Below are 72,089 nucleotides of genomic sequence, written 5' to 3'. Positions count from 1 at the left end.
CTCAAAACTCATCCTATATATTCAGAAAGTCCAAAATAAGAATTTACTAAATTTAGAGAATGCATTTTTCTTTCTTATCACTTAAAAGTTACAACAAAAAAGACTACGTAAGCATCTCTGTTTAAAAATAATATAAATATAAAAAACAATTATATGACACGCAAAAATATTTATGAATATAAAACAACACTAAATAATTAATTATTTGGGTAATATTTTTTTAACAAAATGATAAACTATTAAAATAATTAAATATTGTATAATATAATAATAAAAACATATTTTAATGATATGATGAGATATTTTTATAAATACTAACTATATATTTCTATAATGGCCAGTTAATAATTAATTTTTAGTATTAATATGATTATTGTTGTATTATACATATTTACTTTCTTTAAACTATATCATTAGCTATAATAACTGAATCTAAAATATTTTATATAATTATTTAATTACATTATTTTTTAAATAATTATTTATATAGTCAATGTAAAGATAATTATTATTGATATAATATTTTATATAGATATATGTGTAAAATTAGTTAATAATTAAATTAGTATTTAGAAATATATTCGTACCTCAATTTGATATTCAAAATGTCAATTTATTTAATTGAACCCTCTAATTTAGTATTCATGACTTACGTTAGTCTTTAATTTTATTTTTGTCACAAAATTATTAGGACCCATTTGAAAAATTTTAAAAGTAATTTTTTTTAACTTTTAATTTATGAAAAGTAGTAATATTAATACTTCTGTACTAAAGTACCTGGTCCTTTACTTGACTAAGGGAAAATCCCTAAGAAATGCGCCGAGCAAAATAGCAGCATCATGCTTCAATTTAATAAGGATGTTAAACTAGCTCGATCGCAGGAAATTATAGAAAGATTGAAACCCCAATGGCAAGAAGAACAAGGTAACGGATGGAAGATAGATAGAACGAGGTGACATTGGAACAGGCAGTCAAGTAATCAAGTTACTGTGCTTCTTTGGGAGGATACAATTTTCAAAACCAAATTGCGACTTTTTAAGAAGTTGTTTAGGAGCTTATACAAAAGTTAAAAAAATGACTTCTCTTATAATACTTTTATTTTTTATTATATTTCTATAAAATAAGTACTTTTAAAGCTAAAAACTCAAATACAAAATAACTTATTTATAAGTTACTTTTAATATAATCATTTATTATTTAAGTTATTTTTTTAAAAAAAAAATTAATTAAACTGTTTCTCCAAACTGAATCCTAATAGTATGCCGAAATAAATTAATAACTGCTACGGTAAACTTTTTAACGACTTGTTAACGTGATAATTGAACATTTATTTCAATTTGCTAGCGTTTAAAATCCTTAAGAAAAATTAAGATTAAAATTTTAAAGAATTCAAAAAATAAATAAAAAAATTTCAATTATCATTTTACATAATGATGAAAAAATTTAATAAGATAGTTGTCGATTTATCTTAATACCTCATTAATGACTTTATGATAAAAACAAGGCCAATAATTAATACGAATAATAAATTATTAAATTAAATTGAATAAATTAAAATTTTAAAAAACAGATTAAGATAGGAATATTACTTAAAAGATCAATCTAAGTATTAATTCGAATATTTTATATTGACAGACAATGGACTAAAATTAAAAAAAAAAGAAGAAGATAATTTCAAAGGCTTAAGGTGAATTTTATTTGAGTGATATGTTGGTTCTATGAAACAGTGATGAATGAATGAGTCAGCATGATGATGAAAAATGAGTAAAATGAACATTTGGTTTTATGGATTTCCCAAAATGCCCTTGGCTCCATCACTGAGTCTGCAGTGGAGCTCCCTGCAGCAAAACAACCCTTTTTCTCACATTGGTCTTCTTCCATTCTTCCGCTCCAAAACCTCCTCATTCCCTCACAAAACGCTTCAACCTAACAAAACCCTCAAACCCTTTCTTCCTTTCTCCCTAAAGTTTGCTTTTTTAACCTTTTTCTTCCTTACCCCTCTTTGGGTCCCTCTTATTTTCCCGCATTCTCTTCAACCCTCACACATCATAGTTCCTCACCAGCATCATCTCCTGACATGAACCTCGTACCAGTTCAGGTCACACAGTACGATGAATGCAGCTTAGCCATTATTTCTGTCCTTATTTTCCGCTTGAACTCGCTCTTTCTTTGTTTTTGGTTCAAGCTTAGGTGGGGCATGGTTCATTGTTTGACTTGAGTTCCGGTTCTTCGGACGGCGCGCACATACTCTTAATCCTCGCTCTTGTTTTGAATCTTCATTGTTGAATCCTGATTTTCAGCCTTTTATTTGCGGCTTGGTTTGTTTTCTTTTGGATTTTGTTTTTTTGTTATGCTGGTGTAGGTGTCGGTTGCTTTTGTTTCTTGTTCATTAATGGTTTGAGTTTGAGGACGGTATTTTAGGCCTAGGGTTTTCTATTCCTGAACTCAATTTTGGTTTGGTTGAGGAACAGCCCTATTACCAGTTTGACATATCCCTTTTTTTTTGAGGTTGTTTGTTGAGAATGTCTGGGGTGGATGCTCCTGCTTTTTTAACATGGGAGGAGAGGATTATATGCCATGAGCGTGGGAACCGTGTGATTCACTTCTACTTGAAGGATTCGTTGGGGAATTCGGTTCTTGCTGTTGTGGGGACTGAGAGGAGTGTGAGGCACATGATGTATGTTGTCCCTGACCATTTCTTGCAGACTTATGGATCCGCACATTCCATCAACGCTTGTAAATGGCGGGCGAGGCGAGAGGTCGTTGAGTGGCTTACTTGTTTGGTTTCCAGGAACCATGCACCTGATTCAGGTAACACTTCCATTTGTGTTGCATATTCTGTATGTAATTTAGGCCTTGTATGATTTCTGTGTTTAGAGCTTCAGATTATGTATGGTTGGATGTATTCTCTGAATTGAATTATCGTGTGCATGGCTTCTGTGGCTCTTGGATTCTCATCATGAAGTATGATGTGTATGCCGAGCCGGATAAGGCTTCGTTGATTCTTTTTTTTAAGGTTGGTCCTAGACCTTTCTCTTGTAGTTTCATCAGAATGCTATCTGGATTCCTTTTATTCGTCGAGTAATCATCCTTTCATATGAATTTACCTTTCAAGGAATATGGTCATGCTTGCTGTATGAATTATAGAGTTAATGTCTTGTGTGTCATGTTCATGTAGCTTGTTATAGATCGTATTTACGTGGAGTCGTAGATATTCATGGCTCTCAACAACGTGCAGCAAAGTTTAAGTAGTTTGTGATGGTTGCATTGGAAGTTTGGAATAGTGCTGCATCCAAATGTTTTATTTATGATCTTGAGTGCAATTTTTTTAAGTTTATAAATTTTCTATTTGAATTTGAACTTCTATGTTATAGATGATGAGTAAAAGTCACCATGCACCATTTGGTGGCCCCTAGTTATTGTATTCATGGACGTGAATAATTGTGAGATTACCTGTTATTGGTTTGTTATTCGTGTTTATCTATTAATTTAAGAGTCGTATATTCGTTACCTCTCCTCCCCCGGGGGCCTGTTTCTTGAGGGTATGACTTATGATGGAGCAGTCTTTGTGAAGTTTGAAAGGAAGGGAAAGTCGTATCATTTTCGTTGTGTTAATTCTGAGTTTTGTCAAAGGTTTAAAGCATCACCGTTTATCTCTATGAGGCAGATCAGGTAGAAAAGGCATCAGCTTCTTGGCGGAACTAACGTTAAGAATAATAAGCTGGTTCTAGGGTTTAGAAACTACTCAGATCAATATATTATAAGACATCTGAATACAAAGATATCTCGTCTAACCTTTGTCCACTACTCACTGAACGTTTGCATGCATGTCACGTGAATTCATAATATGACGTATGAATTCACTTTTAAGTTGCTACAGAAAGGAAAAGAAGCAACTATTCGTCCATAGGATAAGTTGTTCCCTTACAGTGAGTTACTTCCTTCTAAGGAGTGTGCGCAATTTAATATTTATAATAAAACTATCAAGACTGTGAACCCTTTGCGCATAGGAAAATACTAGTTTTTTATTGATATTTTGTCCCTTTCGACGCCCATTAATGTGCTACTTTAAAGCGGTCTTGGCGGTGAATTTCGTTCTGCCAAATACATTTAAGTCACGAGTGTTAGCTCACTTGGAGCGTGCTCCTTCACCAAACCGTCTATCTCCCTCTCTTGTCCGGGTGCTACAAGAAGTTGACAACTTCGTCTTACCATGCTTCTCTGTTCCTTTGCCTCTCCGATATAATCAAGGCCGTTGCACTAACAAAGGATAGTGAGTTGTGACAGCGAGATGTCTCGGAATTCAGTGACTGGATTTTCGCTGTATACAGAAATGGGTATTGTTTAATTTGTTGACTGATTCCATTGCCTTTCCATCACTGCTAGGTTTTGTGATTTTTTAAATTTGTTAGTCTCTCGGTCGAGCAGTTCTGATTTTATTCCCATGTTTTATCAATTTTTTTTTTTTAAATTTTAGTTCCTTTTGTTTAAGAATAAAGCCTTAAGATCGGTGTGATCTGTTGCGGCGTTGTCTAGATTCTAGTTGTACGACAGAGCCTCTCTGCTTTTATGGATATGGATCTGTAATTTTGATGCTTCCCAAGCACTACTATTTTGTGAGTCTTGTGTGCTTAATTTTTTTTTAAATTATCTTTTACTTTGGCCTAAAGCATGAATCAATCTGGCAAGAAAGATTTGATGCTGTATCTTTCAATAAGGTTGTTGTCTAATGACCATGGGGTCTAGTTGTCGGGAGCAAGGTCTATGCTTCTATGGGTACAGATGAGTAAATCTAATTTGCCCACAGTGGTGTCAGCCCTTTTTGTTTCCTCATTTCTTATAGATTGGAGACTGAATTAATTTGAGATGGCAAGGTATCCTTTGATAACTTGGAAATTTTCCTTTTCTTGAATTATGTGGATCTATCAAGACAATTAATATATTGATTTGACTGATTGATGTCTTATTTTGTTTCCTAACCACTATGAACAATCTTGTTATAAAAAGGAAAATTATTTATGTTTATGTAATGAACAAGCCGACCCCACCTAGTGGGACAAGGCTTTGCTGCTGTTGTTTTTTATGTAATGAACAATTTTACGATAGGGCACCGGTTTGTTGTTGACTATGTAGTAATGATGAAAATGATACTTCATGTTGGTGTGGCCTTGTATCATTTCATTATAGATTCATTTAGAAACCAGTTTACGTTTGAAATGTAATGATGTATGAGGACATTCCTTTGATGAAGATTTAGTCCCTTATACATACTGCACAATCCCAGTATGTAAGTGCAGTTGTTTTTGTTGGTCTTTTATCTAAAATTCTTTGGGCCATTTCTGATGCTGGTTTTTATTAACGATATGGAGAAATATTCTAACCAAACTCAGATGTTTGTGTGACAGGTATTGAGCTGGATGATGCAGCACAAGCTTTAGAATCTCTCAAGCTTGGAAACAGTGCTCATCAAAAAACTTTACCCGACAAACTGGTATAGAATCAACCAGTTGATCGAGTTTGTCTGTTTATTGTTTCTTTCTATCTTGATATGATCTGTTTAATTGCCTGCAGATGTCAAGGAAATTGAGATTCCAGAGTTCAGATATTGAATGGTCGGGCGTTGCTTGGTATTGTGCTAAACAGCTGAAGCACTACCCAGGATTTTGTAGGAATGGGACAACCATTTATGTAAGAAAATCATTTATGTTGTATATCTTAGTTATTTCACACACTTCTTTTCTATCCTTGTCTGTTTCTTGGGGAGGAAGAGTGGGTTAAGCGTCTCATTCTCAAGAAATTTCTTCCTGTTTCAGGTTCATTCGTTTGTATATATTATGGCTGAGGAAGAAAACCACTATCTAGGTTACCTGGAAGATATGTATGAAGACAAGAAGAAACAAAAAAAGGTTAAGGTACGGTGGTTTCACCATGGTCGGGAAGTTAAGAACGTGGTTCCACAGCTGAATCTGCAAGAGGGAGAGGTTTTCATAACACCTCATGTTCAAGTGATCAGTGCTGAGTGTGTCAATGGCCCTGCAATAGTTTTGACCCCTAAGCATTATGAGAAATGCGTGTCTGCTATTCTACATTCCTCATTATCGGAGATCCATATATGCTCTCGGCAGTTCAAAAACAATAAACTTAAGCCCTTCACACTCACTAAGCTGCGCGGATATAGTAACCAATCTGTGCTCTCTTTTCTGGGTGATCCTATTGTTTCCAAGCGAAAAGCCAAGAGTCATAAATTGGACACAGAAGATGATGAGGACTTCGCTCAAGACAATCCTCTAAGGTCGAGCAATAAGAGGGGCAAAATTCCTAAGGGATATCAAGTACTTGAAAACGGTTCTTCTAGTCTGCAAAACTCTGCTCTGAAAAAGAGTGAACAAAAATTCCCAAGTTTGAAATTAACACTTTCAAGGAAAACAATGGGTATCAAGTTTGTTGGACCTAAGCCTCAGCATCAGTTGTCTTTTAATGTCGATGATAAGGTCGAGTTTCTCTGTCAAGATAGTGGCATTAGAGGATGCTGGTTCAGGTGTAAAATTTTGAGTGCATCTCAGAGGCAACTGAAGGTCCAGTACAATGATCTTATGGATGCAGACGACGTAGACAAGCTAGAGGTTAGATTTCCTCTGTTTATTTGTGTGTGTGTACTCTGGATATGTTCGATGACCGAAGGAATAGTAGGGCTAGTTTTTAGATTTTTGGGCTTTGCACTGGTTGAGCTCATTAATTTCATGAATTTGTTTATAGTCGTGCCTATTCTTATGTCATGTGTAAGATTATGGTTTTCATAACTGTATAATTCATGTAGGAATGGATCCCTGCAACTAGAGTAGCAGCTCCTGACAAACTGGGTATGCGGTGTTCAGGCCGCTTAACTGTGCGACCATTCCCACCAAAAGATACTACAGATCATGCTTTTGAGATTGGAACTGCAGTGGATGCCTGGTGGAGTGATGGATGGTGGGAAGGTGTTATAACTGCCATTGATGTTGGTGGAGTAGGAACTCTTCAAGTTTATACACCTGGTAGGATGTCTATATTCATTTTTTTTTTCCTTGTTATTTGTACTATTGTTCTGTGGTTCACCAATGAACAGTCCCGAGTTTTTGAATCAGGTTTTCTTTGGGTTACGCATCTGTATCATTGTTGTTATGGTTTTCTCTGCAGGTGAAGAAAGGCTCCTAACAGTCCAGAAGAAGGACATTCGGATTTCGCGAGATTGGGTTGATAACAGGTGGGTTGATATAGCTGGAAAGCCTAACATTTGCAGCCATTTACCTTCAAATGTTAGTTCTCGTGTTGGGCTGTCGGCTAATTCTGCTGTGGTAGACGGATCTGTGTCCGGTTGTTCTGCTATATTAGAAAGTAAGTCATCATCGATTCCCAAAGTTGAAGTTGCTCCAAAGGTTGAGCAAGAATTATCCGGTTTGGAAGCACCCGAACTGGAAAGTATGAAGGGAGTGGTAACTTTGGGGAAGCCACTAGCTGCCATCGATGAAGACGAGGATATTGACTCTGGTGACGGTGGTTGTGACGGTGAAACTGACAACATTGATGGTGATGGTAAGAAGGCACTCGATACCATTGACAATGAAAAGGATGTCTCTCACGGTGACACAGAAAAAAATGATGACGGCGGTGACAAAGTTGAAAAGAACAATGAGGGAGATTTGATGTTGAAGGAACAACATTTTGATTCTGCAGAACAAAAACTTGATGCAGCAGAAGCAAGTTGCATGAATATCTAATATAGCTAAATGATAATTCTTTGGTCTCCAATCGATTATAGCTTAAGGTGGAAGCACCTTGTATATAAAATCGAAATGAAGTCCTGGGGTTAGTTTATATATGCTGAGGGTAATGATTTTCTGGTGTCTAACATAAGGATAATTGGTAGTGTATAGCTAGTGTTTTGGGTTGAGAGTCCTTTTAGTTTTAGTAGATAAAACGTTCTGTAATCTATAGGGATTATATAATTTACATTCTATAATCTATAGGGATTATATATAATTATATGTTAGAATTAATGCTTTTGGCCATATGGTTAATTAATAGATAGCACATATCATTTGAACCTGCATACCTATAAAGTTATCCCGAGTAATCTATGTAATTTTAATTCGATTTTGAGCATCAGTCAATCTTATAGTGTTTTATCTGAAAAGTTTACAAGTTCTTGTCCGGTTATTGATGTGGCTGAAATCTCTTTTACAAATCTCAAGGGATTGATATTGGAGAAAATAGTTAGACTATGTACTTCCTTCTTTGTGTTTTAAATGTGTTCCTCATCTTCCCCTATAGTTTGTGAACTTCACAATTGGTTCTTCATATTCTTACTCGTGAGTATAACAACTATCTAGAGTAAAGTACCAACTTCACTCTGTCCTTTTTCTAAAATGACAATGCGACCCTTGACTAAGAGGTTTACTTTGGCCATGTCTCTGGTCTTTGTGAGACAACGTGGTCCTTTTATCAGTACCACTGTTATTTATTAACAGAAGTCGGTAATATGTTATGTTAACATATCGAGTTGGACGTTAAATGCCAACATGGAGTGTACAAGGATTCATTTGTCTCTAAATCTAAATTGGTCAAGGATTTATTTGTCCTTATTCATTCAAATAAAATGACGTCGTTTTGACGTCAAATTGGTTAGGAACTTATTTATCATGGATCTATTTTTTTTTTTTACGTCAAATCGTGTTGTCTCACGAAAATAAGAAACATGAGCTGAAGTGGACCTTTTTTTTGTCAAGAGTCGTGTTGTCATTCTAGAAAAAGAAGATGACCAGATTGGTACTTTACTCCAAAAATACCAAACTGCTAAATTCTTAAAAATTAATTATTGAGTAAACCCTTCAAAGATATTTAAAGATTAAAACAATAAAAACATCTTTAAAATATTTAAAAATATGATAAAAATAATTAAATGTAACTTTTTGAGAGACTTTTTAGAGACTAGATTTTGAAAATATAATTTTTTTTTTCATCCTTAAAATTTAAAATTTGATAATTTTATTGACAAATAAATCTGTCTTTTTTGTGAATGTCTTTTTTTTTTTTAAATGAGAAAAGACTTTAGAGACTGAATTTTCCTACAAAAATGTTTTCATAAAAATACGGATTAAATCCATAAATCCTTTGTTAAATAACAAGGTCGTTTGTCACTTATTTTTTAATTGTTAATGACAAAAACTGTTGAAAATATTTTTGACAATTTACCCATAATTATTTGACTATGAACTATTTAATCTTTTAAAGATACACGCAATATTAGTTTACGACTTTACGCAGCAAGTTATATGCATTTTTAAGGTCTAAGGAGTAAGGACTAAGGTGGATATAAAAATTATTTTAAATAAATCTATGAATCAATTGCTACTCATGATGACTTCAAAAATATTGATTGCGGAAAAATTAAAGAACAATAAATGTTCAAGATATCATTAAAAATTTAAAAGTATTATTAAATATCGTATGACATATACAATGACCGACTGCATTAAAAATTTAAAAGTAGACAACTTTGATCGAACAAAATTTCAAAGTCTCACGTTAGCAAACTAGTGTTTTGTTCGGAATTGTGAGATGGTCTAGACTACAAACATTGGTTTGACATGAGTCTAGAGTTTTAATTTCCCAAAAATTTAACTCCCACCTCTAAATTCTAGTGCGTATGCAATAAGATAGGAGCACATGCAGTGTCCCATGGACCCTTTGAAGTGTGTATAGGTCCATCTTTCATATTCCTATGTCCATACTAGAGCTTGATAGTTGATACAACACCTCAAAATTCCTACAAATATTTATGTATGGATACAGAATAAAATTAATTATACAACAACCTCAATTTATTTCAAATTAATGGGGAGACTAGACTAGTGTCTCAAGGTGAAGCAATACCCTTTTTTATGAGCATATCATAGACCCTGTCAATTTTGATAGCATCCATCTTGAACAATTGATGAGCATCAGATTTTGCAGAGATGGTGCCACTAAGTATTTGTAGAGATAGCTGCTCTTGCATCTTCAGATATAAGGCTGGTGGCAACCTTAGTTCACAGCACAAGCGTTTCTCCTGTGCAGGAAGAGAAATGAAGAAACAATTTGTTAATTTGAAAGATTAAAAAAAGTAATTACCATACAAAAACAAAAGAATTTTAACCTTTTCAAGGAATAAACAACAAATAGGTCCGGGACTTTTTATCTCGAAGACAAATAAGTCCTGGACTAATTAAGAATACAAAAACGTCCCTCACTTTCTAAAACACGAGACATCTATGTCCCTCCGAGGGACCGATTTGTCCTTATATATTTTGGACGGAGGGACTTAAATGTCTCGTATTTTAAAATATCAGGGACGTTTTTGTATTTTCAATTAGCCAGTGACTTATGTATCTTCGAATTAAAAAGTTAGGGACCTATTTGTCTTTTTCTTCAAAAAAGTGTATAAATTTGTTTATTCTTATCTTTTGTTCATAGGATAATAGTTTATATTGATCTCATTAAATCAATCAATAGTAAGTTCATAAACCTCCCTCATAACCTAGAGGGAAAGAATGTAAGTAATTAAGTATCAGAAATTCATAATCAAAATTTCCACCAGCATCCGCTTCTGCTCTTGGTGTGTTTGGTTTGAGAATATAAATGTGGGGTAAAATTTCATAGAAGAGCTCCATTTGTAAGTTTATACATGGAGTTCATCCATGAAATGCAGCCCACAGCACATATGCTTGTTGTAAAAAAAAAAATTCCCTTAAGAAGACACAACATAACATGATCACGAAGAACACAAGAAATTTAAACAACGAAATTCATAACGATACCAGGCAGCAAATCATTTATAGAAGTATCAACCAATACCAAAGAGAATGCATGCTTACAGGTTCAGAAAGTAAATCAGCCCCATAGTATCCTGTCACATCCATTTCATTGACAGAGCTTGAAGTAGCAGGTCCTGCAGGCCTGCCACTCATATCCTTGCCAGCGGAGTCTGGAGACATTAATGCATTTGGAACCCCCTGATTGCTTGGGCCACCCTGAGCACTTTCTTTTACCCTACGTGCACTTTCATCAGCTTCCCTTCTTCTCTTATTTAACAGATACCTTTCAGCTTCAGCTGCATTACGGCAACCAGCAGCCCGTGCTTCCTGCAGTGCCACATAGAATTGTTTTATTTGTGCATGAAATATGCAGATTACATTATCTGCAATGGCATAAAGAAGCATTGGTTATAATCATAAGTGTACTAGTACTAGTACTAGGTTTGGCAAACCAAGAGGCTTCCATTTAGATGAATGCAAGAACCGAAGAACACTCAAAACATGGACTAACCAGAGTGCTTTGCATGAAAATTTTCCTAATCCCTTCAAGTGATAACAATTCAAATACAAGATGCCAAAAGAATTTCGAATTTCAAGAGAGAATAAAAATTCGGCAGCTCAGTGTATAAGGCTCTCACTTGGTGGAGTTTAGGGAGGGTAGATGTACACAGCCTAATCCTACAAATGGAGAGGCTGGCGATCACAGGGCAACAAACTTGCTGGTGCACCAAGACTCACCCTCAGGGAAAGAAGAAAGAAAGAAAGAAAGAATGCACATATTAATCTAATGTCAACCGTATCTCAAACCTTGAGATCTTGAAGTCTTTTAAGAGTTCTATGTTCAGAAATAACTGTCCGAAGCAATTCCTCGTGCTCTTCCTTTTTATGAAAGCGCATGAAAATGTCATATCTCCTACATATCGCCTTCTCCTCAGGTGTTAAATCCTTCTCGAATGAATTTGGGTATAACAAATTTCTTTCAAGAATGAAATCCTTTCTACGCTTTCTTTCATCAAGCCTGAAACACATTTCAATTTAAGGATGGCAGTACATAATGCAATACCATGCTAACATTGGTGCTCTTAATGTTTCAGTTCACCTTTTTGCATAGATACGTAAGACACGTAGTTTTATCTCTCTCTCATCGTCGGTGTCAGCGTCCTTAAATTCCATTTCAGCAAGTAGTTGTTCAGCATCATTATCATATTCCGGATCAAATTCCTGTCTTTTTGAATTATAACCACTGGATTCTACCAATGAAGGACCTTCATTTCCTGAGGAATTTGGTTTCTTTCCACCAAAATTCCTGTCTACTTGAGAATCTGCCAGTGACAAAGGAACAAGAATTTAGACAGAACATAAATAATGGTGTGATTTTCCTCAGAGAATATACATGTGGATATGCAAGCTAATGCCAGTGAGGAAAAGACAAAGCAGTGACTAGTGATGAGTTTCATGCAAGAAGCCGATCACCTTAAATCCTAGTTTGGCATACACAAAATTTTATCCCTAGATATTCTAGCAACAGAAAAATCGCTACACTTCCTCAAATGTTAATATATTGCAATGGCTTCCAAATTATGCAAAAACAGTTATATATGTGATATCCTTCCTCCTGTTTTAGCTTATACGAATAGTAATTTTTTGTTATAGAAAAAAGCACTACAGATATTATTCCAAATGTTTCTCACCTTCCAATTTAACTACACCAAGGCCGTCTTTTCCACGGGCTGAATTTGAGGCCTTCTGATTGGGGCCAGAGGAACCAGCTTTATGGGAATCTTCAACCCTGAATCAATGAATAGACATTAAAAAGTTTGGTACAGAAGATGGCAAGATAAAAGTGCATATAGAAAATAATAGCCTTACTTGACTCTAGAAGGAGAAAACGTAGATTCTTCCTTAAGACCATCTGCCATGGAAATTCCTGTGCCAATTACACAGACAATAACGTGATTATAAGAAATTATCAATAAAAAAAAAACATTAATCTTACAGCAAGCTGCAGCACTGATGCCTTCAGGCACAAGTACAAATAAATTGCAGATAGCCAGATACAATAAGATGTTATGTTAAAGGTTAACTCATGTCATCCAAAATAAGTTACCAGTGAGGCATGCCTAATCTGTAACTGTAACAGAATATTATGATTGTTACAAACCTTTCTTGTCCTCACCCTGTCCTTTCGCCATGGCAAGAAGTTCTTTTTTGTTTTTCCCAACAACATGAGACATGTCCTAGTAAATAAAAAAGGGCAGGATTTAAAATAGCATTATAGGAATGATAGTTAATATAAATAGATATAATATAAAAGAAGCACTGCTTGCAGCTTCATTTGATGCCCTATCATACCGGAAGAGGAAAGAACGGGGAGTTCAAATATATATTCCTATAGTGTTCTATGCATGATTCTTTGTTCTTTGTCCCAACATGCTCAGCAACTTCTGCCCAGTTTCCCAAGCCATACATTTCAATGCCCTAGAATCAACAAATTATTGCAGCAAAGATCATATATAAATAAGAGATGTATTGCTGGACAAAATGGAATTTACTAAGATCTATATTTTCTAAGCACTAGTCATCACTCCTAATAAATAAGTTTGAAGACAATACCTCTAGAAGCAGAATTTCATCATCTGCATTCCAGTCAGCACAAATAAGAGGGAAAGATAAATTATCCTGTCAAAAGTGAATTGTATTAAAACACATCATCTTCGAGGAATGAACAGTGGTTTAATTAACAGTATGGTAGTACAGTTTTAATTACTTAAAATCTTTCAAATATGTGATGGATATTCCAATACGATAACAGAACAGTTTATGAATAAGATTCTGTTTAACTTAACCCTGTAATTGTCTTGACTCTTTAGATAGATAAGCTAACAGGAAAGGAAACACCCAGCTTCTCTAACAAAAATTCTATAACTAATTAGGTAGTTTGAAAGAATAAATTCGAATAAAAACTGTCACTGACCATAACCCTGTAAGGGTGACTGCTTTTATGCGGTGTCACCTCAGCTCCAACAGAAAAACATTCTATACATAGGTCAAAATCAGGGCACATAGCACACTTGATGCGGATTTTCCCTGTAATATCTTTATTACAATAATTACAGTGATACAAAGCTCTCTTCCCTTCACTTGCTCCCTGCCCTGTTGGTATCACATACATGCCAGTGAAATTATCTTAACATATGACCAGCCATGAATAAACAATCAATAAATGCACAACTAGAGCTCTAAGTAACTGTCAATCTATCACTGCTATAGCAATCTTCCTTCATTTTTTCACTCCAAAACTAAAAAGGTTCGTTATTTTCTAGTTCAGAGACTTTCCATAAGCTGAGGAGCTGAGGAGTGAACTGCAATGATTCTATAACTTTCTTATACAACTCCATCTAAATTCAGTTTCTTAGTGTTGTGCAATTGACATTTACTGAAAGAGTACAAGATAGTGAAAAATCTTACCAGCAGCTCCAGGCTCTAAATTTTCTCCACTGGCAGCATTCTTTTTTCTCCTTGACCTACACGCCCAATAGAAACAAAAAGAGGAAATATGCTAAAACCAAGGGTCAAAACTCAAAAGAATTCAGCTTTACAGTTGAAATGACAGCAGCTTTTCACTGAAACTTCGGATGAACATTCAGGGGAACAAATTCAATTATTCAATCGGTGGACTTGAATTACATTTACAACCATATATAAGCAAAACCTTTGAGCACTAACTGCAGATAACGGAAGTGCAATAGTAACGAAAAAATTTCAAAATTAAAAATTAAAATCGAACCTTTGGCTTGGGTCCTCATCGGCGTGGTGAAAATTCCCGCGAGAGCGACCCATTGATTCTGTTGGCCAAACCCAGTGCAAAATCGCGCTTGAACAGAGGGGGACGGGTAATTTAATCGATTCTAATCTAATAGATTTATCTTGTTTAAAATTTTAAAAAAGAAACCCTAGAATTTGGAAGATTCCATTGCAATTTGGGGTCACTGAGATTTCTTTGACACAGGTTGAAATTTTTTAGTAATTGCAAATTAAGGCGGGGAATTTTCGTCATATAATGTACTATGATAAACGGAAGGTTAGCAAATAGGAAATGAGAAAACGCGAACCCATGTTTCTCCGACAATGTGCAGTGTAACTGTGCAAGTTTGGTCGAACCGTGCTTGGTTTGGTTTGCAGGTTTAACTGTTTTTACTTTTTAAATCTATGAAAACCAGGTGCAGTTATCAACTCAAATCTAATCTTATTATTAGTTAAAAACGGTTAAATAATTTGATATATTTAACTAAATTATTATTTAATAATTTTTAGTTAAATGAAAACTCATATTCTATTATTTGTAGGTAGAGTTAATAGTTTAAAATTATTAAATAATTTAATAAATTTAATTAAATTATTATTTAATTATCTTTGACTATCAACTTCACATGAAAACAATAAATTTTCATCTAATTTTAAAGGTCAGTCGACTAGAGATTTTATCAATGTTGAGCGACCATTGATGAGTTGTTGGTCAATTGAATGTGTTAGTCTAGACTAGTTAACGGTTAGTCAAAAGTAGACTAAAGTCTAATTTAGGTAAACAGTTTAATTAAGTTTTTTTTTTTAAAAAATAGCTTAAATAATAAATTGTTATATTAAAAGTAGTTTATAAATAAGTTATTTTGTGTTTGAGTTTTTAGTTCTAAAAGTACTTATTTTATAAAAATGTGATAAAAAGTAGTAGTATTATGAGAGAAGTCATTTTTTTTTACTTCTCTATAACCTCCTAAATAGCTTCTTAGAAAGCTGCAATTTGGTTTTGAAAATTACACCAGACATTAATACTACTACTTTTCATAAGTCAAAAGCTCAAAAAAGTTACTTTTAAAACTTTTCAAATAGACCCTAAGAAAGTCAGAAAACTTTATGTCAGATGATTTTAATCCTTACGTAGAATTTTTTTAATTTTCTACCATTCTTTAGAGTAATGTGTTTTATATTGATTAACAATTGGAATATAATTCTCTAGAAAATTGGATATTGAGGAGATGGATAAACAATTAAGAAAAATTAGATAGTAAGGAGATGAATAAACGATAAACAAAAATTATGAACAAATGATTGATAAACAATTGCAATTGTAGAATTGGGTAATTAAAAAACAAATTGACGATAGATTATTCACCAATTATTAATATTAGTATTGAAAAATATAAGATTATGATATCTAAATCAAAATAAAAACTTAAAAAATTGAAGATAGAATTTTAAAGATAAAATAGATGAAGAATAAGATACTAACTTATAAAAAAGTGGCGAAAAAGTTATAACGGCTTAATATGTATTGCACTCCTCAATTCAATCGATTTTATTACAACACCAATTGATTGAATACGAAAATACCCTTAATCACGTACAAAATTCAATCGATTGTGTTACAAAACTAATCGATTGTGTTACCATGTCAATCGATTGAATAAGAAAATATCCTTATTGCTTTATGAAATTCAATCAATTGGGTAACACTACCAATCGATTCAATAAGAAAAAATTTATATTCTATAGTGCAATTCAATCTATTATATAACAATTTCAATCAATTGAATTACCAAGAAATACAATTTTTATGGCCTTTACAGATGTAACGAATTAAGGACAAAAAAATTCGTCGATTCACATAACCAAAATATTTATGAAGGTCACAATTAATGAAAGATCTATTTTGTTGTTATTTTTTGTTTCTAATTGAATAAATATAATAGATGAATAATAAAATACTAATTTATAAAATAGATGATAGATTTAATAATTAAATAATATATAAATAATTAAGTTGTAATTAAAATTAAATAAAGACTATTTAACAATTATCAAAAAATTTTAAAAAAACATGTTTTGTTACTAGACTATTTAATGGTCTAAAGATTTTGGAACCATTGAATCCTATGCCAAGACACAATGAAAGAGGGACACTAATAGATGCAATTTGGGACCGACTTTAGATATTCGCTACGATGAAAGACACCTTAAAGAATACACTATCATTTATACTGGTGAATTTTGTAAATACTAACAAAAATATCTATTAAGCAAAAATATTATTATATCTATAAAAAATGAATTTTGTATAATAACAATACCTAAATTTTAATTTTTGTTAACTTTTTAATAAAATTTTTAAATTATTCCTTTTGTCTTTTTTTCTAAATTCCAAACTTTATAACCCTCCTTCTTTTTTTTTTGCCTCTGTCAGCCACCGTTCCTATTCGATACTCGATGACAAATAAACAAAGAGTAAAAAAAAAAAGAAATAAAACTGAATAAAAATACAAATTTGATTTAAAATAGAAAATAAAATATAGATTGAAATTAAATACAAAAAGAATTATTCAATTTTTTATCCAATTTCTTGATGCAATAAGAGAGGGACTCCTCAACTTAATTTGTCCACACTATAGTTTGGAGATTGAATCGAAAAGATTCTTTAACTTTCTACCCAATTTTCCGATGAAACAAAAGATGAACTCACCCAACGTTATTTGTTTAGGTCATGATTTCATCACGAAACCAAAGAATACTTTGGCACTCTTCTAATATCTTCGTATGACGACTACAATAGTTTATGAGGTATTTATAAAATCTTATTATGTTAAAATTATAAACTAATTTTCTTAAATAATACTTGAATTCTTCAAATCACGAATATTTGAAACACGCATCATTCTCTTTCTCTTCAAAAAAGATTCATCCTCGAATTTTGTAGTTAGAAAAATAATATATAAAAAGAATATATACAAGAAAGATAATTTTTTTTCTTTTTGCACGGTATGTTTTTTTTTTTTTTGTTTTAAATAATGAAATCAACAAGAACAACAAAATAAACAATAACAAAACACAAACAAGGAAGATAAGGACGACAAGAACATAAAGAAGGGGCGAGAGACACTATAACTCTTTTTTTTAGGACATAAGAAGAACAAATATAGATTAATAAAAATTAATCTAATATCTAAAATCTGATACCAAATAATACAAAATAAAAGATAAACAAGAAGATAAGAATTCAAACTGAATAAAAGGATACATTAAAATTGAAATAGAAACAAAAGCGATAGATTGAAATTGAATAAAAAGAGAATCACTCTAATTTCTATCCAATTTCTCGACGCAACGAGAAAGAGACTCCTCAATCTAACTTGTCCACACCATAGTTTGGAAATTGAATCGAAAGAACTCCTCAAGACCTCAACTTTCTATCCAATTTTCTGAACAACAAAGGAGGGACTTACTCAACCTCATTTGTCCACATCATGGTTTCATCACGAAACAAAAAAGTGCTTTGACACCCCTCTAATATCTCCGTATGATGACTACAATAGTTTAGGAGGTATTTATAACCTCTGATTAGGTTAAAAAAAACCTATGCCCAGAAACATAAACCCAATTTAGTAACTAAATAAACAAAATCAAAATACATCAAATTAAATTAAACATTTTAAAAATATAAACTAATAATTTTTTAAATAAAACTTGAACTCTTTATATCACGAAGATTTAAAGCACGTATCACCCTAATCTCGCACCTGATGTCTTCCTCCAACGAGCAACGCTCCCATGCCGAGGGGCTCTTCAACCTCTCTGCAAGTAGACGATCCCGACACCTTCTCCTTGAAGTTCGCACACCTCCTTTCCTCACTAGGAGACTTGAGCCATGTCTGCCATCCTCCTCCGCAAGCAATTCACGAAGGTCATAAAAGCACTTTACTGGTGGCTAACCTTTATCCCCAACTTCCCTCTCTCTTTTTTCCAATCCTAAAATTTTCAAAATCCTTCATCATCACCACCGCTATCCGCACTGCCATCACCACCATCAACACACATAACCTGGCGGCCACGGACTTTCTACAACGGTGACTCCAAGTTCTGCTCAGTGTCATCGATCAATTGGAAAAGGGATTGCTGTTGGAGTATCTCCATGCCATTTAGTGGGCGCAGAACCAACTTCTTTTCGATGAAGCAAACTCACTGCAAACAGGTGGCCATGGAGCAAGCAACGTCAAGATCTCGCCTTCCTCCGTTGAGCTAATCTCTGCCTCCATCTCACACTACAGCGGCGTGGTTAGCACCTAACTCGAATGTCTTCAGGGTCAACATGGATGCGACGAAGAAGAGTGAGCCCTTGGATCTCTACGAGTCCCTGTATAATTACTTTGTCCTAGAATACTTTGAAATCATGGGAGGTGGTGGTGAAGAAGAGGATTCTTGAGTGTTAGTACTACCAATTGAGAGAGAGAGTGAGGATGATGGCAATAATAGTAGTGACGGTGTGTGATGATAGTGGAGAGGAGAAGGGGAAGCAGTGATAATCAGAAAAGATGCTAGTGATGGAGAGGGTTGTAAAAATTTAAAATTTGAGAAAGAAAGTAAAGTGTAAACCTCACGAAATTAATAAATAATTAGCTAATAAATTAATTATTATTCAAAGAAATTAGAAAAATTAATTTTTATAATTTATAAAAGTAGAAATATTAAAAATACAAAATTTGACACTAATTTTAAAAATTTTGGCCCAAAATCAAACCAACGAAACAAACCGATTGAACCGGGCCAAATTGGCCCAAAGCCCAACCTATAACATACTCATATGAAGCTTTCTTCTTCATTTCATCCGTGAACTGTGCTGAGGAAGAGAGAAAATTGGTTAAAACCCTAACTTCACCTCCAAAAAATTCAATTGTCCATAATTTTTAATCCGGAGCTCCGATTGACGAGCCATCAGCGATCACATGTTTGTCTCAAAATTTTCTTCAATTTTATTTGAACAAAGTGGTAAAAAATTTGCATTTCTCATCCAGTTCTCCTTTTCCTCAATTTCGTGATTTTAGAGTTTGCGTATTGAGGAATTGAATAATTTTTATGGTTTAGGTGAACTCTAGCGGCGGATAATCACTGGGTTTTGTCTAATTGAATCGGTGGGTAAGGTAAGAAATTGTTGAACCCTTGTGAATTATTGAGTTAGTGAACCATGTGATGATTATAATGATATTGTGTGAAATAGATTGTGTTCTGGTTGATTTGGAGTTCAACTGGGCAATTTGGAACGAAATCCGGATAATTAAACTTGAGAAATTGACGTTTGAAAGCTTGGAGCTTGTGAAAGGAGAGGTTTTTGAGGTGTTCTGAGTTTAGGGATGAATCGGCCAAGGTATAGTTTTGGTTTCTCGTAGTTAATGTTTAATGTCACGTGAAAACTTAGGCTAGAAGACCTTAAGATAGGAATGAACTGAACGAATTATTGATGGATTGTGTATATGGTATATGATGTGTGGTTCGGTTTTTGTAAATAATTTGCTATTGGAGTTGGTTGGTTTTGAGAAAAGATTTAATATTAGAATTGGTTAGATTTTAAAATAATTTGATACCAGAAATGATTTGAAGGACTAAGAAGTGTTTGGTTTGGTGGTTGGGACCCTTGAAGAGTGGCAGAAGTTTGAGTTTTAAAGGAGATACTGTCGAAATTTCTATAAAAATTGGAGTTTTGATTTGAAGTGTTATTTAAAAAAAAATTAATATGTGACTCATATATTTGAGACTATTTATTGACCCTCTGTCGCAAGATGTGACTAGGCACTTTAACTCCCCGGGTTATATATATATGAATTTGAGCTTGGAGTTTGTCTCCATAGAATATTATTAAGCTTCGAGTTTGACTCCACGGAATATTATATTTGAACTTGAAGTTTGACTCCAGGGATATTATTTTTGAGCTTGGGGATGCGCGCACAGATGGACTGTCCAATGGTTAACTACCAGGACATGTCGGGTTGGCTATATAACTGACAGATGAGACTCATCAGCCATAGGACAGGCATACATCATGTGCATTTGTATGTTTTGCTTGGGTGTGCATTATTTTGGTTTGCTTAATTCTGCTTATCTACTATTTGTTCTATTTGCTGTAATTGCACTTTTGTTTGTGTTTTTCTTGCTTGAATTGCATGTGTATATTTTCTAAGAGACCACTCTTGGCGGAAGTGTGAGGGGGATTGTTCCACCGGTGATTTGGAGGATTGGAGAAGATAGAAAGTGAAGTGTTAAGTTAAAGTCAGATTTAGAACTTGAATACCTTAGATAACTTACTTAATTTCTGGTTTAGTTAGGTCTTTAAGCTGAAATTTGAGTGTCGAAGTTCTAAGAATGCCTCTGACTTTTTCGGGACCTTTTATATTAACTATGTGGGCACCTTTACCATGCTGAGAACCTTCGGTTCTCATTCCATACATATATTTCTGTTGTTTTTCAGATGCAGGTCAAGAGGCACCTCGCTGAGCATCTGGAGTTTCCTGTGCAAGTGAAGTGTGGTTATTTTGGGATGTTGTATTTTGTATTTATGCTATGTATATGTGTATATAGATTCTCCTCTGTATATATTTTATGTTTGTCCCTCCTAGAGATTGACTTGGAGAAACATGTGTTTATTCTGTAGTTTGAGTTATGTTTTGAGTTGTATAAATATATATAATCATATACTCTGACCGACCTTAGTTTCGCAGGTCGAGTCTAGAGCTTGATATCTATGTTTTGGAACTCTGATCTGTATATTATGTTTTTAGCCTTCTTTCGATCTTACCTATCCGTTTTACGACTATCCGTTCGAGTGTAATACGCTTTTCTGTTTTTGTTTTTGTTTAACTTATTCTTCAAGGTTCCTAGATATAATTTCTTTTAACTATATTTATGTACTTATTTTACTTTTAGAAGTTGTAATATCTCATCACCTCTACTTTACGACTTAAGCGTAAGGTTCTGTGTGATATGGTGTTATATAAAGGGTGGGAATAATTTAAAAATTTTATTAAAAATTAATAAAAAATTAAAGTTTAAGTACTATTGTCATACAAAATCTATTTTTCATAGATACAACATTAATTTTCTTATTTAATAAATATTTTTATGAATGTCTATAAAATTTATAAATACAAATAGTTGTTTATTTAATAAAAATTAAATTTTTCTCTGATTTTCATCATGTATCATTGTATTGTACTATTGGCTATATATTTTTAGCCAATAACCAAGCGTCTTTGTCAAAATCCAATTATTGATCTTGGATTTTTTGTATAAATATATTTTTAGTGAATTCCTTCATTATTTATTATCTTCATACGATCAAATAAAGTATAGCTATTACTTTAAAAGTTACATTTTATCGTATAATAACAAAATTAACAGGTCTAGAATATATCCTTTTATAAAATTTGATCTGGACGTTATAAATCCAACATCATAACTCGGCATTACCTATCATAACTCAGCATTATGCACGTTATTATTCGACAAATTGACATTATAACTCGACAGTTCGAAATAATATCAATGGACGCCTTAAAACAGAAACGTTCTATGGGATTTTATCACCCCAATTATTACTCTTCAATTCAAACAGTAAAACACAAACGTAACCGACCTATCTTCACCCATAAAAGGTATAGTCTTCTATCCTCATGAACACATTGAACTCTCAATACTGACTTAAGTTTCGGAGTACCTTTGCAGGTACACTCTCTCCTTGTTTCTTGCTCACACTTCGCGCATTTGGACATTCCTTTGGAGTAAAGCTCGGACTTTCACAAGGCCCAAAGGTCGACACCGCAGATAATACCTCGGCGTCGACTCCCAGGAGCCGAGCCCTCCCTTCAGGTATCCATACAAGAACAATTGACGCCCACCGTGGGGCCGAGAATATAATCCCTTCTGTATATCATCGGCCTCAAGGTTCTCGTCTGAAGCCATGGCTGAACAACTTCGACCCACACCATCTGAACTCCTTCAGATGGTGACCGAGTTGCGGCAAGCCAATCAGCGCATGGTCGAAGAAAATCAAATAATGGCAAATCAAATTGCTAATTTGAATAACACCCGAATCGAAAATAACAACGATAGGCACGAACAGACAGAAGAAGCCGAGCATCATTCAGGGCCAACACATGTCTCTGAGACTGCTCAGTATGAAGAAGAGCAGCCCAACCATAATGAGGAAGCTCGGCCAAATGACGAGGATGACAACTAGGAAAGCTCCCCTGGGCCTTTCACGACCGAAGTGATGAATTTTGTGCTACCAAGAAGATTCACTTTGCCGACCACCCTGACTCCCTATGACGGGTTGAGTGATCCAAAAAAATACATCAAAAAATTTACCTCCATAATGATAGTAAATGGTGCATCTGATAAAGTTTTATGTCATTGTTTTCCATCTTATTTAGACGATTCTGCACTTGATTGGTTCTGTTCTTTTTGCCTGCAGGTTCTATTTCTCGCTTTCGAGACCTATCAAAACCCTTTGAGGAGCACTTTGCTGGATCAGCCATATACCTACATGACTCCGACTACCTGAACACAATTAAGTAAGGCCAGCATGAGAGCCTCAGAGAGTACATGACACGCTTCACAAAGATAGCCATGAGTATACCCGACCTCCACCTCGAGGTGGAACTACATGCAATAAAAAGTGGACTCCGACCAGGAAAGTTCCAGGAGACCATTGCTGTGGCCAAGCCCAAAACTATGGCCGAGTTCCGTGAAAAGACGAAAGGTCAGATTGACATCGAAGAACTCCGACAAGCTCGGAAAATAGAAAAACCACACTACAGAGATGATGACAAAACTCGAGACAACAAGAAGAATTTCAAACCAACTCCACGATATGACTCTTACACTCAGTTCAATACCAAATGCGACGACATCATCAAGGAGATCTTAAATTCAAAGTTAATCAAACCGCCAAGAAAAGCCGGCAGCTACCAAGATTCAAAAGACACAGACAGATCGAAATACTACTATTTCCACCAAAAACACGGACACACTACTGACGAGTGTGTCATTGCAAAAGACCTTCTGGAGTGATTACTCGGCAAGGCCACCTAGACAAGTACATCAGCGGCCACATACAGCGACGAGCACCCCCCCTCTGGTGACCAGCTCGACGACACATCATGGCCGAGATAAAGATCGACCGAACACCAATCATTCCGACCAACCAAGACGTATAATTAACTGTATTTCTGGAGGTTTTGTAGGTGGAAGAGCCACAAGCTTGGAAAGAAAGTGATCTTACCGATCTATGCTTTCCATAGAATCTAACCAAGCTCAACAACAGACATTTCCACAATTTCTTCAGATAACATTCCAGACAGCCGACCAAAACACTAATGTAACAAATTTAGACGACCCAGTCGTAATTTTCCTGCAGCTCGGAGATCTCCTAGTCAAAAAGGTTTTACTGGACCCGGGGAGCAGTGCCGATATCCTCTTTTACTCCACATTCCAGAAGATGAAACTGAGCAGCAACATCCTCCAACCTTCCACTGTTCTGGTCGGTTTCTCAGGTGAGAGAGTCCCAGTTATGGGCTCTGTGTGGTTACAAACCACACTTAGTGAGGATCCCTTATCCAAAACTTCAGATATCCAATACTTAGTTGTTGACTGTTTTAGTCCTTACAATTTGATACTTGGCCGACCTTTCTTAAATAGGTTCGGCGCCATAATTTCCACAATTCATCTCTGTGTTAAGTTCCCTTTGCAGGATAACACAATCGCAACCATTCACAGTGATGCCCGAGAGGCTAGGAAATGCTACAACAACAGTTTCAAAAAACCTAACCCAAACATAAAAGCCCGAGTTAACAACATCGGGAGCAGAGACGACTTACCAGCTATGGCTGACCTTGATCCAAGGGCAGGCACCCTTAAACGACCAACACCGATGAAAGACCTAGATAAAATATATTTCAGACAGCTCGGACAAATTCACTTACGTCGGCTCCATATTATCCCCAGAAGACAAATCCTCATTCCGAGCATTTTTACAACAAAACGCCAACCTGTTTTCTTGGACCCATCGATCCATCAATCATATCTCACAAGTTGGCATTAGATCCATCTGTCCGACCTGTAGCACAGAAGAAGAGAAACCTCGGCCATGACCGGAAACAAGCTTCCCTGGAAGAAACCAAGAAGCTCATCAACGCCGGCTTCATCAAAGAAATCAGATTCACAACATGGCTGACGAATGTCGTCATGGTGAAAAAACATAACGGTAAATGGCGCATGTGTGTTGATTTTACTGATCTCAACAAAGCATGCCCTAAAGATTCCTATCATTTTCCCTCTATTGATTGCTTAGTTGATAATGCCTCTGGCTATGAAAAACTCAGCTTTATGGATGCATATTCTGGCTATAACCAGATCCAAATGCATCCATCCGATCAAAATAAAACAGCCTTTATTACTGAGTATGAAAACTATTGTTATAAAGTCATGCAATTTGGCCTTAAGAATGCAGGTGCAACATATCAACACTTAATGGACAAAATCTTCGCCAAGCAAATCAGCAGAAACATTGAGGTCTACGTTGATGATATGGTCGCCAAGACAAAGATCGGCAACAATCACCTTGACGACCTCTCAGAAATCTTCGGCCAAATAAGAAAATACAACATGTGGTTGAATCCCGAGAAATGCGCATTCGGCGTCCAAAGCGGTAAATTCCTCAGCTTCATGCTTACAAGTCGAGGTATTGAGGCAAATCCAGAAAAGTGCCGAGCTATTTTAGACATGACAAGTCCACAAACCATTAAAGAAGTACAACGATTAATAGGGAGACTTGCTGCACTTTCTATATTTTTACCCTGCCTAGCTTCTAAATCTTTATTTTTTTCCAAACTTTAAAAAAGAAAAAAAATTTTCCACTGGACTGATGAATGTGAACAAGCATTCATAACTATCAAAGAAACTCTTTCAAAACCACCAATTTTACAAACCCCCTCTAAGGGGAACCATTATTCTTATATTTATCTGTCACTAACTGGGCTGTAAGCTCCGCTCTTGTTGCAGAAAGGCAAAAGCAACAATTTCCGATCTATTTTACCAGCAAAACATTACAGAATGCCGAGTTTCGATATCCGAGCATTGAGAAGCTGGCCCTGGCTCTCGTCTTCTCAGCCATAAGACTTCGGCCATATTTCCAAATTCATGTAATCTATGTTCGGACAGATCATCCATTATGACAAGTTCTTCAGAAACCAGAGCTGGCTGGCCGACTAGTAAAATGGTTGGTTAATTTGATATCAAGTACGAAGGCCGATCATCCATCAAGTCCCAATTCTTGGCTGACTTTATCGCCGAATTTTCTGTACCAGACACAACCGAAGACTACATCGAATGGTCTCTATACGTCGATGGGTCCTCTAACCCACAAGGATGTGGAGCAGGTATCATACTCGATGATGGCAACGGCTACGTCATTGAAAATTTCCTACATTTTTCATTCAACGTAAGCAACAATCAAAGTGAGTACGAAGCCTTAATTGCTGGCCTTAGACTCGCTGTCGACCTCAACATCACCGAACTTAAGGTATACTGCGACTCTTTACTCATTGTCCAGCAGGTAAACAACTTATACCAAGTAAAAGACCCTTTGCTTTCTAAATATCTTGACATCGTACAAAATTTACTTTCAAAATTTTCAAAATACGAAATACAGCACATACCCAGGGAGAGTAATGGCCGAGCTGACATTCTGTCTAAACTCGCCAGTACGACTCCCAAACAGGTCATCCATTTATCAGTCAACATTGCTTAAGCCAAGCATTGAACTCACAGAAATCTTAAGTGTAACACAGGAAGTAGATTGGAGATCTCCATACATAGACTATCTTCGGACAGGGGTCTTACCAGGAGACGTCGAAAACGTTCGACACTTCCGCCGATAAGCCTCCTTTTTCACAATTTATAACAATTGCCTGTATAGATGAGGATTTTCTCGTCCATTATTAAAATGTCTTTGCAGAATAGAAGCCGAGCTTGCGCTTGCCAAGGCACATGAATGGATTTGTGGTACACACCTCGAAGCCCGAAGTCTATCCTCCAAAATCCTCAGAGCTGGATTGTATTGGCCGACACTACGACATGATTGCCAAGCAAAAGTAAAAAGCTGTAACAACTGCCAGAAACACAGTCCGATTACCCACCTCCCAGCCAAACTCCTACACTGTTCTGAGGTAAGTTGGCCGTTCAACCAATGAGGCATAGATATCCTCGGCCCTTTCCCGATAGCAGCAGGTCAAATAAAATTCCTGGTTGTAGGAATCAATTATTTTTCAAAATGGATAGAGGCACAGCCTCTAGCCAAGATTACATCACAACAAATGCTTTCTTTTGTCTGGAAATATATTATCTGTCGATTCGGCATTCCTCGACACATTATTACAGATAATGGTCGCTAGTTTGCCGATCAAAAATTCACATCATTTTTGCAGGAACTAAAAATCAAACAATATTTCTCATCAGTGGAGCACCCACAAACAAACGGGTTAGCAGAAGCTGCAAATAAAGTAATACTACATGCCCTAAGAAAGAAACTGGATGATGCAAAAGGCCTTTGGGCCGACCTTATCCCAGAGATCATATGGGGATACAACATAACCATTCAATCAACCACAAAGGAAACATCCTTCCAGTTAGTCTACGGTTTAGACGCAATGATACCAGTGGAGATCTCCCAATCCTCACTGCGCACCGAAATGGCCAACCATACTACAAAAGACATATCTCGGCAATCAGAACTTAACCTCGTAGAAGAAGTCAGATCGTCGACAGCAATCAAATATTTAGCCATGCAACAGCACATAGCTCGAAGATATAACAAAAGACTTCACCCAAGGTCCTTCCAAGTGAATGACCTTGTGCTCAGGAAAACAGAAGCCAGAAGACCATAAAACCATGGCAAACTAGCAGCTAATTGGGAAGACCCTTACCGAATCACAGAAGTCATCGGCAATGGAGCTTAACGATTACAAACCTTAGATGGTAAAGATCTCCCTAACAATTGGAATGTATCATCTTTAAAGTTATATTACAGTTAAAACCAGGAACAGGCTAGTACTCTTTTTCCTACTACCAAGATTTTTCCCACAATGAATTTTGCTTGGAGAGGTTTTAATGAGGCTAGCCTACCTGGGCCTTTGAAATCAAAGGTTTTACAATAAATGAATTTCTTATCAATACTCTTTGCATTTCATACTTCTCATTTATTTGTCAAATATTTATACCACCAATCTATACTCCGATTCCGACCATTCAGAAACAATCATCCGATTTTATACCGAAATCCGACCACTCGGATACAATCTGTTATGACCGTTATACATCACTGGAAAGTTATAGCTCGGCTAATTTTCTTGTAACCGATATATTAACTTCGTTGAATTATGATTATAAATGATTTGTTCAATAACGTCGGAAAGGGTATTAAATCCTCTTAAACGTCGAAAAACGGTTATCCTCGTTCCCTAATTATAAAAGAGAATTATCAGAATTCAAAAGGTAGGTCATCTTTCCAAGATAATAACTCTTCTCATAATTCTCATCAACTGACTTGATCGTCGGAGTGCTTTTTGCAGGTGCTCCCCCTCCTGTTTCATTTGGTGACCAAGGCATATCCTGATTCGGATAATAGGTCAGCCAACTCTCGCTGGGAAACAAGTTATAGCTCGGCTAAGGCAGGATATAGCTCGGCTGAACCAGGCAAGAACATTTGGCGCCCACCATGGGGCCGAAAATTTAGAATATCTACCTTTATAGGCCCCAAATACCCAAACATCCGTCAATGGCTGATGCACCTCCTCCCACCCCGTCTAAGCTCCTTCGGATGGTAACCGAGCTTCAGCAAGCAAACCAGCGTATGGCTGAGGCGAATCAGCGTATGGCGGATGAGAATCAAAGGATGCAGCAACAAATTCAGCAATTAGCCAATGCTCGCCTTGAACACAACAATAATCGGCAGACAAATGATGAACGTCAATCCGAACCGACCCATATCTCGGAAACGCCTCAGAATGATGATGATGATGGAGATCCTCAGAATGACAATGCTTCACCTGAGGGCGAGGACGATGAGCTTGATAATTCTACAGGACCGTTCACAGCCGACATCATGAATTACCAACTTCCCAGACAATTCACCTTACCGACGACTCTAACCCCGTACGATGGGCTAGGAGATCCTAAGCAGCACATCAAAAAATTTCGATCTATTATGATCGTCAACGGTGCATCTGACCCTATTTTATGTCGTTGTTTTTTGTCTTTTCTAGATGGTCCTGCACTTGACTGGTTTTGCTCTTTGCCTGCAGATTCTATCTCACGTTTCCAAGAACTGGCGAAGCAATTCGAAGATCACTTTGCGGCATCGACAATATATTTGCATGATTCCGATTATCTGACTACCATTAAGCAAGGTCCGCAAGAAAGTCTGAAGGACTACATTACCCGATTCACGAAGATAGCGATGAGGATCCCCGACCTTCACCCTGAAGTCCACTTGCATGCCATTAAAAGTGGCCTTCGCCCAGGCAAATTCCAGGAAGCCATCGCAGTGGCCAAACCAAAGACTCTGGCCGAGTTTCGGGAGAAGGCGAAGGGACAGATTGACATTGAAGAGCTCCGCCAGGCACGGAGGGCTAAAAAGTCGGCAGTCAACAAGGACGACGATAAATCTCGGGATAACAAGAAGAGCTTCAGACCTATGCCCCGCTACGAGTCATACACCCAGTTTAACACAAAGAGGGATGATATTATTAAGGAAATATTGAACTCCAAGCTGATTAAACCTCCTCGCAAAGCTGGGAGTTATCCTGAGCCAAAGAACACTGACAAATCTAAATATTGCACATTTCATCAGAAGTACGGTCATACAACTGATGAATGTGTGATAGCAAAAGATCTCCTAGAACGCCTAGCAAGACAAGGGCATCTTGACAAGTTTATTGCAGGTCATATCCAGAAAAGAACTGGTCCAACCACTGATCCATCCGCCATAAGTACATCATCAAGAGAAAAGGACAAGGCCCCTGCTCAACCCAGAGGCATCATCAATTGCATCTCGGGAGGTTACGCCGGAGGCGGACACACAAGCTCGGCCAGGAAATGCACTTACAGGGCCATGTTGGCCCTTGGGGATACCACTAATAAACCTCAACCAGCCCAAAACGTGCCAGAGCTGACCTTTTGCCCTTCCGACTTTAGTTGCAATGACAGCAATTTAGATGACCCTGTGGTCATCTCCATCCAGTTGGGAGACCTAATAGTTCGGAAAGTTCTGCTAGACCCGGGTAGCAGCGCCGATGTATTATTTTTTACTACATTTGAAAAGATGAAACTAAGTACTAACATTTTGCAGCCATCTATTGGAGATTTAGTTGGATTTTCAGGAGAACGGGTCCCTGTTATGGGTTCAGTGTGGTTGCAAACCACACTCGGTGAGCAGCCACTATCTGAGACACGAGATATCCAATATCTTGTAGTCGACTGTTTTAGTCCTTATAATCTAATCTTAGGAAGACCTTTTTTAAATAGATTTGCTGCAATTGTCTCCACAATTCATCTCTGTGTAAAGTTTCCTGTGCAGGGCAATATAGTGGCTACGGTTCATGGTGACCTTCAAGAAGCTCGGCACTGCTATAACACAAGCTTAAAGCCTATCAAAAGAAGCAGTGAGCAGAGGATTAATTCTATACATGCTGAACAGCCAACCCTTGCCGAATTAGATCCCAGAGCCGACTTTCAAGACCGTCCTCTGCCAAATGAAGAGCTAATAAAGGTCACATTAACCGACGACCCGATGAAGTTTACTTTCGTAGGAACATCCACTAAAGATGGGGAAAAGGAAAAACTCGTCCAATTTTTACAACAGAACGCCGATCTATTCGCTTGGACCTCCGGAGACATGCCAGGCATAGATCCCTCTGTGATCACACATAAACTGGCAATAAGTCCAGCCGCCCAACCAGTATCTCAGAAAAAACGAAACCTTGGAACCGAGAAGAGGCTTGCATCCATGGCCGAGGCCAAGAAGCTCATCGACGCAAATTTCATCTGAGAAATCAGATTTACAACATGGTTAGCCAATGTTGTCATGGTAAAGAAAAGTAATGGTAAATGGCGCATGTGCGTCGACTTTACTGATCTAAACAAAGCTTGTCCTAAAGATGCTTATCCATTACCGTGCATTGATACTTTAGTAGATAACTCCTGCGGTTATGGTACCTTGAGTTTTATGGACGCATACTCTGGTTATAACCAGATTCTTATGCATCCATCAGACCAAGAGAAAACAGCCTTTATAACAGAATATGGTAATTATTGTTATAATGTGATGCCTTTTGGTTTAAAGAACGCAGGTGCGACGTACCAACGACTGATGAACAAGATCTTCGACCGGCAAATAGGTCGGAACATTGAGGTGTACGTCGACGATATGGTCGCCAAGACAAAAGCCGACCACTCCCACATCGATGATCTTACTGAAATCTTCGGCCAAATCCGAGCTTATAACATGTGGCTTAATCCTGAAAAGTGCGCCTTCGGCGTACGAGGAGGAAAATTCCTCGGTTTCATACTTACCAGCCGAGGAATTGAGGCAAACCCCGAAAAATGTCAAGCAATCCTCGACATGAATAGTCCCACAACGATCAAAGAGGTTCAGCGATTAACAGGGAGATTAGCGGCGTTGTCGAGATTTCTGCCGTGCTTGGCATCTAAATCCTCTAACTTTTTTCAGTGTTTGAGGAAAAATACAACTTTTCAATGGGATGAAAACTGTGAAGCTGCATTTACAAGTTTAAAAGAAATTCTTTCTAAACCACCTGTTTTACAAAAACCTAAGATCGGCGAGCCATTATATTTGTACTTATCAATTACTAATATGGCAATTAGTTCTGTTCTTGTTGCAGAAAACCAGAAAATACAACAACCAGTTTACTTTGTAAGCAAGTCATTGCAGAACGCCGAGCTTCACTACCCGAGGTTGGAAAAGCTCGCCTATGCGCTGGTATTCTCTGCAAGAAGGCTCCGTCCTTACTTTCAGAGCCACACAATCAACGTCAGAACTACACAGCCGCTACGCCAGATACTCGCTAAACCCGAATTAGCTGGAAGGTTAATCAAGTGGTCTATCGAACTCTCAGAATTTGATATTCATTATCAACCCAGAGGATCTATAAAATCCCAGTACTTGGCCGACTTTGTTGCCAAGTTCACCGGACCAAACCCAGAAACAGGGAGTACGCAATGGGTATTATTCGTTGACGGAGCATCAAATCCCCAAGGATCAGGAGCGGGAATACTCATGGAAAATCCTGAAGGAGTTGTCGTCGAGCATTCTCTTCGATTTTCCTTTAGGGCTAGCAATAATCAGGCCGAATACGAAGCACTAATTGCTGGACTCAGGTTAGCAATTGAATTGCATGTTACTGATTTAAAAGTCTACTGTGATTCCTTATTAGTTGTCCAGCAGGTAAATCAGTATTTTCAAACCAAGGATCCGATCTTGTTAAAATACCTAGATATTGTCAGCCACGTTGTGGGCAGTTTTTCAAAGATTGAAATTACTCATATACCTAGGGAACAAAATCACAGAGCAGATTTACTCTCTAAACTAGCTACCACTCAATCACACACTGCCACACTTTTATAGTCTACCCTGGATAAGCCGAGTATAAATCTAATCGGCACTTTTAACATCGTCCATGAAAATAGTTGGCAAAAGCCCTATATACAGTTCCTCAGAAATGGGGATATTCCAGAGGAAGTCAAAGATCAGAAAAAATTTAAAAGACAGGCATCCTTCTTTACACTTTTAAATAACGATTTGTATAGGCGAGGTTATTCTCGACCTCTATTGAAATGTTTAGACAGATCGGAGGCCGACCTTGTTATTGATGAAGCTCATGAAGGCATTTGCAGAATACATTCTGGAGCAAGAAGCCTAGCGCAAAAGATTCTCTGAGCTGGTTTTTACTGGCCGACAATATGGGAAGACAGCAGGAAAAAGGTCAGAACCTGCGATCGTTGCCAGAAGCATGCTCCGATCATTAACATACCAGCTGAAAACCTGCATCACTCAGTGGTAAGCTGGCCATTTAACCAATGGGGAATTGACATCCTCGGACCTTTTCCCACCGCTCCGAGACAGGTGAAATATTTAGTTGTTGCAATTGATTACTTTTCTAAATGGATTGAAGCTCAACCTTTAGCAAGAATTACTTCAAGTCAAATGATCTCCTTCGTATGGAAGAGCATAATTTGTAGATTTGGTTTACCTCGACATATCATCACTGACAATGGTCGCCAGTTTACCGACCATAATTTCAAAGCTTTTTTGCAGAATTTGCAAATAAAACAATACTTTTTGTCAGTAGAGCATCCACAGTCAAACGGATTAGCAGAGGCGACAAATAAAGTTCTCCTACAAGCATTAAGAAAAAAGGTTGATGATGCCAAAGGCTTATGGGCCGAGCTTATTCCCGAAATACTGTGGGGATATAACACTACAGTGCATTCAACAACTAAAGAAACACCATTTCGTTTGGTATATGGTTCAGAAGCAATACTACCAATTGAAGTCTCACATGGCTCCTTCCGAACAGAAGCCGTAGAACATGAACAAGCTCGGCAATTCGAGCTTGATTTAATTGAAGAAGTGCGAAGCATGGCGGCTGTACGACATCAAGCACTACAACAACGGATAGGTTGGCGGCATGACCGAAGAGTACAACCAAAATCTTTTAATATAGGCGACCTGGTACTAAGAAAGACTGAAGAAGCCCGAAGACCTTCCTCCCATGGAAAGCTCTCAGCAGCATGGGACGGACCTTACAGAATACATGAAGTCCTTGGCAGAGGAGCTTATCAACTGGAGAGATTGAACAGGACAAAACTACCCAATACTTGGAATATCAGTTCCTTAAAACAATATTACAGTTAAACACAGCAGCACGCTAGTACTCTTTTTCCTACCCCGAGATTTTTCCCAAAGAGAGGTTTTGCTCGAGGAGGTTTTAATGAGGCTAGCTTACCTGATTTGAATTTGTACAGGTACTACATTCAATAAATGTTTCCTTTATATTTTTACCAAATTCTTATACAATAACGCCTTTGCCATACAAGAATATGCTCATTTCTTAATCTATTATAACAACGTTGTTACTTCAGCAAAAAAGATCTATTTCTTCAAACTAAAAGTCGCATTAGATGACGAATGCGCAAAAACTATGTTAAACATCGTTTAAGAAATACAGCCTCATAATCAAATCCTCTTTTATCAGAGGTATGAACAACAAATTAGGAACAGATAAGGCCTAATTTGACAGATAAATGCAGTCAGCAAAAATTCCATACTCAAAACAGTCTAAAACATCAGTTCTTACAAGGCTTTCACATATCATGTGTCAGAAGAAGCCTTTCAAAAACAAAACACAATTAAAATACTTAAAATAAAAACATCTTTTTCAATCAGCTAAGTTATCATCGCCTTCCTCGGCGACCTCCTCATCATCCACCAAATGGCCCTCCCGAACTACCTTACTCGGATCCATGGCAGTAAAATTCCCATCTGGCACCATGAATTTTTCTTGGGTAACAGCACGCTCGAAACCCTCGGCAAAAGCGTCCAAGATCTCTGCCTCTCGGCTAGCTTCCATCTTCTTCATTTTTAAAGTAACCTCAATCATCTGTTCACTCATAATAGATAAATCGTTCTCCTTTTTTCCAGAGTTTCAACATCTCTTTCATGATTTTCTTTCTCCAACCTTAATTCTTCCTTAACTACGTCAAGTTCTTTTTTAAGCTTACTTAGGACAGACTCTTTTGATTCCAACTGCCCTTTAAGCACATCACTCTCTGCAGCAGTCCGTAGCATTTTTCTATGCTTTTTCTCCTGACTCCGGCCTATGCTGACCAGCCGAAACCCTAATACCTGGTGCACAAACACAACTCACATAATAAATATCATAGCTACTACATATTCCTAAGTAAAATGTGCAGCAAGCAAGCCTCGCCTGCATGAATTGATCAATACCCACATCCCCAACCTCATCAATACGAGACACATCAGAAGCAGCCTGAACAACTTCGTCTGCCACAACATTAAAAGGAAAATTTCTATCCCATACAGACGAGCCGTCCCTCCCGTCTTCAAAAACATGAAGTCTTTCTTGCTTCACAGTGAAACTCGATAATTCATCAAGTTGAATTGCCTTATCCTTTTCTTCTGCATCCACGATAACTACCTCAGACTTCCTCTTTTTGAAAACAATGCCTTTCTTTTTCGGTGGCGGTTGGTTAACCTCAGCCTCACCTTCCATTTTTTCCAGATTTGATGAAGACCCTTCGAAATTTTTTACTTTGAAACGGGCCCTCAGACTTGATGCTGAAACCCCGGGATACTTCCCAGCTGCAAAAACAAAGTACAGTTAGTACGATAAATAAGTACATCATCAAAATCTATTGAGATAACTTACGATCCCTCACCAAAATAATTCTTGACTGAAGTTCTATTTTCATCCCAGGGAAGCAAATGTGAAATAGATATTAAACCACCCTTGCTGACCATTTCCATAAGGAAAGCTAATATACATTCATTCCTAGGAGTTATAAGCTCAGGGCCTAATATGTGCTGGGGTTGACAGCACCAATAAATCGGAAATTTCTCACCTAAGTGTTCATCCAAATAAAATGGAAATTCTTCGTCAACCGTTTTTACTTTAAGAAACATTTCCTTAAAATATTTGAAAGAGGATTTGTATAACTTGAAAACAGAAAATCCAGGGGTGCTGTCAGATTAACCTAGAGCCCCTTCCAGACCCCTTTGGCTTGAAAAAGGCTAAAGAAAAGTTCAATTTCTGGTTCAATTTCAAGAAACTGTATCAAAACTTGAAAACATTTTAAAAATGCCCACCCATTCGGATGAATTTGGGAGGGTGCACAGTTCATCTGTTTTAATACATCACACTCAAACTTTGTGAAAGGCAGTTTAATGAAGAGTTCCTCAAGAACACAGCTATACATAAAGAAGTTTTCAAAATCTTTCTTCCTATGAAACACACGATCCATGCGATTGCATGGCAGCAACTCAATTCGAAAACCAGGCCTAATAATCCTGGATAAATTCACCTCACTAACACTCCCCTTGTCAACAAAAAGAGAGGCTCTTATCTTAACATCATTGTCTACCCATTCGTAAGATTCATCATCATCAACCTTAGGCAAAACCTTCACTTTCTTCTCAACCATTTTTCCTTTTTGAAAAATCAGAAAGTAACTAAAAGGTTAAAGAGTATTTTTACTAACCTCTTTGAGTCATTCTCTTCGTGTCTCTGGAACCAGCAATAGTTAAAACCACAACGCTTTGTTTCAGTAAGTGTAACTTGAATTAATTCCAAGCCATCCATTCAATAAACCATTCAGTTCCACAATAAATCCCAACCCTTCATTAAAACCCCATTCCAACGGATACAAGCCTGCTTAGGAAATTGCACCATTTTTTTATTACAGTTAACATTAAATGGCACTTATCACGGCTTTTCCAATTTCTTAAAAAAAAAATAAAAATAATAATAATAATAATAAATAAATAAATAAAAATAATAAAAGTTTAACTTCCTTTAATAGCCAATGAGACACGTTGATCTGGGGGCTCCCTCACGCCGAGCTATAATTCAGATTCATAAAGCTCAACCTGCCTCATTTTAAACCAGGCTAAGCTTGGGGGCTGTGTTATGACCGTTATACATCACTGGAAAGTTATAGCTCGGCTAATTTTCTTGTAACCGATATATTAACTTCGTCGAATTATGATTATAAATGATTTGTTCAATAACGTCGGAAAGGGTATTAAATCCTCTTATACGTCGGAAAACGGTTATCCTCGTTCCCTAATTATAAAAGAGAACTATCAGAATTCAAAAGGTAGGTCATCTTTCCAAGATAATAACTCTTCTCATAATTCTCATCAACTGACTTGATCGTCGGAGTGCTTTTTGCAGGTGCTCCCCCTCCTGTTTCATTTGGTGACCAAGGCATATCCTGATTCGGATAATAGGTTGGCCAACTCTCGCTGGGAAACAAGTTATAGCTCGGCTAAGGCAGGATATAGCTCGCCTGAACCAGGCAAGAACACAATCAATTAATCAAATAGCCGATCTTAATCGGAATCTGACCACTCAGATACAATCTCTCTGTCAAATTGCTGATCTAACTCGGAATCCGACCACTCGGATATAATCAATTAATCAAACAGTCGATCTTAATCAGAATCCGACCACTCGGATACAATCTCTCAGTCAAATTGTTGATCTTACTCAGAATCCGACCAATGGATACAATCATTTAATCAAATTACCGATCCGATACCGACCATTCGGCACATATCAGTCAAAATAAATAGCCAATTTTACAAAGAATCATACTACTCTGAACTAATCGCTCAAATAAATTGCTGAGCAATACTCGAAAACCGACCATTCAAAAATTATCAACAGCACTGCCGATCATTAAACAGAATGCGGTTACATCAATTTTCATCAAATCAAATAAACCGTACCCCAATTACTCGGCATCTCCATAAACTCGGTCAACTCGGCTTTTCCTTAACATTAACAAACACTATGATATGATTTACCCATATCCAAAGCAATTTTGCTAAAAAGCTACTGATAACATATTTATATACCAATAATAACATGCAAAAATCATGAAGCCAGAAGCATTATAAGTCATTCCAAAAATAGTAGCAAAACAAAAAAGTCTCAAATACAAAAGCTCAACACAGGAGCAAAATAGTTTACCAACAAAATCAATTATCCAAAGAACAAACCAAAATCCAATTGAACATTTTCATCTCCTTGCTCAGCAGCACCATCATCTTCGACCAGAACACCGTCCTGCATTATCTTACCTGGATCCATCGCTGAGAAATCCACCTTGGGAGCTAAGAATCTCGCCTGAAGGGAAGCCCTTTAAAATCCTTCAAGGAATGAATCGAGAATTTCTCCTTGCTTGTTTTTCTCTACCTCCTTCAGTTGAGCAGTAACCTCAATTACACGAGTACTCAGAGCAGATAAGTCAGATTCCTTCTTTTTTAAATCCTCAACATCCTTGGCATAGCTATCCTTCACCTCTCTCAAATGCTTCTCAACATCAGCTAACTTCACCTCAAGCTCTGAAATTTTAGCAGTCTTTACAGCCAAATCATTCCTCAAACTCGAATCCTCCTTTTTCTCAACAACCATCCGATGTATTTTTTCTCGGCTACGGCCTAAACTCGCTAGCCGTAATTCCACCACCTGAAACTTATACATTATCACATGAGTATTCCACAAAACAGCAAAATTTAAAACCATTACTCAAAAAAAAAAATACCTGCATATACTGATCAATTGCAACATCCCCAACCTCCTCAGCTAAGATGACATCGGACGGGGTCTGACAGACCTCATCGACATTGATCATAAAAGGATAATCCTTCCCTCAGAGAGAGGAACCCTCACTCATCTCAACGACGTCATGCAATTTTTTCTGATTCTCATAAAACCTCTATAACTCCTCTACTGAAATTTCTAACCCTTCATCAGAATCTTCTGACAGATCAACCACGTCAGCCTTTCTCCTTTTTAGAATCACCTTCTTTCTCTTCGGCTTCGGCTTATCAACCTCGCCAGTATTGACCTTTTTCTGCCTTCGACGTGGACCCTTCCTTATCAAAACCCTTGCTCCTCACCCGAGCTCTCAAACTCGTAGCAGACACACCTGGGTACTTACCCCCTGGAAAGTAAATAAAACAAACAAACATTTCAAAAAAACCTCAGACATGATACAACAACCAAAATTCAAACTCTTACCCAAATAAGCAATAACAGCAGCCTTATTCTCCTCCCACTGCAACAGATCATAAACTGAAATCAACTCCTTCCGATCAACAATCTCAGTCAAATACTCAATTATGCACTCATCACTTGGAGTTATAATTTCAGGCCCTAGAATATTTTGAGGCTCCGAACACCACTAAAGAGGAAACTTTTCCCCTAAATACTCGTCCACATAAAAAGGAAAGTCACCCTCAAAGTTTCTCACCTTAATATACATTTCCTTGAAATTCTTAAAGGAAGATTTATATATCTTAAAAACGCCAAACCTCGGCGTAATGTTCAGATTTACCCAGCCACCTTTTCACACGCCCTTCTCCTGAAACAAGGAGAAAAATAGCTCCACTAATGGGATTTTTTCCAGAAATTTCATAAGAATCTCAAACGCACGCAGGAACGCCCATCCATTGGGATGCAGTTACGAAGGAGCGCAGTTCAACTGCTTTAACACTCGACACTCAAAATCACTAAACGGAAGCCTCACCCTCAGCTCTTCCAACACACAGTTATACATAAAGAAATATTCAAAACCCTCTCCTTTGCGGTAAACCCTATCTTCCTCTGAACATGGCAATAACTCCAAACGAACTCCAGACCCAGACCTCACCACTCTAGCCTTGTCTATCCCACTCACAGCATCGACATCCAGAAACAACGAAACACGACCCTTCACATTGTCATTTACCCAGTCATCAGACCAATCTATCTCCCTTTCAGTCTCCCTCTCATACCCCATTCGAATTCAGAAATGATGAAGATGAAGAACAAATCGAAATTCAGAATACAAGAAGAAAGGAGTTACACATACCTCTTTTACTCATTTTCTTTCCTCTGAAACCTTCAAATCCAACTTTAACTCAAACCACCAAACTGATTCACAAACCTAACTATTGGTTTTCCAATGCAGTAAACCAAGAGTTACATAACCCTTTGAACTCCACTACACCCACTACTAATCACATCAAATTGCTCCGAGAGACATTGGAAATGATAAAACACTTAATGCCATCATTACTTTACTCTCTCTCCTCATTAAAAACTGTCACTTTTACCATCATTTAATTTTTTAATTTTTTTTAAATCAAGCATCTTGAACTGGGGGCTCCAAGCCTAACTCACCTGTCGAGGTTATACACCTACTCAAATGGCCGATTTATGCTTCATTAAAAGCTCAACCTGCTTCGTTAAAACACTTTCCCAGGCTAAGCTTGAGGGCTATGATCCGGACGTTACAAATCCAACATCATAACTCGGCATTACCTATCATAACTCAGCATTATGCACGTCATTATTCGGCAAGCTGACGTTATAACTTGGCAGTTCGATATAATATCAACGGACGCCTTAAAACAGAAACGTCCTATGGGATTTTATCACCCCAATTATTACTCTTCAATTCAACGGTAAAACACAAACGTAACCGACTTATCTTCACCCATAAAAGGTATAGTCTTCTATCCTCATGGATACATTGAATTCTCAATACTGACTTAAGCTTCGGAGTACCTTTGCAAGTACACTCCCCCCTTGTTTCTTGCTCACGCTTCGCGCATTTGGACATTCCTTTGGAGTAAAGCTCGGACTTCCACAAGGCCCAAAGGTCGGCACTGCAGATAATACCTCGACGTCGACTCCCAGGAGCCGAGCTCTCCCTTCAGGTATCCATATAAGAACAAAATTGAAATCATAATTTGGTTGCTGATTTCTTAGAATAAATAACCATTTTAGTACAAGAAAAATTTTGTACTACACAAAATTCAAATTAATAAAAAAATTAAGTATTATTTTAATCCTTCATATTTGAGGTGAAGTTGTCTTTAATCTTTTTTTAATTTAAGATGGTCTCTCACAATATATTTAGGTGAAAACTCGGATGCAGTCAACTTTACGTTAAGTTGATAGATAAGAGCAGTTAAATGAATTAAATGATTTGACTAATTTTTTATCTAACGACTCTCAGTTATCAACTTCACCTGAAGTTGACTACACCTGAGTTTTCACCATATATTTAATATTAAAATTATTTTTTTGACAAATTTATTTTTTTATAAAATTTGATAATTAAAAAAACATACCATGTTTCTTGTCCCATCACCTCTTTCTTCTTCTATCATCTTTCTTCATCTTCTTCCACTATTTCGATCTCATTTTCTTCTTCCATTTTCACCCCTCTTAAGTCATCGAGTTATCGTCTGAGCTACCCCACTATGCCACTAATACTAAAAAGTTCTTTAACAAAATCTCTCCCTCCCAAGTCACCGTTTTCGGCATGAGAGTAGAGCCTTGAGAAGAAGATCGCAATCAATGAAGGAGGTCGCTTCTTCTCCATCCACCGCCATCACCTCCACGGCTGTTGTCATCCCTTTCTCCACTTCACTACAGTTAGAACGCTAGATGATGATGACTTTTTCTCCAACGACAATGACGATTGCACGTTCTTCGGCTCTATCATTGTTTTGATTTGGGATATTTTTAGATTGGAACTTAAGAAGCTCTCTAATTTAATCTTTATAGATGATTTAAAAAATTAATATTAAATATAATTTTAGAGACTATTATTTTAAAAAATATTATAGACAATTTTGATTTTGAATCAAATTTTAGAATCAAAACAATAATTATTCTTTAATAAAATGAGCATGTGTTAATAGAGTGTCTAACATAATCAATGAGCATGTATTAACTGGGTGTCTAAGGCTGCGTTTATTTACAGTGACGGAATACTGAGACAGAGATTAGGAGTAAGTATGGGTCGGTTCGAACTTAGGATAAAATTAGAATCGAACCAATTGAATTGTAATTAGTTCGGTTTGGTTCGCATTTATATTTTTTTGTGTATGCATGTATCCGAACCAAACCAAACCGATTAAGAACAGATTTGTTCGGTTCGAGTAATTGGGTACCCTATGAAACAAAAATTCATAAAAAAAAAAAACAAAATTTTTATCTTAAAAATTCTATAAATACAATAAACATGTAAAATCAATAGAAATAATCCAAACATGTTAAACACCAAATATATTAAAAACTAAACACATTAAAATCTAAACATATTAAACACTAAAGACATTAAAATCCAAAAATGTTAAACATCAAACACATTAAAGGCTAAATACAAAAGTTTAATAGAGAAAAACTCAAAATCATTAAAAGGCATATATATATATATATATATATATATATATATATATATATATATATATTTTTTAAATTTTTATTTTTTTATTTAATTAATATATGGTCAGGTCTACGGGTTGGTTCAGATTCTGCACCTCAAGAACCGTTACCCGAACCAATTATTAGAGAGAGTCATTGGTTTGGTTCGGATCGGACCCAATTACCCGTTGGTTCCAGAACCAATTTAATTGGTTCAATTTGGATTCGGATGGATAATCGGATACCCGCTACTCGTGCTTACCCCTAACAGAGACATAAAATCGTGTTTGGCAGATGAGACAGAGATACTGTGTCTAGACTCTAGAGACACTGAATTTGAATTAGTGTATTTTGTGTCCATCTTGACAAAAAGAATAAAGACACACTAACAAATAACACAATTTATTTTTTATTTATTTTTATTATTTGTATTAATATTTTATAATTATATTTTTTATTATCATTTTTTTTCAAATTTTATGAATAAAAAAATAAAAATAAATTAATTTTTTATAATTTATTCTATTTTATTATTAAATAAAATATAAAAATATTAAATTTTATATTTTTGTTTCTTATATTTTATTTTTAAACAAACGCAACCTAACCTAATAAGTTAGCCTATTGATATCAATTTACTGTCCCAATCACATAAATGCATGCCTAAGATATGACATTGGACATGCCATTAAAGAAAACAGCCCATAAATGATGGCTGGTAAACTTTATCAAATTTTGAACAATCATGGAGCAATTTTGTCAAACTGAACAGATTTTAGGAAAAGAAAAATATTAAAAAATTATCATAATTTATTATTTTTATTATTATTAATAATTAATATTTAAAAATATAAATAAAAAATATTATTAGATTACTAAACAAAAAAATTAAACTAAAAAAATTAAATTAATAATTAAGTAATGAGCAAAAATAATAAATTTTAATAACTATATGATATTTCTCTTATAATAAATCTTATAATAAAAATTAATAGATAAAATTATCAAAAAGATTAATATTTCTCTAACATTTGAAATTTTTTTAAAAAAGACTAAAAATTAATAATTTTTGTGATTTATAACCATTAATTAATATTATTAATATTTTTAATGGTATAAAATTATATCTAATAATATGAAAATACTCCAAATTTTAATAAAAATGTTGACAATTTCTCGATCTTTTTTATGAAGTCTCTGTAGAACTGTGGATATATGTATATGTACGCAGATGAGTACATTTCTTCACTCTCTGAACTATTCCTACAAATCCCATCTAACCAAGCAATGGAAATCCAATTTTCCTACGTAATCATCATCTCTATCCTCTTTGCAACAACCCTATGGCTAACAAAGAACCTAAAACAAAATAGCCATACCCAGAAACTTCCACCAGGACCATGGAAGCTCCCTCTCATAGGAAACCTGCATCAACTAGCATCAGCAGGTTCACTTCCACACCATGCTCTCCAAAATCTATCACTCAAATATGGCCCCATCATGCACCTAAAACTAGGTCAAGTTTCTGCTGTAGTTGTTTCATCTTCAGATGTTGCAAAAGAGATTATGAAAACACATGATCATGCTTTTCTCCAAAGGCCAGAGTTTCATTCTGTTGCAATCTTCACCTATGGTTTAAAAGATGTTGCTTTTGCCCCATATGGTGATTATTGGAGACAAATTAGGAAAATGTGCACTTTAGAGCTTCTAAGTTCCAAGAGGGTTCAATCTTTTGCCTTCATAAGGGAGCAAGAAGTATGTAACCTCATAGAATCTATTCATTCATGTGTAGGTTCTGAAGTTAATGTTAGTGAGAAAGTGTTTTCTATGGTTAGCACAATAGTTTCAAGGACAACGTTTGGTAAGAAAACTAAGGATCATGAAGAGTTTGTAGGTGTGGTTAAAGAAGTGGTGAAGATGACTGGAGGGTTTGACTTGGTTGACTTGTTTCCTTGCCTTAAAGTTGTGACAACGGACAAGGCGAAAATGGAGCTGCATAAGAAGCAGGACTTGATTTTGGAGAATATTATCAGAGAGCATAGAGTGAATATGAAGATGAGATCCAAAGAAGGCATGGTGGTGGGAGAAGAAAGGCATGAAAACTTGATCGATGTTCTGCTCAGGATCCAACAAAGTGGAGATCTTCAAGTTCCACTTAGAGATGACAGCATTAAAGCAATTATCTGGGTAATTAGTATTGTTTTGCTTTATAATCTTGCATGCTAGTTGTGGATGCCACCGTTATTTTTTTTAATTTGTTTGAGTTTAATTTTGGCATATGAAAAACCCGGACAGCTTTGATGAGTTGTTGTATTTGTGTGTCGGATACATTTTATATATGATATTCATCATATTCATTGGATACGCACATTTGTTGAATGTAAATTTTTTTAGATACACTTAAATATCTTTACGTATCAATATGTTCAGCCTTATTCTTGAAATAAATTTAGAAATAGTATATATTATTATTTATTAAAATAAAAAATATTTTAAATACTTTATATAATTAAAATAAGACACTAAAAATAATTAAAAAATTAATTTATAATTTAATATCATAAAATACTAAAATATTTTTTATAGGAATATAGTCAACATTTTTTCATTAATACCAAATATCTATTTTTATATAGAAATTAGCTAATTAGTAGCCAATGAGTAATAGCTCAAATGGCATAGTCTCCCCATACTCAATTAAGAGGTTGCGGGTTCGAGTCTCCTATCTTTGGTAAAAAAAAAATTAGCTGATTAGTAATTAATTTTAACTAAGATAACAATATGTTATCTGTACATTAAAATTAATTATTAATATAAAATATGTGTTAAAATATAATTATATATTAAAAATAAATTAAATTATACATGTATTAATATATATAAATATATTAACCACTAATTTTAGTATAAGAATAATATTTTTTTTATAAAAATACGAGTCAATTTATTTTACGCAAGAGAAAAAAAAGGTGAAAAACATGGTATTAATGAAAAGGGAAATGCTAGTTAAACAATGACCATTTTGAACAACATGAATAACCACCAATCAAATAAAAATACATTACATCATATTTTAATGCTATTAATTAAATTTACTCTTTTAATCCTATTAATTCATATTGTTCACACATTGTTCAAAAAAGTTGTTGTTTACCTATACTTTTCCTAACGAAAAACATGTTTTTGGCACCTATTTAGGACATGTTTGCGGCAGGGACCGATACTTCATCAACAGTACTAGAATGGACAATGATGGAATTGATGAGAAACCCATCAGCAATGAAGAAGTTACAAGCTGAAATCAGAGGAAGGGAAACACTATTACGCGAGCATGACGTGGAAGAACTTGTTTACCTAAAGTCAGTAGTCAAAGAAGCATTAAGATTAATCCTAAACACTGGGATGATGCATTGAGCTTCAAACCGGAAAGGTTCCATGGCAGTTGTGTTGATTTCAGAGGATCGAATTTCGAGTACATTCCGTTTGGTGCCGGAAGAAGAATGTGTCCAGGAATTTCCTTTGGTTTATCAAATGTTGAGTATGCTTTGGCTAAGTTGCTTTACCACTTCAATTGGCAAGTTCCAAAAGGAATCAAAGCACAGGATTTGGATGTCAGTGAAACATTTGGATCTGTGTCTGGAATCAAGAACAATCTTTTATTGGTTCCCACTCCATACATATCATGATATGAATATGAAACATTGAGGTGTTTATGGGAAATAGATAATAGGTTGGGTGTGGGTGATGTTTTCTACTTGGATGCTTTAGCAAGAACATTGTTCTAATATCATTATGTTCAATTTGCAATGATACAGCAAAATATAGAAATAAAAAATTAAAAATTTGTATAAAATACGAAAATAACTGAATAACTTTCTTTGAGAATTACAACTTTTTTCTTTCATAAGGAAATTATAATAACACTCTTTCTTGACGAAAGGAAAATACACCTCTCTTTATACATAAAAGAAAACCTCTCAAAAAAATTCTTATATTTTTCTGTCAGGATGACTTCTCACTTCTTGTTTGATGCTTATTGTTATCTAATGAGATTACTTATTTATATTAAAATTCTTCTTACCTTAACCATACAACAATAATTGATGAATAATGCGTATTACTTTTCATCGTTAATTTTCAATGGCTTATAAGTAGGAAAATTTTTCTCCTTTCAATTTTGTTTGACTTTGTTTTCTTAACTTTTATAATTTTTTTTCCATAAAAAATTAGCTTTATTATTTTTATAATCTCCCACTTAAAGCTAATTTTGGTAAATTTTTAAAAAATTCTTGTTACTCATATGTTCGATAGGCCATATGAAGATCTACTCCATTCAAATTTTTCAGTGTTGATTGGTTTTGAAATGGCATCTGCTAGGTTATTTTTAGTGCGAATATTCTACATATCAACACTTCCTTCTTCTACTACTTCCCGAACAAAGTGATATTGTACTCCAATGTGTTTTGTTCTTGAATGAAAGGCAGGATTTCTTACAATGTACAAGACACTCTGACTATCACAATACATAGAAATCTTCTGTTGTTTGTGCCCGAGTTCTTCCATCAACCTCTAGATCCAAATAGCTTCCTTGCATGCTTGTGTAACTTGCCATATATTCAGCTTTTGTAGTAGATAAAGCTACAACAGTATGTAATTTAGATAGCCTGCTCACAGCTCCTCCTACAAGTGTAAACATATAGCCCGTAGTAGATTTTCGTTTATCAAGATCACCTGCAAAGTCTGAATCGACATATCCATTGACAATGAATTCTGATCCTCCAAAACATAATGCAATATTCGAGGTCCCTTTGATGCATCTCAAGATCCTCTTAACAACATTCCAATGCTCTTTACCCGAATTTGCCATAAATCGACTTACCACCGCAACTGCTTGAGCAATATCTGGCCTTATACAGATCATGGCATACACAAGACTTCCCACCAGTGATGCATACGGTACTCGAGACATTTCTATCCTCTCTGCTTCGGTACTAAGGCACATACTTGAGGATAATTTAAAATTCATAGGAAATGGGATTGAAATTGGCTTACATTCTTGTATATTGAAGTGTTGCAAGATCTTCTTCAAATAATTCTTTTGCGATAGCCAAATCTTCCTATCCCTTTTGTCTCGGTGGATTTGTATTTCTAAAATCTTGTTTGTTGGTCCCAAATCTTTCATATCAAACTCTCTAGCCAACTGTGCCTTCAATTCTTGGATTTGATCTTTGTTGGACCTACAACTAACATGTCATCCACATACAACAGTAGAATGATGAAATCATTATCACTAGACTTCTTGTAATAGGTACAATTATCTGAACTAAGTCTGTTGTATCCAAGGCTAATATTAAAAGAATCAAATATCATGTACCAACACCTTGGCACCTGCTTTAGACGGTACAGAGATTTAGTTAACCTGCAAACCAAGTTTTCTTTTCCTTGTCCTTCAAAACCTTCTGGTTGGAGCATATATATCTCTTCTTCAAGTTCTCCATGAAAAAAATAGTCTTTACATCTAATTGCTCTAGATGTATATCAAATACAACACATGTAGATCAAATACAACACGTATAGCCAAAATTACTCTAATAGTAGTTAGTCTTACCATTGGAGAAAATATTTCATTGAAGTCAACACCTTCTTTCTAAGCATATCCCTTGACAACCAATCTTACACGATATCGTTCCACCTGATCATTACTATCTCGTTTGATCTTGTAAACCCATTTGTTACCAATGGCTTTCCAACCTGCTGGAAGTTCAACAAGTTTCCAGGTATGGTTCCTATGTAATGCCTCAATTTCTTCTTGCATTGCTGTCATCCACATAGAAGCGTCTGGATTACGCATAGCCTCCATAAAAGTTGTTGGTTCTCCATCTTCTGTTAGAAGACAATATGCATCATGGCTTGTCAAAACATAATTTGAGTGCCACGGTGGTGTTCTTCTTTGTCGAGTGGATCGACAAACTTCTATGTCATTGGCTTCTGCTTCTTATTCTTCGTGCTCTGGTTCTGCTTTAGAAAAATCACATTCTCTGTATTTCTCATCTATTTGTATAGTGGCTATCTCTTTAACAGGCTGTCATTTTCTTGTTTCTTTTGCAATTTATCTTCTTCAAATATCACATCTCTGCTGATAACTACCTTGCGGGTAGTGGGATCCCACACGCGATACCTCTTAACTCTGTCAGCATAACCCAAGAATATACATTTTCTAGACTTTGGGTCTAGTTTTTTTTTCTTTCTTGAAAATTGTATATCACGTACACAAGACAACCAAATATATGTAAAGAAGAATAATTAGGTGACTTAACTTGCCACATCTCTATTGGTGTCTTCAACCCAATTACAGTTGATGGTGATCGATTTTTCACATAACAGGCAGTTTTAAGAGCTTCTGCCCAAAAAGACTTGGCTAAACCTGCAGTTTGCAACATAGTTCGTGTTCTTTCTAGGAGAGTCATATTCATTCGCTCTGCTACACCATTGTGCTGAGGCGTATATACAACTGTGAATTGCCGTTGAATACCTGCTTGCTTGCAAAATGTTTGAAAATCACCACCGACATATTCTCCTCCATTATCTGTCCTTAAACACTTGATCTTCTTTCCAGATTCAAGTTTTAACTTTGCTTTGAACTCTTTGAACATCTCAAACACGTCTGACTTCTTCTTGATTGAGTACACACATAGCCTCCTAGAGTAATCATCAATAAATGATACAAGATATTTTGCTCTTCCTAGGGATATCTCTGGCGACTCCCATACATCAGAATGAATCAATTCCAATATATACTTGCTCCGAGCAGTTGATCTACCAAACATCAATCTATGTTGCTTGTTTGTAACATAGTACTTACAAAACAGTAAGCTTCCCGATTTCAGCCCAAGAATGAGATTGCGTTTCACAAAAATCTTCAAGCCTTGTTCTGACATGTGGCCCAGTTTGCGATGCCATGTCATCGTCATTTCTTCTTGACTTGCTGAAGCAATTGATGCCTCTGCCTCTTGCAAAATATCTCCCACAAGCATGTATAGATTGGCTGCAATATTTTCTACTTTTATTACTACAAGAGCTCCTTTAACAACTTTCAAGATCCCACTTTCAATATGGGTCTTGCAACCAAGTTCATCCAATTGCCCAATCGACAATAAATTCTTCTTCAAGCATTTCACGTGTCTTACCTCTTGAAGTGAATGAATAGAACCATCAAACATTTTTTTTGACAGTACCCATTCCAACAATTTCTAAGGCATGATTGTTTCCCATAAACATTGATCATTTCAAGACAGGTTCATATGTACAAAACCAATCTTCGATGAGGAGTCATGTGCCAGGTTGCTCCTGAATCAACAATCCAGACATCAGTGAGTTGTTTGCTGCCTTTAGAACTAATTATTGTTTCGCCATACAGGATTTCTCCATCATCATAGGTACTCACAACACATCCTTGAGAACTTGATCCTTCTGGAACTTTCTGTATACTCTTCTTATTCCAACAGTCTTTCTTGAAGTGTCCTCTCTTACCACAATTGTAGCATTTAACCTACTTCTTACTTTGTGACTTTGGTCTACTTTGACTCCCATTGAAACCACACTCCATTGATCTCCCTCTTGTCATTAACAAAGCCTTTGCTTGTTTTGATCTCTCTAATCTATCTTCTTTATTCTTGCGCCTAGATTCTTCTTCAAGAACCGCAACAGCATGTCATCAAAAGAAAGATAATCAGTCAAAATATTATTAGTTAAGTTAATGATACGTTGATCATATGAATCTGGTAAACTTTGAAGTAAGAGCTCTGCACATTTGTTTTCTACTATGGTATATTCCAACGATGAGAGTTGGGAAAATAGCGTATTTAGATTGTTGATGTGATCCGTTGCCAATGTGGACTCACTCATTCGAAGAGTATAAAGTCTTCTCTTCAAGAATACCTTGTTGTGAAGTGACTTGACTTCATATAATTTGGTGAGAGCATCCCAAATTTTCTTTGCTATCTTTTTCTTTCTGCCACACTTGATAAAACTGAGTCAGTTAGTGCTAAGTATAAATTTGCAACAGCATTGTTGTCTATCTCCTTCTATTTTTCATCTGTAATTCCAGTAGGTCTACCTTCAATTGCTGCCACACAATTGTCTTTTCTCATAATGGCTTTTATCTTCAATTTCTATACAGAAAAATTACTCCCACTAAATTTTGGAATTTCATACTTTGTTGCCATTTTTTTTACGCAATAACTTGCAGTAGAAGAAAAAAAAAGATCAATCAGCAACCTTTGATTTTGATACCACTGTTAGGTACTAGACAAATGACACAGCAAAATATAGAGATGAAAAATAAAAAATTTGTATAAAATATGAAAACAACTGAATAACTTTATTTGAGAATTACAACTTCTCTCTATTACAAAGAGATTACAATAATACTCTCTCTATTACAAAGAGATTACAATAATACTCTCTCTTAGCGAAAAGAGAATACACCTCTCTCTATACATAGCAAAAAATTCTCACTTGTTTGATGCTTATTGTTATCTAATGAGATTACTTATTTATATTAAAATTCTTCTCACCTTAACCATACAATAATAATTAATGAATAATGCGTATTATTTTCATGTTAATTTTTAATGGCTTATAAGTAGGAGAATTTTCCTCCTTTTATTTTGTTTAAATTTGTTTCCTTAATTTTTATAATTTTTTCCATAAAAAATTAGCTTTATTATTTTTACAACAATTAGTCAATGATTAAGTTTTTATTTTTCAAGTTTTTACATAGTATTAATTAGTCATTGAACATGGTATTTTGGTAGATAAATTGTAAATGATGATTGCTTTTGAATTCCTTAACTAGTGTATATCATATCACATTCATAACAAGTTACATGTTAAATTACATCAGTCAAATCATCATTTTCCCATTAGCAAAGTCATAGTAAGCACGTACGGATTGGTAAACAGATCCAAAACTGGTATGTGCAGAGCGCTTCAATTCATGATAATGGTTTTGCAGCTTGGATGATTCTACTAGTATACATTTTAGATGGCCAACAAAATGCGTTAACCTAATACAAGCACATACAAAACAATAAACATAAATAACAAAAATGACAGCTCATAAATACATACCTGTGACTGTTAGGCGATGATGAGTATTGAGTAGTGTGCATTCAATTTTCAATTTTTCATTCACTTTGATTTGCTTTCTCAATTTTCCAAACATAGCAAGGCAGAACAGTACAGTAGTACTGTACTGTAATGTGTTATTATGTCATGCCTCACGATTATGATTTATGATTAGAGTCTGGTTAGGGAGACAATGATTTATTTGTACAATGTGTACAATGGACTATATGAGTTATAAAATGAACATCTCTCATACTATTTAGAATAACTATCTGAGTACTAGGATAATAATAAACATCTTTCCAAAAATTTAAACTGATTTTCGGGTTCACCAAGGATCGAACACTCTTGACCTTTTGGATCTAAAACTTTAGTACTATGTCACGATACCACTCATCACAAAAAATTTCAGCTGATGAAAAAAGATAACATTAATAATTATATCTCTAATACTCCCTAAATCTCCATTGTACACATTGTACAAATATTCGATTAGCTCCTCATACTTTCCTTTATGATTATTATTATTAAACACATAAACACTAAAGACCACAGAGGCCGCGCCCAACACGTGAAATCAAAATATAAACATTTGAATTAAGACACCGCCAAAATAGGGTACCCACTCAATTATCCGCCACGTGTCCTCATTCCAAACCCTATAACCCCCTTCACTCCCTCTTCCTTCAAACTCAAACTTCAATTCAAACCTCTCTCTCTCTCTCTCTCTCTCTTCAATGGCGTCTTCAATGAAGCCATCTTCAAGGTACAGCACCTACGATTCTCGCTCCTCAACTTCCTCACACTTCTCCGACCCTTCTTCATCTTCCGACTTCACCACCAAACCCCACTCTTCATCTCGTGCGCTCGTGAATGCCACCAAGAAGGTGGATCCGAGCTTAACCACAATGGTGAAGAAGCTCATCATGCAGAAGAAGCCCAAGTCCACCAACCACCAACCCAAACTAATTGTTCCCTCCGATTTGATAGCACAACAACTGAAGAAAGACGCAAAGAAGGCTACAGGGCTGTCGTCGCTGCAGAAGAAGCTCTTCGGCGGGAAGCCAGGGTCGTCGGAGGTGAAGGCGCTCACGGAGGTCAAGGGGAACACCAGGACACTGGCAATGGTGCTAAGAAGCGAGAGGGAACTTCTCACCATGAATAAGGAGCAGGAAGGGGAGATTTCTCAGCTCAAGATCTTGCTCGATGAGAAGAACAAAGAAGTAAGTCTTTTAAGTGTTTGATTTCCAATTATAGGAAATGAAATAGTGATTTTGTTTGAATTAAGTTAGGGTTATGAATTTGCAGGTGGAGAAGCTGAAGGATTTGTGCTTAAAGCAAAGAGAAGAGATAAAGTCATTGAAGAGTGCAATACTGTTCCCTGATACAACCAATTCTGAGCTTCAGGAACTTGTAGAGAAGCAAAGCTCAGAGCTGAAGCAGGCTAAGATGGTCATTCCAACTCTACAGCAGCAGGTCACTTCTCTCACTGGTCAGCTTCAAACCCTTGCCGAGGATCTTGCAGAGGTATAACTATTTCAACAAATCTATTATCATGTGCTACTGTTAGATCTTTGTTGCTTCTTCATTTGTTTGTAACTCTGTATTTGATATGATTGAAGGTTAAGGCCGATAAGTATTCAGCAAAAACAAGCTTCCAGGGCTATGCAAGTTCTCCAAGAACACCCACACATGCCCGTGAAGATTCTTGTAACTCTTGGGTAAGCAAACTTGAGTTCATGTATTTGAATAAGAAAAATTGGACTGAGATGTGACAACTTTATTATTCCCATGACAATGCTATGATGCATCATGCATTAAGATAATCTATCATCATGGATCTTGATATACCTTTAAATCAGTTACTTTATCATACACCAAATTTCACTCGTCCTACTGTAAGATTAATGGGAACTGTCGATATTTCTTGGGCAATTATATCGAGCTGACAAGCGTTTTGGGTTCATTTGGCTTAACACTTAATGCAGGATTTCAGCTCTGATGACCAATCAGATGACTTATTACTTAAGGATCTAAATCCATGCTTAACACCAGTCAATACCAAGTCAAGATCAAGGGTAACTCACACACCCTCTCTAGTGATATGTTGAAAAAATGTCTCCTCTCTCCCTCTTCTTTTCGGCAAAATGTTTTAAAGTAGAAATACATAGACACTGAGATAGAGATACAGCAAAAACATTTGATAACTTTTGGTGCAAGACAGGTATTTACTAAATGAGGCCTTTGACTTTGAGACAATTTTCTCATCAAATTAACTTTTATACAGGATTTTGAGGTTATGGGGTCTGGCTCAGGCTCTCTACCTGATGAAAGCTTATCTGTATCTGAGGAGGATGTTAATGTTAAAGTATATCCTGAGATTGACTTCAGCTCTTTTGACAGAAAGTTCTCCAAGAGTTCTGATTGTTGCCACAACTCCACCAAGAAAAGCGTGGCAACAACAATCAAGTTTATAGGTCGAAGATCTGATGAGAGCAAAGTAGCCTATGGAGGTAGAGTGAACCACAGATTTGCATAAATAAAAGAATCTCAAATGTTTTGTTAGAGATTTCTTATCTCTTCTTCACTGTCACCATCTTCCAGTTTTGTTATTACACATGTCTGTTTCAGATGTTGGACATTGTCTCTTTAAACATGAAGAGTAAATTATTGCTAGTTGTATATGGTCAAACATCACAGAGAATAAGGTAACGAGATTACCATGAAACTCGATACAAATATTACCAAGAGTAAAGTATCATTTTTGTCCCCAACGTTTGAGGTAAATCTTATTTATGTCCCTAACGTTTAAATCGTCCTATTTGTATCCATAACGTTTATAAAAGTGATTCAATATTATCCTACTATCAATTATACTAACAAATCAAATTATATTTTTCAATTATTTTCACTTGGATGTATTCATTCTCAATTAGGTCTCAGATGTATTCGATTTTAATATTATACCCACAATTTGTGTTTAGATTCAATTATGTCCTTAAAAAAGTGAATTATGTAAATGTTGTAGGAATTAGTTTCAACTTTTGATGAACTATTTTTCAGAGTGGATCGTCGATTCTATTCCATACATTTGTATTCTAACTTCAAGAAGAGATTTTTAAAACTCAAACTAAAGCGTTCATGATGTTGTGTAATTGACGGCAGAATAACATTGAATCACTTTTATAAACATTAGAGATATAAATAGGACGATTTAAACGTTAGGGATACAAATAGGATTTATTCCAAACGTTGGGGACAAAAACGATATTTTACTCTATTACCAAAATACCAGTTACTGAACCAAAGATGTTTGGGTTTATAGGGTAATAAAGTAATTTATTCTTAGCAAGATTCTTTTACATAATTTTAGTACTGCATCCACACATGTAAGAATCAAATGTTGCTATGAATTATGACTTCACTACACCAAGTTAGCTTGTTGGGCAGAGGGCTTAAATAAAAACAGGGCATTTTAACAGAACTAGAAACTCACTATTTATTCATTATCATATCAAAGCAGTTCTGAATTCACTCTCGATCAACATTCAGCTGATCTAAGGTGGACTCTAATATAATATAACATTTCTTTTAGAAACCTGTTGGATGTTTTATAAACTACACAGACTACAGTAGTAAACGTTCACAACCCTCGGCTTGAAGCGGTCCTAATGATCACAAACAGAGCTGCAAACAAACAAAATTCTAATAAATTGGACAGACATTTTAATTTATTAAATTTTGAGAGGGAAGGAAAGGGAGCAATAGCTTACATGAACCGATGAGGATGGAGAGAAGGAAACCAATCAAGATGTGGCGAATTGGATAAGGAAAGAATCCTTTCTTGTTTTCGGAACATCTCTTTGCAATGTTCCTTTCAAACCTTGCAACCTTCCTGTCTGCTACACGCCTTGAAGTAGTCTGTGATATGATATCCCAACAATTGAAGTAACCAATAAGTACATACACACCATACCCACTATAATGTAATTCAGAAACATGATATCTTTAACAATAAACATGTCCAATCTTGCCATGTACAAATACGATGCTACAAAGTACAAACACCAAAACTCCTAAAGGATGAGATTTTTAGAAAAAAAAATTTTAAGTGTTTTCTTCATGGAAAAATTTAAAGTGTTTTCTTCATAGCCATGTTGTTTATACTTGATCGATTATATTATAAGTCCGTCTACTCGACTTCATTTGCATTCATTCTAAGCTTGTTACGAACGATCTTAATAACCATTATTTCCGAGTTAACGACCAACGGTCATAACATCAATTCTATTCATCAATTCTATGCCTATAAAAGACACCTATTTCTATATCTCAAGAAAAGACTCGCAAGATAAATTTTATAAGTTCTATTTCATATGTCTAACATTTTATATTCATAGAATTCTTATATCTCTCCTAAACACTTACTTACTTGAACGTGAGAAAGTACCACCCACAGTGTTTTTTGGTGTTTAAGTTATACTCACCCCATAAAAAAAAACACACATCTTACAACAACTCAAGAAACGAACTATATCTCGAAAGTTCATCCCCACAAGAATACTACTATTTTCGATTTCGAAAAATATTATTTATAAACCAAACCCTCTTCACGTACGCATAAAAACCTATAAAAATGGCGTATTTATTTATTTTTAATTAAAAAAACAAAGAACTGGTATATGATTATTAAGAGGGTATACGTATTACGTAGGGCGATTGATCTATTTTTTAGCATGCTGTAAATATAGAATTTTTTGCGGCTTTTATATGTCTTTTTTGCACAAAAATAATTCCAACAGCGAAAACCACTTAGAATTAAAAATAAAAAAGAGACTATGTAATTTTTTTTGAAGGAAAGAAAAGAAAAGAGACTCCAGAGTTTCATCATTTTCAAATTCAAAGGCTATTAACTGGCTTGAAAAATCTATCTTCACTGCCATCCTAGAATCAGCTCAGCAGAGCAAAAAAATATGGAATAAAAAATTAAAAAAAATGCAGGAAAAAAAAAACAATTATTTTCTATTGAAAAATACACAGAAAAATGATCAGGTGAGATAAAACAATGGCATTCAAATGAGAAATTGAGAATCAACAAAAAAACACCTCCATATTAGTTACACACAGCAGCATTAAAACAACAAATAATGATCAGAAACAAATAGAAAATAGGACAAAAGTAAGTGAAAATCTTTACCATTAGTAGGGCAGAGTAGATAGCCAAAGAACTCTTTGGAGAGAAGAATGCAATGTTCTAAGATCAAACAAAAGCAGCTCACTATAGTTCGGCTTTGTTCCCTAATAAAACAATAATGTGTGATGTAACCACTGAGCAGCCCAACAAGATCCCTAGTTTCACCTATAAATAAATTGAAAAAACAAATGAGGTGAAGATGAATGATGAATTCAGAGGAGGGTGTTATTGTTTTTGGAATCTTATGTTATATGTCAACACCTAAAGATGACTCGTGTGAGTTGCCAACCTACCCACCTCCTCAATTTCTGCAATATATACTTTCTTTCTTTTTGTATTTATTTTGAATGGAAAATTATGCGTTTGGAAGGTAAATGACATGAACAAATTAAATGCCCTTTAGTATTACATTAATCTCTTAAAATAAAACGGTTTATATGTATATTTCGTTTTTATATTTATGTAGATTCAATTTATATTTTTTTAATATAAATTGAATTCATTTTAGTATGTATATATTGTATCAGTAATAAATTAAATCAATTTGATTTGATTTATTATTTATATAAATTATTAATATTTATTATTTTTAAAATATAAATATCAATAAAAAATATTTTTATATAGATTTAAATTAAATATTAAAAAATCAAAATAAATAAGAATAAAAATTTAATTTTTGTGTTTTACTTCAAATTATAAAGAATTTACATTTTTATAAATTTATGAATTTAAAATAGAACAATAAATAATTTCTAAAAATTCATTAAAAATCATCCTTTAACTCATTAGCATTTAAAGAATAATTGAGATTTTGATATTGAAAAAGTTTATATAAAGTATAACTTTTTAAGGTGGCATAGGAGTTAAACTTGAATTTTTTCAAAATCAGAAATAATAAATAGTTATACAATATAAAATAATCAATTATATTTATACAATATATAATTAAAATTTTAACTATTTCTCAAATTATAAATAATAAATGTCAATAATTTGTACGAATAGTAAATCAAATCAATTTAATTAGATTCGAGTTAGTATATATATGTTATAACAGTAGTAAATCGATGATTCGATTTAATTGATTTGATTTATATAATCTTACTTAGATTATTTTTTTTATTAGTTTAATATTGATAATAATTAATTATAGTAAAAGTACATAAGATTAACAGAAAACATATTTTTTGTTGGGAGAATAAAAAAATAAAAATAAAAAACTAAAAAAAAATTTTATAATTAATGTTATGTTCTCTTTATGTATTTTTATTATAATTAATTATTATCAACATTAATAATAAAAAAATAATCTTTGTAATATATAGAATTATTTAAAATAAACTTATAACAAAAACTAAAATAAGATATTGACATAATTTTAAAATTAAAATAATTATTAATGTATTTGATCCTAAATAAATACATAAATAAATAAATATCTTGCGTTTTACTTATATATTAATAAAATGAATTCATACTTTTAACGGTTACGTGGAAACTTTATCTCCAACAGATACGTTGTAATCTAGAATTAAATGCAAATCGGGTTATTGCTATAAAAAAACAAATGTGTTAAAGAACATTAAATAACCACAATTAATTAAAATAGTAATTTTTTACTGTCAAAATATGTTATAAACATTACGATAGAAAAACAAGTTATAAAATTATAGAAAAACAATTAAAAGAAAAACACTTGTTTGAAAATGAAAAAGAAGTAACATAATAACTTATAGCCATCTTGATTTGGTCAAAATTTTTTGGTAGATATATAATAACTTTATATTTGATAAATAAAAAAAATCAAATATCTTTGATAAATAAAATAGCATGTTTTTTTAATTTTAAAATTTTAAAAGTATTTTAAAAATACCTACAAAAATATCTTTAAAAATTAACTTTTGTCTTTTAAAGTTGAAAAATCAAATATATTTTTGGAAGATATTCATGTATGTCACTATATTTGTTTAGAATATAATATTTTAACTTTTATAATCATTAAAATTTATATTAAATAATAGATGTGGTCAACATTTAGTGAATAAAAAAAGAGTTTCTGAACCGTCAAGGTTAATTGACTCTTTTAAATTTAACAAAATTTCTGTGCTGTCAAGATCAATATTTTAACATACATATCACAATTTCATTCTAACTCAAAATCACCAAATAAAAACAAATAGAAAATAGGACAAAAAGTAAGTGAAAATCTTTACCATTAGTAGGGCAGAGTAGATAGCCAAAGAACTCTTTGGAGAGAAGAATGCATTGTTTTAAGTAACATCAAACAAAATCAGCTTACTATTGTTCGGTTTTGTTCCCTAATAAAACAATAACGTGTGATGTAACCACAGTTTCACACTGAGTTTAACCACAGTTCCCTAGTTTCAATTATAAGTAAATTGAAAAAACAAAAGATGAATTCAGAGAAGGGTATTATTGTTTTCGGAATATTAAGTTATATGTCAACGCCTAAAGATGACTCGTGTGAGTTACCAATCTACCCATCTCCTCAATTTCTGCCATATGGACAGTATCTATAGTATCTTTCTTTTTTCTTTTTTTTTTTTTGTCTTTCCCGTTACTTAGACCACTAATTAAGTAGGGGTGAGCACGGATAGCGGATACCCGATTATCCGTCCAAATCCGAACCGAACCAATTAAATTGGTTCTGAAACCAACGGATAATCGGGTCCAACCCAAACTAAATCGATGGTTTTTGTTAGTGATTAGTTTGGGTATCGATTTTGGGATGCGAAACCTGATCATATATTAATTAAATAAAAAATTAAAAAAATATATATGGCTTTTTCATACATTAGACAATAATTATTCATTATTAATATGTTTGGATTTTAATGAATTTAGTTTTTAATGTATTTAGTGTTTACATGTTTGGATTATTTCTATTGATGTTACATGTTTATTGTACTTGTTAAATTTTTAGGATAAAAATTTGATTTTTTTTTTTATAAATTTCAAAGTCATCGGGTACCCAATTACCCGAACCGAACAAATCTGTTCTTAATCGGTTTGGTTTGGTTCGGGTACATGTACAAAAAAATACAAATCCAAACCAAATCGAACCAATTACATTTTGATCTGTTCGATTCTAATTTTACCATAACCCAAACCAAACCGACCCGTACTCACCCCTATAATTAAGAGAATTTATTTTCTATCAACTAATCTCATCCTTTATTATTCACATCATGAATTCTGTCGTCTTTCCTTTTTATAATATTTTTTTTAGTACTTCTTCATGCATGTTATTATTTTTTATAGAATTTTTATTATTTTTATTCATATCATTTTTTTAATTGTTTTTTTTTATAGAATTTTTTTGACTTTGTATTGTGATTTAATTAATCCTATTAGAAAGACTAAATTAAATAAAAAATTAACATGAAAATAATATTAAAATTATAAAGAATATTAAAATTTATTTAAATATTTAAAATAAAATAATATAAAATAATTATTTAAATTTATTCTTTTTAATCAATTTTTTATTTAAGAGTAATTTTGAGTAGTATAAAATTTTACATAAATCACTAAAAAAGTGTAACAGTTTACGTGTATTTAAAATTTGCAAAACCTCTTTCACGATTTTTATAGATTTGTAAAAATTACATATGCAATATTCAAAAATTATAATACTGTAATTTTGGTTCTCAATTGATTTATTTGGTAACTTACCCTTTATTATATATACTATAAAAAATTATAATAAGTAATTGGTGATTAATTTTTTATGTATGATCAAATTTATTTATATTAATATAATAAAAAATTATAAAATATTAAATACATATATCTATATATAATAAGTAATTGATGATTACCTTTTTTTATGAATAATTAACATAATTAAATAGATAAATAATATAAACAAATTAAATAATCTCCAATATTACACAAATCTCCTAAAACAAAATAATTTATATACATATTTTGTTTGTATATCTATGTAGATTTGATTTATATTTTTTTAATGTAAATCAAATGTTGTATCAGTAGTAAATCAAATTAAATTAGTTTAATTTGATTTACTACTTGTACATATTATTAATATTTATTATTTTTAAAATATAAATATTAATAAAAAATGTTCCCATTTAAATTTAAATAAAATATAAAAAACTTAAAACGAATAAGAATAGAAATCAAACTTTTGTATTGTAGTTTAAATTTTAGAAAATATACATTTTTATAAATTTATGAATTTAAAATGGAATAATAAATAATTTTTAAAAATTCATTAAAAATCATCATTTGACTCATTAGTAACTAAAGAATCATTACCAGAATTTTGATGTTAAAAAAAATAATATAAAGTATAACTTTTTAAGGTGGCAAAGTTAAAATTTAAAATTTAAATTTCTTCAAATTTCAGAAATAACATATAGTTATACAATATAAAATAATCAACTATATTTATATAATATATAACTAGAACTTTAATTATTTCTCAAATTACAAATAGTAAATGTCAATAATATGTACAAATAGTAAATCGAATCAAGTTAATTTGATGTATTATATAAGTACTGTTCAGTAATAAATCGAATCAATTAGCATGTATATGTTGTATTAGTATCAAATCGAATTAACTAAATTTAATTTATTACTAATATACATCATATATGTGTGAATAGAATCTATTCACATTAAAACAGTATAAATTGAATCTAATTTATTTGATTTATATAGAATCATTTAAGATATGTTTAAAATGAAAATCAAAATAAAATATTAGCATAATTTTAAGGTTGAAATGATTTATTAATATGATTATTTTAATTAAATAAATAAATAAATATCTTGCATTTTACTTATTAATAAAATGAAGGGTCCATCTAGTGTACAGATGCACTTTGGTACAGATTTACAGATTTTTGTTTTTATTTGGTTTAAAAGTGTATCACTAAAAGTGTTGCTTAAAGAGAAAGTGTTACCCTTAATCGTTAACTTGGCTCTGATACCAATTTTGCAATCTTTTTTACTATATGATACCATTTTTTTTTTTTTATAGTTTTCAATCTTGTTTTAGTTTATAATATTCTTTTTTGCATGGATTATTGTATATAAAATCTTTTATCTGTTTGTCTTTTTCTTTGATATAATTTCTTAAATCCTCAAAAACTTCTTTTATTTCTACACTTTCTGTTGTTTCTAAATACCTTCTTAATTTTTCAACTTCATTTTCCATTTTTTCTTTCAACAGCTTTAATTCTTTTAAGTCATAATATGGTTTTCCAGGCATTTATAAATTTTTTAAGTTTAATTCCAACTTGTTTATATTTATTCTTATTTCTATCCTTTTTATTATAAGGTCATCAATTTCGATCTGAAGGTTATTTAATTCCTTTTTATACTCTTTTATTTTACTTTTTAATTTTTCTACCCTTTTTCTTTTTATTTTATTTTCTGGTTTTTCAATCTTTTTATGCTTCATTATTTATTTTAAAATTTCTGCAAACTCTATCATTGATTCATTACTATTTTCTAGAGATTCTATTAATTTTTCTAGCTCTTCAACTTCTCTTTTTAACTTGTCATAGATTATTTTTAGAGCTTCAAATGCTCTTTGATTTATTTCAGAAAACTGTAAATAATTCAAACGATTTTCTCTTTCAAAGAGCTCTTGTTTCTTGTCTTGATAAGTTACATATATTTCTTCTTTATTTATTGTCATAATTTAGTGTTTAGAGTTTCATTTAATTTTTCGACCTTTTTTGTTAATTCTTTGATTTCAGAATTTTCTTCTTTAATCTTCAACTTAGATAGACTTAAAGGACTATTAATTTTAGATTCTCTAATTTGAAAATTCGATGAAACTAATTTTCCTGACGGTTCTTTTAATAATAGAACTGGGTTTTCAATAGCTTTATATTTTGGTATTTCTGTTTTTACAATTTTCTGAAATAATTCATCGACATAAATTCTTTCTCTGTTTTTAAATATTATACTATGATGGCTATTTGTTAAAGCATAATTTATTGCATATGTAATTGAAAATGGTTCATCATCTTGTTCCATTAGATTCTTTCTGTGAAATTTATAAGCCAGACTTATAGATCTTCCAAGATTTTCAGTTGATAAAGGTATAGCATATCCCAGATGGGCATTAAATTTAACATTTACGTTTGCCAAGTTTCCATGAACAATTCCAATTATTTGATCTATTGGGTCATCAGTAATTCTTTTGTCACAGATTGCTAAGCTTATTGGTGAATTAATTCCTTTCATATATGTAGATTTGATTAAGACTTGTATAGTACTAATATGAATCCATCCAATTTTAGATCTTTTTTGTTGATCCTTAATTTTCTCAATCTGTTTACTTAATTCTTCATCATTTATCAAAGCTATTTCAAGTTCTCCATTGGCGGATTTTATCTTTATAGGGGCTTCAAGTTGAATTTTTCCATAGTATATTATATTTTTTCTATTAAAAACTTCTTTTAAAAGGTTTTGTTTATTAAAATTTTCGTTTGATTTGAGATTTAATTCTGTTTTTAAAACAGCCTGTTTTTCATTATCTAATAAAGCAGTTAATCTATAATAATCAGATTCTTCTATTAATTCTAAACTTTCTAAATAATTCATAATTGAAAGACTAGAATGAATACATACCTTTCTGGAGAAAAACTTCTTTTATTTAATATATTTTACATAAGGTGTTTTTATCTCCAGAGGGGAGATTGTAAATACTAACTCCAGAGGGGAGTTTAGAACTATTTTCCCTAATGGAAATTCTTCTTCAGATCATAGAATCGCCTCGGTAGCTTCCTCCTTGCTCTCCTAGCATTTGAGTACTCTTTACCTCCTGCTTTCTATTTTCTGATGCCTTCTACAATTGTCTAAGCAACCTATTTATAATGGTTGGGTCTGATGGACAATTCCCATCCTTACCCTTCTTATGACGTCATTGCTTACGTCATTGTTTATTATCTTGCACCAGCTACATTGTTGGTGCTCTATGACCTAAGCGCTTACGTCATTATGCAATAATGTTGAGAGATGCTTCAGATGTGCTGTCTTCCTCTTTCATTATGTGACCTTCAGATGCGTTGTCTTCTTCCTTTATCATGTGGGTTGATTCCGTTTTATTATTGCTTTCTTCAGATAACTCTGAGACGCATAGCTGGCACTTGTGGTCTTCTCTGTCTTTTATCAAATAGCAGAGATTCCTTTTTATCCCTTCAGGGAGCTTTTCTAAGAGTCCAGATAAGTTGTAGAATGCTGATTCAAATTTCACTAAGAGTCTCATCTCTCTTTCTTCAATTTCATTCCTTTTACTAGACACAAGCAAAGTATTTCTGCTTTTATAATTAATTCTTGTGTGAGATTCCCTTGTTATCTTTTGAGTTCTTTCGAAGACCCTTGCTAGTGTGCTGGCTAGCCTTCCTTCATGACTGTAGATTGTTAAATCTTGAACTTGATCAATTGGTTGAAAATTTCCTGGGAAGACAGACATGAATATTACTTGGTGTGCTGGAACCAAGCATTCTTCTTCTTCATTAAAAATAGGTTGACTGTTCGTAAATTTTAGGGATATATCCCTTGGATTTACGTTGTCAATCATATTTTTAAATCTCTTCACTGCATCAACGAATCCTGCAGGAAACTCACTAATAATTTTTAGATCATTAAAAATTAAAATTGTATCAATTAATCCATACTGGAAAAACTGATAGGTGTCCGATGGGGATGCATCTGGAAATATAACCAGCTTTGTTAGCTGTTCTTTGGCAATAGGATAATATCCCAAAATTGCTCTTTTTTCTTCAGTCCAGTTTAGGACTATATTAAGGGTTTCCCTGAGATTTGATCTACAGACCCTTTTCTTTTCTTTGATTTCAGCCCTTGTAAGAATGTTTCTTATTATCCCTGTTCTCTGGGTTTGAATTGGAGCTTTATCTGCTCTTTTTAGGGTTTGCTCTGGATGAAGAGCTTCATATTCCCTGAAAGATTCCTTTGCTTCTTCCAGTGTTAAAAACCCTCCTTTATGAATTATCCTTGATTGATGTGTAAATGGTGCTGCTTTTTCCCAGGCATCATAAACTCCTTTCATGGGGCCATTATAAATTACATAATATTTTTTATCTTGGGTGGATTTTTTGATAATTTCAGCAATTGTTTTATTTTCTGGAATTTTTTCTTCACCTGATTTGTCCACCACGCTTAGCTGGCTGAGCTCTGATGGTTGTGGTTGTTGTGTTGATTTCATTGCTTCGATGGCCTTCTTGAGGGATTGGATCTGTGTCCTTATTTGCTGACAATGCTTGCATTTTTCGAGTTCTTGTTCGTATTTCTGAATTTCTTGATCTAATGCGTTGTAGACGAACTCCATTCTCTTGTTAATGTATCTGCAATAACATTTTTGTCACCCTTAATATATTCAATTTTTATTGGATATTGTAACAAAAATAGTTGCCATCTTACCAATCGTCCATGATTATAATCAACTTTTAAATTATATCGTATGAAACCTGTTAGGTAGCTTGAATCTGTCCTTAATGTAAATTCTCTTGGTAGTAAATCAATTTTCCATTTCTTAAGAGATTTAATTGCTGCTAGAGTTTCCTTTTCATGAGTGGTATATCTCTGTTCTGTTGGAGTAAAAGTTCCTGAAATATACCTGCAAAGTAATTCCTTTGGGGAATCTTTAGAATCTAGTGATTCTTTTCCTTGTTCCAAACTTTTTATAGCTTTCTTAGCTTTTAGACATCCTGACCAGGTTATGTCTGAAGCATCTGTTTCTACTATTAAGTAGTCATTTTCTTCTGGAATATAAAGTTCTGGAAGTTTTTCACATAATTCTTTAATCCTTTGAATTTGCATACTATCTTTTTCATCCCATTTCCATTCTTTTTTAGTACTTATTTTTGGAAATAAGCTTTTAGTGTATTCTGTTATATTCTTTAAAAATCCTTGATCTGAAATATAATTTATACATCCTAAAAATCTTTGTAATTGTTTTCTATCTTCTATTTTATTAGGAAATAAATTTACCTTTTCTAGGACATTTGGTTGAAGTTTTAGCTTTCCTTGAGTAGATAGAATTAATCCAAGAAACTCTATTTCTTGTTTTGCTATTCTTGCTTTCTTTTTGCTAAGAACTAATCTTTTTTCTTTACATCTTTCTAAAACTATTAATAATTTTTGAAGATGATCTTCTCTATCCTGTTTTGTAAAAATTAGTATATCATCAATATACACTAAAACAAATTCATTTAACTCTTTTAGATTTTCTTCCATAAATCTTTGGTAAATACCTGGGGCTTGTTTTAATCCGAATGGTAATACATTCCATTCATAGAGTAACACACTTGTTGATTCTTTTGTTGGGCAAGTAAAAGCAGTTAATTTCTTTGTTTCTTCGTCTAAACGAAGCTGCCAATATCCTGATTTTGCATCAAGAGATGAAAACCAAGTTGCTCCTTTGATTTTTTCTAAAATAGAATCTTTTCTTGGAAGTTTATGAGCATCACCAATAGTTGCTTCATTCATCTTCTTATAGTTAATAACCATTCTTCGTTTTCCCCTTTTAATTTCATTATTATTTTCGACATAAAAGGCTGGAGCCGCATGAGGACTTTTACTTAATCTTATAATTCCTTTTTCCAAAAGATCTCTACATTCTAATGAAAACTCTTCTCTATCTCTTGCGGAATAAGGAATTTTATTTGGAACATTTATCTCTTTTGTAGGATCTTTTAATTTAATACTTACTAATTCGTTATTTGTATTTTTAACATCTAAAGGATCTTCAGCACAAATTTCATCCAAAAGTTCTTCTATCTTTATTTCAAGACTATTTTTTGGGATATTTATCTGAAAGTATAGATTTAAATAACATGTCTCTAATATAGAAAATATTTTAAATTTTAAGATCTTATCTATAGTGGTAGTTGGTATTTTTATACGTTTTGATTTTTGATTTATTGAAGAATCGTGTGGTGCTTTTAAAACTATATATGTTAATTCTTGAATGAATGGATGATATAGTTTTAAAAAATTATTTCCTATGATAAAATCCATTCCAGAGTCTAACATATATATAGATGGAACAATGAACCTATAATTTTGAATAAAAATTTCAACCATCTCTGCTTTTTGGTTAATTTTATGTATTGATTTGTCAGCTATTCTAACTCTTAATGGTTTTTTTAATTTTTTCCAATCAAGTTTTATGTTTGAACTAGCAAAGCATTGCGTTGCTCCAGAATCTATGAAAGCATTTATAAACTTTTCTGTTATTTTTATAGTAATAAATGTAGCATTATTACTCAGTCTCTGAGTCTGTTTCCGAGACATATTCAAAAATATAGTCTAAGTTATCATCAGATTCTTCTAATGGTTCCATAAAACAGGACTTAGCAATTTCTATTTGTTTAGTAAGATCCTTTTTATCCTTCTTTTTCGGACATTCATTTGCATAGTGACCTTCTTCTTGGCAATACCAACACTTACAATTTTCTTTTTTATTTGGACAATAATCACTTTTTTGTCTTTTGTTTTTATTGTTATTTCTTTTTCTAAAATACCTCTTTTTTCTCCAGTTTGGATAATATTTTCTTTTTCTAAATTGATATTTTCTTTTTCTTTGAAAATTTTTATTAAGACCATATTTTTGAGGTATCTCTTCATTATCCTGACAGCAAATTCTAATTATATTTGCAAATCTTTTTTGAGTTGCTTCTTGCATACAACGTTCTTTTATTTCCTCTCTTATTGCAGAGGTTGCTCCGCCAAAATTATTTTCAATTGTTCCTCTATTTATTTCTCTTATAAATCTTCCCATAATAAATTCATTAGCAGGATATGGAAGTTTTGTTATATACATACTAAGATAATGATTTTTATCTTCTTCTTTTAATTTGTAATAATGTATTCTATATTCACATATATAAGACTCCACATTACATAGATCATATATCTGAATGTTAGCTAAATGATTTTTTGCTTCTTGATATTCTTTATTATAGACTTCTTGTTTATGATCTATAATATTTTTTCCAAAAAATTCTTTATATAGAATCATCATTATATATAATATCTTATCATAAGCTGTTGTTTTTGTTGCTAATTCTTCTATTATTTGGTTTTCTATTGATGTCATATAATCTCTTATAGCTCCTTTAGTATGAAACCCTATGTAATTCCAAATATCTCTTCCAGATAATTCGTTAAGTTTTGGATTAGTAAAGGCTTCTAATAAGAAGGAATTCAACCAGTTTTCGAAAATTTCTTTTTCATTCTTTTTACAGTCTAAATCGAGCATTCTTTCTCCTTCCATTTCCTGAATTTTAGGAACGTATTTTGATGGTGTTTTTGTATATTTTGAATCTTTATTTATAAATCCTTTTTTAAAAGCATAATTATCAAAACCTGTTTCCCATTTAAATTGAGATTGATTATCCCTAGATGTTTCAGCTTCATTTTTTACTTGTATTGGAATTGCTGGTTCTTCGTCACTTGAATAATCTAGGATGTGTTCTTCATTTTCTATATTTTCAGAATTTACTAAATCTTCTTCTATCTGAAATCCCTGTTCCATAATATTATTTTCTTGAGCCATTTTTAATTGTTTAAAAAGCATTGTAACTTCTTCTAATTTTTCTTCAATATTCATAATTTTAGTGGTGGTTTTACTTTTAAATCTGTTATGTTGATTATATTTTGAAATTTTTCTTCTTTGGGATTTTCTTTTTCCTTATTTCTTTGAAATTTTATAGATACTAATATTTCTTCAAGCATATCTACTATCTACTTAATATACTAAAACTGGGTTTTCCCCCAGCTACTAAAGGTGACGTGTCGATCTCTTATGCCTCCGTTTTCCCTCCAAAACGAATAAACTTTTTTTTATTCTAAATTATTTTATTGTAATTATATTATAATTAATACTAAATTAATAATATATAATTATACTAATTTAGCAACATATCTTCATTATAATTATATCAAATCAATATTTAATGCACTATTAAACTACTTATCAATTATCAATTAAAAATACTTTTAATAATTTTAATGATAATAATAATATCAATAATAGTAATAATAATAATAAAAAATCTTTGTTACCCTATTCACGTATATTAAATAATTTTTCTAAATTATTTTATAAAAAATATCTTTAATATAATTATATTGTAATTAATATTTAATGAATAATATATAATTATACTAATTTAGAAACATATCTTCATTATAATTGTATCAAATCAAAATTTAATGCATTATTAAAAAATTACCTTAATAATAGGTAATTTACATATTTATTTTTGTTTTACTAAAGTCTATATATAGTGTTTTTCTGTGGTACATGAATCTAAATTTGAGAACATATATTTTATTAGTGGCAAGTTGTTAACCCATTTATATTGATAATAATAATAACTTTATTAGAATAAATATCAAATTCTATTCCTAATATAAAAATATAAAATTTAATTCCTTCCATCTTCATTTTACCACTATAAAAGACCATGTATACTAGAAAAGAATATCATTCGTTTACCAATAAATCTTTCATTTGATAGCTTTTACAACAATTCTTTTTCTTCCTATGAGGCATCGTTGCAAGAAGGCAACTATCGTGGACACAAACTACCACACTCTCCAACTTTCGTGCTCATCATTCGGAACTATATAAGATATGTTATCTATGAAGTATTTATAGACCATGGTGTTATCATGTATGCATAAATAAAAAATGTTTCGTATTTAAATTTAAGTCATTTACCTGTTTGTAGTATATTGTAGTGTGAAATTACTTTCAATATGTATTGTGTAACGATATTATTATGTTCTAATTTAAACTTTTACTTTAGAACTGTATTATGATTTTATCTCATCATTTTTTCTTAGATATCAAGTTGACGTATTTTTATTTATTATTATTATTGAAACGGATGTGATATGAAATGTACCCAAAAAAAAAACTCTCACATTCAATTTATTTTATTGTAGTCTTCTATCTATTCTATTTATTTTTATTTTCTTCTTATTCATTTTATTTTCTTTTTAAATGTTATATAATTTATTATAATTTATACCAATCTATCTATTTAATATACTAAAACTGAATTTTTTTCCCAACTTATGATGGTGAGGTGTCATTTTCTCGTGAATCCATTTTCCCTCCAAAATGATTGCACTATTTTTCTCTTTCAAATTTATTTTTAAAAATTATCTTTAATTGATATAATTGTATTATAATTAATATTTAATCAATGATACATAATTATACTAATTTAAGATAATCTCTTTATTATAATTATACTAATCTCTTTTAAATTTATTTCAGAAAATTATCTTAATTATAATTATATAACAATATTATACTTAATATTTAATGAATAATTCATAATTATACTAATTTAGAAAAATATCTCTACTATAATTATATAAAATCAATAATTAATGCATTATTAACCTAATTATCAATCAGAAATATTTTTAACTATTTTAATTATATTGATATAATTCTATTTTTTATTCATTATCCTAAAATTTTATTAGTGACAAGTTATTATCTTAATGGTAACCTATAATTATAATAATAATAATAATAATAATAATAATAATAATAATAATAATAATAATAATAAGATAGAAAATAATATTTTAGGAAAATATAAATTGGTTATTAATAATGATAATTATATGATTAATTTTTAGTAATCATTAAATATATTTAATATAAATAACTAAGTTTAATTAGTTAACAAATAAAAGGAAATATTATTGCACGATTGTAGAAGTAACAATATATATATAACCAATTTAATATTAATAACGATAATTATCGTTATTATTCAATAATAATAATAATAATAATAATAATAATAATAATAATAATAATAATAATAATAATAATAATAATAATAATAATAATAATAATAATCTTTTCTTTAATTAAAACACTCATCTAATTGAATTAATATAAATATTTAATGAAAATAAAGGATGAATTTTTTGGTTTGAAGGATAATACAATCGAATATTCTTGAAGATTTTAAAGTTGTGAGTATATATTCTTTCTATATTAATATACGCATGTATATTACCTCCTTTCTTTCATAAATGGAAAATAACATTTACCCGTTAAATTTGTTAGTTGCTCAATCAATTCATCTTATTTATTGTGATTGAGATTGATATATAAACAAAGATTTTTTTTTCTTTCATTAATTTTAGTAAAGAAATCCATGACGTAAAATAAAATAAAATAAAGTCAGTATCTACTTTTTTTCTCAATATTTTTTATATTTACGGTAAATATTAAATATAGAAAAGAAAAAAATAATATTAATTATTATCACTTTTATTTATTTACATTCATAATTAAATTTAATATAATTATAGTAAGTCTCTATAATTATAACAATTTATATCTGTTACATATATAGCAATCATATTATATATAATTATATATCTCCTCTTTTATATATAATTAGCAAGTATTTCTATTTATATAATCTACTTAATATATTAAAATTAGGTTTTTTCTCAACTAATGAGAGTGAGGTATGAATTTCTCATGAATTCATTTTTCCTCCAAAATGAATGCATTTAATGAATAATGCATAATTATACTAATTTAGGAAAATATCTTTATTATAATTATATAAAATCTATATTTAATACATTATTAAACTACTTATCAATTATTAATCGAAAATATTTTTAATAATAATAATAATAATAATAATAATAATAATAATAATAATAATAATAATAATAATAATAATAATATACTTCTACTTAATATACTAAAATTGTATTTTTTCCTAATTAATTGAAGTGATGTGTCAATTTTTCATAAATTTATTTTTCTTCTAAAATGAAATCACTATTCTCTCTTCTAAATTTATTTTAGAAAAATATCTTTATTATATTTATATTACAATTAATATTTAATGAATAATGTATGATTATACTAATTTAGGAAAATATATTTATTATAATTATATAAAATTAATATTTAATGCATTATCAACTAATGAAAGCGAGGTGTCAATTTTTAATGAATTCATTTTCTCTCCAAAATAAAAGTACTATTCTCTCTTCTAAATTTATTTTAGAAAAATAAAAATTCCATGCTGAATATAGGTGGCAAGTTAAAAAAAATAAGCAAGTTAATGGAATCAAATCATATTTCTATAACATATATAAGAATGTATATTTTTATTATATAAAAATTGAATTTCTGTACTTCATGATGGCGTGGGATACTTCTTAGCGTATTTCTTAATTTATTTTTATAACTCATTGAATACAATTTATTACAGTAAATTAATTATATCAACTAATTGATTTGATTAGGTATTTAAATATCACACGATTTATTATAATTTATATCAATCAAATAATTATAATTTATTATATCAATTATTTTAATTCATTGATTTATAAGGTACATAATAACATAAATGATTTGTTACTTATACTGATTAAATACAATAAATACATATTAATTTAGTTAAAAAAAATCATTGTCTCCTATGTTTTCTATTTATTTTTTTAATTCATTAAATCCAATCAATTATAATAAATTAATTATATCAACTAATTAATTCAATCAATTATTTTCTAATTTATTTTTTTGAATTCAATAAATCAAATAAAATTAATTATACTAATTATTTGTATCGACTAATTGATTTGGTTAATTCTTAAAAATATTTTTATTTAATTTATTTAATTTATTTAAATATAGCTAATTAGTTATTTAATTTTATTAGGATAAATATCAAATTCTATTTCTAATATAAAAATACAAAATTTTATTCCTTTTGTTTTTATTTTACCACTATAAAAATACTAGAAGAAAATATTATTCATTTACCAATTACTCTTTCGTTGGGTAGCTTTTACAACAATTCTTTTTCTTCCTATGAGGCGTCGTCACAAGGCAACTATCATGGACACAAATCAGCACACACTCTTCAACTCATGTGCTAATCATTCAGAGCAATATATGATATGTTATCCATTAAGCATTTATAGACCATG

The 72,089-nt window shown here is 33.0% G+C and overlaps 6 protein-coding genes across 7 annotated transcripts; 3 read left to right on the top strand and 3 right to left on the bottom strand.

The window, feature by feature from the left end:
• The first annotated feature begins 1,762 nt into the window (after positions 1-1,762).
• LOC107638714 (uncharacterized) lies at positions 1,763-8,089 on the top strand. 2 transcript variants are annotated; one of them, XM_016342076.3, is made up of 6 exons: positions 1,763-2,811; positions 5,406-5,491; positions 5,572-5,688; positions 5,814-6,623; positions 6,818-7,034; positions 7,177-8,089. In XM_016342076.3, exons 1-6 carry the CDS (start codon positions 2,523-2,525, stop codon positions 7,755-7,757), a joined length of 2,100 nt encoding a protein of 699 aa, XP_016197562.1. In that variant the 5' UTR covers positions 1,763-2,522; the 3' UTR covers positions 7,758-8,089. The 2 variants fall into 2 exon arrangements, with proteins under 2 accessions (XP_016197562.1, XP_020976294.1); XM_021120635.2 differs by having other exon boundaries at positions 1,847-2,811; positions 5,391-5,491.
• A 1,363-nt stretch (positions 8,090-9,452) lies between these two features.
• Positions 9,453-15,005, bottom strand: ADA2B (ADA2 2B). Its single transcript, XM_021120634.2, has 13 exons — positions 14,620-15,005; positions 14,301-14,356; positions 13,807-13,985; positions 13,446-13,511; positions 13,185-13,310; positions 12,994-13,069; positions 12,702-12,759; positions 12,524-12,621; positions 11,932-12,154; positions 11,640-11,850; positions 10,893-11,159; positions 9,913-10,087; positions 9,453-9,805 (listed from the first exon to the last, which is right to left on the bottom strand). The coding sequence occupies exons 1-13, from the start codon at positions 14,670-14,672 to the stop codon at positions 9,759-9,761; spliced, it is 1,635 nt and encodes a 544-aa protein (XP_020976293.1). The 5' UTR covers positions 14,673-15,005; the 3' UTR covers positions 9,453-9,758.
• Positions 15,006-34,392: 19,387 nt separating this feature from the next.
• LOC148566590 (uncharacterized) lies at positions 34,393-35,017 on the bottom strand. Its single transcript, XM_088484321.1, has 2 exons — positions 34,712-35,017; positions 34,393-34,629 (listed from the first exon to the last, which is right to left on the bottom strand). Exons 1-2 carry the CDS (start codon positions 35,015-35,017, stop codon positions 34,393-34,395), a joined length of 543 nt encoding a protein of 180 aa, XP_088340447.1.
• A 7,937-nt stretch (positions 35,018-42,954) lies between these two features.
• LOC107637556 (cytochrome P450 71D8-like) lies at positions 42,955-45,584 on the top strand. Its single transcript, XM_088484555.1, has 2 exons — positions 42,955-43,918; positions 44,930-45,584. Exons 1-2 carry the CDS (start codon positions 43,019-43,021, stop codon positions 45,143-45,145), a joined length of 1,116 nt encoding a protein of 371 aa, XP_088340681.1. The 5' UTR covers positions 42,955-43,018; the 3' UTR covers positions 45,146-45,584.
• A 5,891-nt stretch (positions 45,585-51,475) lies between these two features.
• Positions 51,476-53,536, top strand: LOC107638712 (structural maintenance of chromosomes protein). The gene is made up of 5 exons (XM_016342073.3): positions 51,476-52,083; positions 52,169-52,387; positions 52,483-52,581; positions 52,849-52,938; positions 53,148-53,536. Exons 1-5 carry the CDS (start codon positions 51,598-51,600, stop codon positions 53,397-53,399), a joined length of 1,146 nt encoding a protein of 381 aa, XP_016197559.1. The 5' UTR covers positions 51,476-51,597; the 3' UTR covers positions 53,400-53,536.
• Positions 53,537-54,333: 797 nt separating this feature from the next.
• LOC107637555 (uncharacterized) lies at positions 54,334-56,196 on the bottom strand. Its single transcript, XM_088484053.1, has 3 exons — positions 56,058-56,196; positions 54,634-54,781; positions 54,334-54,547 (listed from the first exon to the last, which is right to left on the bottom strand). Exons 1-3 carry the CDS (start codon positions 56,058-56,060, stop codon positions 54,504-54,506), a joined length of 195 nt encoding a protein of 64 aa, XP_088340179.1. The 5' UTR covers positions 56,061-56,196; the 3' UTR covers positions 54,334-54,503.
• Positions 56,197-72,089: the final 15,893 nt, after the last annotated feature.

Source organism: Arachis ipaensis, chromosome B4 (assembly GCF_059453495.1).
Source record: "Arachis ipaensis isolate K30076 ecotype BB chromosome B4, ASM5945349v1, whole genome shotgun sequence".
Taxonomy (NCBI): Eukaryota; Viridiplantae; Streptophyta; class Magnoliopsida; order Fabales; family Fabaceae; genus Arachis; species Arachis ipaensis.
Note: the sequence above shows the minus strand (reverse complement) of the source record. Positions and strands in the feature narration are given on the sequence as shown.

Excerpts from the sequence above, each read along its gene's own strand:
- LOC107638714 (XM_021120635.2), top strand. The coding sequence starts at position 2,523 with ATGTCTGGGGTGGATGCTCCTGCTTTTTTAACATGGGAGGAGAGGATT. Across the intron at positions 5,492-5,571 it reads AAACTTTACCCGACAAACTG|ATGTCAAGGAAATTGAGATT; the intron begins GTATAGAATCAA and ends AATTGCCTGCAG. Across the intron at positions 7,035-7,176 it reads TCTTCAAGTTTATACACCTG|GTGAAGAAAGGCTCCTAACA; the intron begins GTAGGATGTCTA and ends TTTTCTCTGCAG.
- ADA2B (XM_021120634.2), bottom strand. The coding sequence starts at position 14,672 with ATGGGTCGCTCTCGCGGGAATTTTCACCACGCCGATGAGGACCCAAGC. Across the intron at positions 13,070-13,184 it reads CCCCGTTCTTTCCTCTTCCG|GACATGTCTCATGTTGTTGG; the intron begins GTATGATAGGGC and ends TTTATTTACTAG. Across the intron at positions 11,160-11,639 it reads AAAGACTTCAAGATCTCAAG|GAAGCACGGGCTGCTGGTTG; the intron begins GTTTGAGATACG and ends GTGGCACTGCAG.
- LOC148566590 (XM_088484321.1), bottom strand. The coding sequence starts at position 35,017 with ATGGAAGGTGAGGCTGAGGTTAACCAACCGCCACCGAAAAAGAAAGGC. Across the intron at positions 34,630-34,711 it reads GTATTGATCAATTCATGCAG|GTATTAGGGTTTCGGCTGGT; the intron begins GCGAGGCTTGCT and ends TTTGTGCACCAG.
- LOC107637556 (XM_088484555.1), top strand. The coding sequence starts at position 43,019 with ATGGAAATCCAATTTTCCTACGTAATCATCATCTCTATCCTCTTTGCA. Across the intron at positions 43,919-44,929 it reads GCATTAAAGCAATTATCTGG|GACATGTTTGCGGCAGGGAC; the intron begins GTAATTAGTATT and ends GCACCTATTTAG.
- LOC107638712 (XM_016342073.3), top strand. The coding sequence starts at position 51,598 with ATGGCGTCTTCAATGAAGCCATCTTCAAGGTACAGCACCTACGATTCT. Across the intron at positions 52,388-52,482 it reads TTGCCGAGGATCTTGCAGAG|GTTAAGGCCGATAAGTATTC; the intron begins GTATAACTATTT and ends ATATGATTGAAG. Across the intron at positions 52,939-53,147 it reads ATACCAAGTCAAGATCAAGG|GATTTTGAGGTTATGGGGTC; the intron begins GTAACTCACACA and ends ACTTTTATACAG.
- LOC107637555 (XM_088484053.1), bottom strand. Across the intron at positions 54,548-54,633 it reads CTCCATCCTCATCGGTTCAT|CTCTGTTTGTGATCATTAGG; the intron begins GTAAGCTATTGC and ends GTTTGTTTGCAG.